Genomic DNA, 66,642 nt, shown 5'->3' with positions numbered 1-66,642 from the left:
TTGTATCCTACCAGAAGACTAGTCATCGAATCACCAAACGGATATGCAGTATATGTGTAACCCTGCAGGTACATAAAAGTATGTACATATTGTAGTGTGATTTAAAAATATATGTATTTTGTCTCCTTTCTCTCTGTCAACCCCACTCTGTCATGCAATATCATGTCATGGCACAATTAGATACAGTCAAACCTGTCTATAAAGGACACCAAAAGGACATAGCAAAATTGCCCTTTAACATAGATAGTCTCTTTATACAGAGTACTACCTTTATAGTATATTTCACCAAATGGAACTGATGGGTTTGTATTTTATAAAAAAGGACCCTTTACATACAGGTTTGACTGTATTGAGATGGAGGCATTGGAAACAATAACTTGATCATAATATTTGGGTTTATATAATTTTGTACATGTATATTTTAAGGAATGGTGCACATGCTTAGCTATATATACATTGACCAGAATACTTTTGTCACACTCACTCTTGCATCATTGTTTGAGGTTCACAATTAAATATCTCTTTGTTTTGTTTTGCAGTTCTCATCAGTTTTGAACTTGTCATTAGCAGTACAGCAGTTATCTCTGGCTATGGATCTACAAAGCACCATACAAACTGAAGTTATTTGATCAGTTTCTTTAGCACCTTGAATTAAAGCCAGAAAAGTGGAGAATAACTGAGATTGCATCAGGGAAAAGAGACAGAGTGATGTGTATTAAGTTTTAACAAAGAACAAAATTAATGAAAGGTTTTACAGAATGTGGTATTTGAAGGTGTTTAATGAATATCATCCATGCAGATTGTACATATATGACTGTAATGACAATCATAATTGACTAAAATAATTTGTGTTTTGTCTGCAATACTGTGGAATGATAGACAACTACATGAAAAGATGAGGTGGTATTATTGACACTACTGTTTTCTAAGTTATTGCTAGAAAATTACATGTACATAATAATTGGGCCCCTCATCGTTATGTCCATCTGTGTGAAAAGTTTAGTTAGTTACAAAAGGCCAATTTACTTGAAATTTTACAAGATTCAAGCATTTGGTACATAGTATGTAAATGTGCATTTTTTTTCCATTAATAAAGATGGATGAAAAAATCTGCTTTCTTATTTATTGATAACTTAAGACAGACTTAAGTAACGTTTTCTAATCATCTCTTGTCTGTCGTCGAACATCCTCTGCAGTCCATCAGGCCCCAATTTCTCAAACAAACTTAACTTGAAAACTTAAGTCAAAAAGTTTTACGTAAGTTACATAAGGAGAAAAACAGAAAAACTTTACTTAACTTACTTAAGTCTGCACTTTTGTTTCGAGAAATCGGGGCCTGATCTTCATAGACTGAAAGGACTCTAAAACTCTTAACAAAAATTATTAATTTCATGGCCTAGAGATTGGGTCTAAGATTTTCTTCTAGAGAGTGTACTCCGATACTACAGTTACATAGGGAAGCATGGTTTGAGAACTATTTGTTTCCCTCAGGAAAAAGTTGAACTATCTTATAATTATCTATTAATTATCAGTAAGAGATCACAGGGATCTGGCGCAAGTTTTCAACCAACACTATATAGACTCTATACATTGTATTTATATACATAGTGAAACAAATCTATGGTTTCTGAGCCACAAGACCAGAGAGGGAGACCAAAAGTGGTCAAACTGACCAAGATGTCTACAGTATTTTTCTTGAAATCCAGATATACTCAAATTTAATACTCATTACAGATAAAAGTTTCTTTATTCAAATACATTTTACTTAAAGAGAGTGTTTCTGAAATCGGGATATTAGGCTTTTCCCAAAGCAAGAAAGTAAAGTTTATTACAATTATGTGTGATTACAGTGATGGTTATTTGATTTTGATATGCATCTGTTTGAGTCCAGAATGCTCCTTTACCAAAAAAGTCAAAATCTTTTTTAAGCATACATAACTCAAGTGACCTTTAAGGCCATTTTATCTTTTGTTTCCATAAAATTTACTAATAAAACATTTCTTACTGTTCAAAATATACTACATAATTACAAGGAAAAAGAGTTTTACATTGTATTTATTTTAGCAAATTTTCTTTTAATAATATCTATGATACAATTGTACTTGCCCCATGGGCCTCCATACATTGTATGGAGAAAGTAGTCCATGGCTGCCATTTTGGATTTCTTGTTCATTTATCATTATATTATATCAACCAAAGGCATAGCATGACCTAGAAGATAACTTTTAAAAGATATTTGAGTTCCTTTTCAAACAATATATGACTTCACAAATTCTGAGGATTTGCAGCAAAATTTCAACAATTTTGTGGTACTCATTTCATTTCAGAAGTGTTTTTAAATAAATAGTTTATTCACATGGATAGTCTGTTTCCTACTGAACATTTTGGTATATAGAATATATGTTATATTTAAGTTTTTTAACTTGTAATTCTAACTAGAAAACCACACTCTAAAAAGGGACCTTCTACCTTAACTGTACAAATACTTGTACATAAGTATATATATAATTTATCTGCACACCATTTGCAATTACAATATGATACTTTGATAAAGAATGCCATGGTAACAACAAAAAAATACCTGAAAATTTGCAAAATATCACGATTTTTTGCCAAAAATTACAGAAAATTGTAAACAATTTTTTTCATTAAGCCCTGCCTTAAATTGAGCATTTCTATCACAATGGCAAAATAAGCTTATTTATTCCATAGGTCAATCCTGTGGATTTTTCAATACATTTGCCCGAACCCGAGCCATGGATTTTGCTTCAAGTAAAGCTAGCATTTCCGGTCAAGACGCACTTCCGGAGAAGCCCAAAATTATAATCTCTAACTCATTTTAGCTATGTATATATATTTTTTTAATGAAACTTAAATAAAACCCTCCATATTGGATGTACCAATTTTAGAATATATTTTCTTTTTATTTTGTTTTATGCTTGGTTCAAAACAGGTGTTAATACTTAACAAGAGGCCCATGGGCCTTAACGGTCATCTGACACATGGCACAAAACAACAAAGTCAGAGTATAAAGTAGTGGTTAATAATTAATCAATATAAGCAATACAAGGAACTCCTTTGTTGAATATTTAAGTTTCTGAAATAGGTAAAGGTCATTTGTTGAACAAACTTGGTAGCCCTTCATCCATTTATAGTTGTAACCCATTCAAGGATTAAGGTGGAGTAAGATTTTAAAGCCAAATTTCAGCAAAGCTCCCATTTTGGACCCCCATGTTTGCATGCTTTTTGCCATCCCTTGAAACCCCTATAGATCAATTTTCGTTGAGATCAGAGACCGAAACCTGAAAACATAAAGTGGGCCAGTGGCCATCTTGGATAACCAAAATCTTTATATAAAATATGATTGTCCTTCCCTAATGATGTTTTACACCAAATATGGAAAAAAGCCACTCAAGACTTAAGGAGGAGTAGGATTTGAAAGATAAATTTCATTGAAGTTCCCCCTTCTGAGCCCCACCCCTCTGTCCCCAGGGGTCAGACCTAACTCGTTCATATAAAATATGATTGTCCTTTCCAAATGATGTTTCACACCAAATATGGATGAAATCCATCCAAGGATGAAGGAGGAGCAAGATTTTAAAGCTTAAAATAAGAAAATTTGCCCTTCTGGGGCCCCATCCCTCAGCCCCTAGGGGTCGGACCAGGCTCATTTATATAATATATGATTGTCCTTCCCCAATAATGTTTCATACTAAATATGGATGAAATCAATACAAGGATGAAGGAGGAGTAGGATTTAAAAGCTTAAAATAAGAAAATTTGCCCTTTTGGGGCCCCACCCCTCAGCCCCTAGGGGTCGGACCAGGCTCATTTATATAAAATATGATTGTCCTTCCCCAATGATGTTTCATACCAAATATGGATGAAATCCATCCAAGGATGAAAGAGGAGTAGGATTTTAAAGCTTAAAATAAGAAAATTTGCCCTTTTGGGGCCCCACCCCTCAGCCCCTAGGGATCGGACCAGGCTCATTTATATAAAATATGATTGTCCTTCCCAAATGATGTTTCACACCAAATATGGATGAAATCCATTCAAGGATGAAAGATGAGTAGGATTTTAAAGCTTAAATTCAGAAAATTTGTCCTTTTGGGGCCCCACCCCTCAGCCCCTAGGGGTCGGACCAGGCTCATTTATATAAAATATGATTGTCCTTCCCCAATGATGTTTCATACCAAATATGGATGAAATCCATCCAAAGATGAAAGAGGAGTAGGATTTTAAAGCTTAAAATAAGAAAATTTGCCCTTTTGGGGCCCCACCCCTCAGCCCCTAGGGGTCGGACCAGGCTCATTTATATAAAATATGATTGTTCTTCCCCAATGATGTTTCACACCAAACATGGATGAAATCAATCCAAGGATGAAGGAGGAGTAGGATTTTAAAGCTTAAGAAAATTTGCCCTTTTGGGGCCCCACCCCTCAGCCCCTAGGGGTCGGACCAGGCTCATTTATATAAAATATGATTGTCCTTCCCCAATGATGTTTCACACCAAATATGGATGTAATCCACTCAAGAGTTAAGGAGGAGTAGGCTTTTGTATAAATAGTCTTACGCACGACGCACGGCGGACGGCGCACGACGACGGACAAAACATGATGACAATAGGTCATCCTGACCTTCGGTCAGATGACCTAAAAATATAGACTTGTGGTCTGCTACCTATGTCTGATATGTCGATTGAGGATATATACCTATGTCTGATAATCTGATTGGTTGAATGAGGATATAAACCCATGTCTGATAAGTCGATTGCGGATATATACCTAGGTCTGATTGGTCGATTGAGGATATATACCTAGGTCTGATTGGTCGATTGAGGATATATACCTAGGTCTGATTGGTCGATTGAGGATATATACCTGTCTGATTGGTCGATTGAGGATGTATACCTGTCTGATTGGTTGATTGAGGATATATACCTAGGTCTGATTGGTCGATTGAGAATATCTACCTAGGTCTGATAATGCGATTGGGGATATTATAAGACTCTTTCATAAGTGGATATGAAGGATAGGGATATTCTAGCCTAGGATCACAAAATGTAGTAAAACCCGAGGCTTGCCGAGGGTTTTGCAACATTTTGTGATCCTGAGGGTAGTATACCCCTATCCTTCATATCCACTTATGAAAATGTTTTTCTTTTATACCTTGACGTTTTATTGCAATTTTACAACTATAATATCCCGCCATTTTGAAATAAATTCGAAGAAAAGCACGACTGGAAGTCAATTTTCCATACATGAGAAATTACGTGATATTTTCAATACAAATTCTGTTGTTTACATATTTTATAGTGAAACCAGACATATTTGTGAAAAAATGGTTAAATTTTACCGAGGAAATAGAGATTTTGTTGACACCGTGACGTCACGAGCCTTTATTGCATGGGAAGTCATGCAATACAGCCTCAGGCGACATGAGTGTATTACCCTGGACCAGCCAGTATTACACCCGTAGGTATGAAAGAAATACCTATATCTGATAAGTCGATTGAGGATATATACCTAGGTCTGATTGGTCGATTGAGGATAATATACCTATGTCTGATTGGTTGATTGAAGATATATACCTATATCTGATTGGCTGATTGAGGATATATACCTATGTCTGATTGGTTGATTGAGGATATAAACCTATGTCTGATTGGGTGATTGAGGATATATATACATGAATGTACCTATGTCTGATTGGCTGATGGTTGATTGAGGATTTATATACCTATGTCTGATTGGGTGATTGAGAATATATACCTATGTCTGATTGGCTGATTGAGGATATATATAACTATGTCTGATAGGTTGTTTGAGGATATATACCTAGGTCTGATTGGTTGATTGAGGATATATACCTAGGTCTGATTGGTTGATTGAGGATATATACCTAGGTCTGATTGGTTGTTTGAGGATATATACCTATGTCTGATTGGCTGATTGAGGATATATATAACTATGTCTATAAGGTTGATAGAGGATTTATACCTAGGTCTGATTGGTTGAATGAGGATATATACCTATGTCTGATTGTTGATTGAGGATATATATAACTATGTCTGATTGAGGATATATATACCTATGTCTGATTGGCTGATTGAGGATATATATAACTATGTCTGATTGGTTGATTGAGGATATATACCTATGTCTAATAGGTTGATTGAGGATATATACCTAGGTCTGATTGGTTGATTGAGGATATATATACCTATGTCTGATTGGGTGATTGAGGATATATATAACTATGTCTGATTGGTTGATTGAGGATATATACCCATGTCTGATTGGCTGATTGAGGATATATATACCTATGTCTGATTGGCTGATTGAGCATATATATACCTATGTCTGATTGGTTGATTGAGGATATATATACCTATGTATGATTGGCTGATTGAGGATATATATACCTATGTCTGATTGAGGATATATATACCTATGTCTGATTGGTTGATTGAGGATATATACCTAGGTCTGATCGGTTGATTGAGGATATATACCTAGGTCTGATAGGTTGATTGAGGATATATACCTAGGTCTGATTGGTTGATTGAGGATATATATCGATGTTTGATTGGTTGAATGAGGATATATACCTATGTCTAATTGGCTGATTGAGGATATATACATACCTATGTCTGATTGGTTGATTGAGGATATATACCTATGTCTGATTGAGGATATATACCTATGTCTGATTGGTTGATTGAGGATATATACCTATGTCTTATTGAGGATATATACCTAGGTCTGATTAGTTGATTGAGGATATATACCTAGGTCTGATAGGTTGATTGAGGATATATATATACCTATGTCTGATTGGTTTATTGAGGATATATACCTATGTCTGATTGGTTGATTGAGGATATATACCTATGTCTGATTGGTTGATTGAGGATATATACCTATGTCTGATTGGTTGATTGAGGAAATATAACTATGTCTGATAGGTTGATTGAGGATATATACCTAGGTCTGATTGGTTGATTGAGGAAATATAACTATGTCTGATAGGTTGATTGAGGATATATACCTAGGTCTGATTGGCTGATGGTTGATTGAGGATATATACCTAGGTCTGATAAGTCGATTGGGGGATATATATACCTATATCTGATAAGTCCATTGAGAATATATACCTAGGTCTGATTGGTCGATTGAGGATATATACGTATATAGGTTAAGGACAATAACTGTGCCTAAGGGAATAATTGAGCTCTACATCATGCATGTCTCATACAATGCTTCCATCACTTGATGATTCACAGCATTTCTATCGTAGATAAAGTGTAAACCAACTTTCTTTCACGTGTGATTTACTTTTGCGAACTTGTTTTAAAATACAAATCGCGAAATTAATAGTCGCGAAACAAAGATGGTTTACAGTATATAAGGGTAATAATAGGTCTCAATTATCTATGCACATTTTAAGCTGAGTGTAGTAGAATGTAAGTGAAGCTGACAACCTTCTGTAGTGAGTGTGAACCCTAAGAGGTACGCGTCCTAAAACAATATTTTGATACTTGTGTTTAATGCATACGATTCTGTAAGATATTGTAGATTGTGGTGGTCGAGGTTTGTACATTTGCCGCTGACTTCTGTTGTGTATACATGTATACACAACGGAAGTCAGCAGTAAGAAACCCCGACCACCCCAATCTACAATCTTCCTTACATAATCGTATACAATAAACACAAGTATCAAAATATTGTTTTAATGTATCACTGCTTTAGCACTATATTTATGATACATACCATATTCACTGAAATTAGTGCACATGGCGCTTAAAAATGGTAACAAAAGGGGTTGGTTCATTAGCGAACCAAAATCTAAGCTGTGGATTCAAAAACTCAAAATAAGTCATATTTTAACTCTTTCTGTACTCATGGCACATAATTAATCTCAAAGTAAACAGTGATCTTCAGTAATTCACATGTGAAAGATTTGCGTAAGTTTATACACATGCCGTAACATGAATTTTATGTAAAATGGGATACAATATTATAACCATCGCACATTTGTAAAACATTGTTTAATCAGTGAGACACGGAGAGCTTACATAACTTTAACTCCACCTGAAGAAGTGAGGGGCAATTATAGGGGGAGGATCGCTTATTACGACAAATACGGTATCATATATTGCACAATATTGCTGTAGTATCCAAATGTCAGTTATAAAACATCATACTTTTTATCTTACTTTCCATGTTCATGCCTCAAAACAAATTACTAATCAATAATTATTTTATTACAATGAAATTTCTTATCATGATCTAATCATTATTTCAGCAGTTTTACATCCGATTCCAACATTAAGAGCTGGTTCCAATCTGGTCCACCAAGCCACTGCCTTCTACTCCGTCATAGAAAAAGAAATTGTTGTGGGGCTTGTCTTTGTGTGAGACAGCCTAAAACAGAAGACATTTAATTAATCCGTGTGATAGTAAAATCCTCTTATTGTAAGTGATGGGCAAGCAGGTATGTCAATCAAGTCATGGTATATCATAACTGGGCACATGTCAAGGACACCATAATAAATCATATTGTTAAATTGCTCTATACAATCATGCAATAGGGATAGCAAGTATCAGTTTTGTGTTCTACAAGCAATTTTAATGGGCAAATATCATAGTATGAATGTATATGAATACTCAATACATAATGAGATTATAAAGGTGGTATACCTTGATGATTTCTTGTCCCAATATTCCACCCACAACAGCACAGACAGGACTGAGCTCCGAGAAACAGTGGCTGCAGGGAAACAAATCAATGCTTGTACCAACTATGATCATAATAGAGATGGAACACAAATCATAAAACATTGATGTCAATAGTAATTACACCATACAACATTGATGTTAATAGTGATTACACCATACAACATGGATGTCAATAGTAATTACACCACACAATATTGATGTCAATAGTAATTACACCATACAACATTGATGTCAATAGTAATTACACCATACAACACTGATGTAAATAGTAATTACACCACACAACATTGATGTCAATAGTAATTACACCATACAATATTGATGTCAATAATGATTGCACCATACAACATTGATGTCAATAGTAATTACACCATACAACATTGATGTCAATAGTAATTACACCACACAACATTGATGTCAATAGTAATGACACCATACAACATTGATGTTAAAAGTGATTACACCACACAACATTGATGTTAATAGTGATTACACCACACAACATTGATGTTAATAGTGATTACACCATACAACATTGATGTTAATAGCGATTACACCACAACATTGATGTTAATAGTGATTACACCACACAACATTGATGTTAATAGTGATTACACAATACAACAAGGATGTCAATAGTGATTACACCATACAACATTGATGTCAATAGTGATTACACCATACAACAAGGATGTGAATAGTGATTACACCATACAACATTGATGTCAATAGTGATTACACAATACAACAAGGATGTGAATAGTGATTACACCATACAACATTGATGTCAATAGTGATTACACAATACAACAAGGATGTCAATAGTGATTACACATACAACATTGATGTCAATAGTGATTACACAATACAACATTAATGTCAATAGTGATTACACAATACAACAAGGATGTCAATAGTGATTACACAATACAACAAGGATGTCAATAGTGATAACACAATACAACAAGGATGTCAATAGTGATTACACCATACAACATTGATGTCAATAGTAATTACACAATACAACAAGGATGTCAATCGTGATTACACAATACAACAAGGATGTCAATAGTTATGGGACATACACCATACAACATTGATGTCAATAGTGATTACACAATACAACATTTATGTCAATAGTGATTACACAATACAACATTGATGTCAATAGTGATTACACCATACAACATTGATGTCAATAGTGATTACACCATACAACATTGATGTCAATAGTGATTACAAAATACAACATTGATGTCAATAGTAATTACACCATACAACATTAATGTCAATAGTAATTACACCTTAAAACATTGATGTTAATAGTAATTACACAATACAACAAGGATGTCAATAGTAATTACACCACACAATATTGATGTCAATAGTAATTACACCATACAACATTGATGTCAATAGTAATTACACCATACAACATTGATGTAAATAGTAATTTCACCACACAACATTGATGTCAATAGTAATTACACCATACAATATTGATGTCAATAATGATTGCACCATACAACATTGATGTCAATAATGATTTCACCATACAACATTGACGTCAATAGTGATTTCACCATACAACATTGATGTCAATAGTGATTACACCACACAACATTGATGTTAATAGTGATTACACAATACAACAAGGATGTCAATAGTGATTACACCATACAACATTGATGTCAATAGTGATTACACCATACAACATTGATGTCAATAGTGATTACACCATACAACAAGGATGTAAATAGTGATTACACCATACAACATTGATGTCAATAGTAATTACACCATACAACATTGATGTCAATAGTAATTACACAATACAACATTGATGTTAATAGTGATTACAAAATACAACATTGATGTCAATAGTGATTACACAATACAACATTGATGTCAATAGTGATTACACAATACAACATTGATGTCAATAGTGATTACACCATACAACATTGATGTCAATAGTGATTACACAATACAACATTGATGTCAATAGTAATTACACCATACAACATTGATGTCAATAGTAATTACACCTTACAACATTGATGTTAATAGTAATTACACAATACAACAAGGATGTCAATAGTAATTACACAACACAATATTGAAGTCAATAGTAATTACACCATACAACATTGATGTCAATAGTAATTACACCATACAACATTGATGTAAATAGTAATTACACCATACAACATTGATGTCAATAGTAATTACACCATACAACATTGATGTCAATAGTGATTACACCATACAACATTGATGTCAATAATGATTTCACCATACAACATTGACGTCAATAGTGATTTCACCATACAACATTGATGTCAATAGTGATTACACATTATGTTCACATACAAAGTGTCATTACACCATACAACATTGATGTCAATAGTGATTACACCATACAACAAGGATGTCAATAGTGATTACACCATACAACATTGATGTCAATAGTGATTACACCATACAACATTGATGTCAATAGTGATTACACCATACAACAAGGATGTAATAGTGATTACACCATACAACATTGATGTCAATAGTGATTACACAATACAACATTGATGTCAATAGTGATTACACAATACAACATTGATGTTAATAGTGATTACACAATACAACATTGATGTCAATAGTGATTACACAATACAACATTAATGTCAATAGTGATTACACAATACAACATTGATGTTAATAGTGATTACACAATACAACATTGATGTCAATAGTAATTACACATACAACATTGATGTCAATAGTTATTACACCATACAACATTGATGTCAATAGTGATTACACCATACAACATTGATGTCAATAGTGATTACACCATACAACATTGATGTCAATAGTGATTACACCATACAACATTGATGTCAATAGTGATTACACCATACAACATTGATGTCAATAGTAATTACACCATACAACATTGATGTCAATAGTGATTACACAATACAACATTGATGTCAATAGTGATTACACAATACAACAAGGATGTCAATAGTGATTACACAATACAACATTGATGTTAATAGTGATTACACAATACAACATTGATGTCAATAGTGATTACACCATACAACATTGATGTCAATAGTGATTACACCATACAACATTGATGTCAATAGTGATTACACCATACAACATTGATGTCAATAGTGATTACACCATACAACATTGATGTCAATAGTGATTACACCATACAACATTGATGTCAATAGTGATTACACCATACAACATTGATGTCAATAGTGATTACACCACACAACATTGATGTTAATAGTGATTACACAATACAACATTGATGTCAATAGTGATTACACCATACAACATTGATGTCAATAGTGATTACACCATACAACATTGATGTCAATAGTGATTACACAATACAACATTGATGTCAATAGTGATTACACAATACAACATTGATGTCAATAGTGATTACACAATACAACATTGATGTCAATAGTGATTACACAATACAACATTGATGTCAATAGTGATTACACAATACAACATTGATGTCAATAGTGATTACACAATACAACATTGATGTCAATAGTGATTACACAATACAACATTGATGTCAATAGTGATTACACAATACAACATTGATGTCAATAGTGATTACACAATACAACATTGATGTCAATAGTGATTACACCATACAACATTGATGTCAATAGTGATTACACAATACAACATTGATGTCAATAGTGATTACACAATACAACAAGGATGTCAATAGTGATTACACAATACAACATTGATGTCAATAGTGATTACACAATACAACATTGATGTCAATAGTAATTACACAATACAACATTGATGTCAATAGTGATTACACCATACAACATTGATGTAATAGTTAATTACACATACAACAACAGGATGTCAATAGTAATTACACAATACAACATTGATGTCAATAGTAATTACACAATACAACATTGATGTCAATAGTGATTACACCATACAACATTGATGTCAATAGTGATTACACCATACAACATTGATGTCAATAGTGATTACACAATACAACAAGGATGTCAATAGTGATTACACAATACAACATTGATGTCAATAGTGATTACACAATACAACATTGATGTCAATAGTGATTACACAATACAACATTGATGTCAATAGTGATTACACAATACAACATTGATGTCAATAGTGATTACACCATACAACATTGATGTCAATAGTGATTACACCATACAACATTAATGTCAATAGTGATTACACCATACAACATTGATGTCAATAGTAATTACACAATACAACATTGATGTCAATAGTGATTACACAATACAACATTGATGTCAATAGTGATTACACAATACAACATTGATGTCAATAGTGATTACACCATACAACATTGATGTTAATAGTGATTACACCATACAACATTGATGTTAATAGTGATTACACAATACAACATTGATGTCAATAGTGATTACACCATACAACATTGATGTCAATAGTGATTACACAATACAACATTGATGTCAATAGTGATTACACAATACAACATTGATGTTAATAGTGATTACACCATACAACATTGATGTCAATAGTGATTACACCATACAACATTGATGTCAATAGTGATTACACCATACAACATTGATGTCAATAGTGATTACACCATACAACAAGGATGTCAATAGTGATTACACCATACAACATTGATGTCAATAGTAATTACACCATACAACATTGATGTTAATAGTGATTACACCATACAACATTGATGTCAATAGTGATTACACCATACAACATTGATGTCAATAGTGATTACACCATACAACATTGATGTCAATAGTGATTACACAATACAACATTGATGTCAATAGTAATTACACAATACAACATTGATGTCAATAGTGATTACACCATACAACATTGATGTCAATAGTGATTACACAATACAACATTGATGTCAATAGTGATTACACAATACAACATTGATGTCAATAGTGATTACACCATACAACATTGATGTCAATAGTAATTACACCATACAACATTGATGTCAATAGTAATTACACAATACAACATTGATGTCAATAGTGATTACACCATACAACATTGATGTTAATAGTAATTACACCATACAACATTGATGTCAATAGTAATTACACAATACAACATTGATGTCAATAGTGATTACACAATACAACATTGATGTCAATAGTGATTACACAATACAACATTGATGTCAATAGTGATTACACCATACAACATTGATGTCAATAGTGATTACACCATACAACATTGATGTCAATAGTGATTACACCATACAACATTGATGTCAATAGTGATTACACCATACAACATTGATGTCAATAGTGATTACACCATACAACATTGATGTCAATAGTGATTACACCATACAACATTGATGTCAATAGTGATTACACAATACAACATTGATGTCAATAGTGATTACACAATACAACATTGATGTCAATAGTGATTACACCATACAACATTGATGTCAATAGTGATTACACCATACAACATTGATGTCAATAGTAATTACACAATACAACATTGATGTCAATAGTGATTACACCATACAACATTGATGTCAATAGTAATTACACAATACAACATTGATGTCAATAGTGATTACACCATACAACATTGATGTCAATAGTGATTACACCATACAACATTGATGTCAATAGTAATTACACCATACAACATTGATGTCAATAGTAATTACACCATACAACATTGATGTCAATAGTAATTACACAATACAACATTGATGTCAATAGTGATTACACAATACAACATTGATGTCAATAGTGATTACACAATACAACATTGATGTCAATAGTAATTACACCATACAACATTGATGTCAATAGTGATTACACACCATACAACATTGATGTCAATAGTGATTACACCATACAACATTGATGTCAATAGTAATTACACCATACAACATTGATGTCAATAGTGATTACACCATACAACATTGATGTCAATAGTGATTACACCATACAACATTGATGTCAATAGTGATTACACAATACAACATTGATGTCAATAGTAATTACACCATACAACATTGATGTCAATAGTGATTACACCATACAACATTGATGTCAATAGTAATTACACAACATAACATTGATGTCAATAGTAATTACACAATACAACATTGATGTCAACAGTAATTACACCATACAACATTGATGTCAATAGTAATTACACAATACAACATTGATGTCAATAGTAATTACACACACACAACATTGATGTCAATAGTAATTACACCACACAACATTGATGTCAATAGTAATTACACCATACAACATTGATGTCAATAGTAATTACACCACACAACATTGATGTCAACAGTATATTACACAATACAACAAGATGTCAATAGTGATTTCACCATACAACATTGATGTCAATATGATTACACATACAACATTGATGTCAATAGTAATTACACATACAACATTGATGTCAATAGTAATTACACCATACAACAACATTGATGTCAATAGTAATTACACATACAACATTGATGTCAATAGTATTACACAATACAACATTGATGTCAATAGTGATTACACAATACAACATTGATGTCAATAGTGATTACACAATACAACATTGATGTCAATAGTAATTACACCATACAACATTGATGTCAATAGTAATTACACCATACAACATTGATGTCAATAGTGATTACACCATACAACATTGATGTCAATAGTGATTACACCATACAACATTGATGTTAATAGTGATTACACCATACAACATTGATGTAATAGTGATTACACAATACAACATTGATGTCAATAGTGATTACACAATACAACATTGATGTCAATAGTGATTACACAATACAACATTGATGTCAATAGTAATTACACCATACAACATTGATGTCAATAGTAATTACATCATACAACACTGATGTCAATAGTGATGGGACTTACACCATACAACATTGATGTCAATAGTAATTACACCACACAACATTGATGTCAACAGTAATTACACCACACAACATTGATGTCAATAGTAATTACACAATACAACATTGATGTCAACAGTAATTACACCACACAACATTGATGTCAACAGTAATTACACAATACAACATTGATGTCAACAGTAATTACACCACACAACATTGATGTCAATAGTAATTACACCATACAACATTGATGTCAATAGTAATTACACCATACAACATTGATGTCAATAGTAATTACACCACACAACATTGATGTCAACAGTAATTACACAATACAACATTGATGTCAATAGTAATTACACCACACAACATTGATGTCAACAGTAATTACACCATACAACATTGATGTCAATAGTAATTACACCATACAACATTGATGTCAATAGTGATTACACCATACAACATTGATGTCAATAGTGATTACACCATACAACATTGATGTCAATAGTAATTACACAATACAACATTGATGTCAATAGTGATTACACAATACAACATTGATGTCAATAGTGATTACACAATACAACATTGATGTCAATAGTGATTACACAATACAACATTGATGTCAATAGTGATTACACAATACAACATTGATGTCAATAGTGATTTCACCATACAACATTGATGTCAATAATGATTTCACCATACAACATTGATGTCAATAGTGATGGGACATACATCATACAACATTGATGTCAATAATGATTTCACCATACAACATTGATATCAATAGTGATTTCACCATACAACATTGATGTCAATAGTTATTTCACCATACAACACGACGTCAATAGAAATTACACTATACAACATTGATGTCAATAGAAATTACACTATACAACATTGATGTCAATAGTGATTACACCATACAACATTGATGTCAATAGTGATTTCACCATACAACATTGATGTCAATAGTGATTTCACCATACAACATTGATGTCAATAGTGATTACACCATACAACATTGATGTCAATAGTGATTACACCATACAACATTGATGTCAATAGTGATTTCACCATACAACATTGATGTAAAAAGTGATTACACAATACAACATTAATGTCAATAGTGATTACACCACACAACATTGATGTCAACAGTAATTACACCATACAACATTGATGTCAATAGTAATTACACCATACAACATTGATGTCAATAGTGATTACACCATACAACATTGATGTCAATAGTGATTACACCATACAACATTGATGTCAATAGTGATTACACCATACAACATTGATGTTAATAGTGATTACACAATACAACATTGATGTCAATAGTGATTACACCATACAACATTGATGTCAATAGTGATTACACCATACAACATTGATGTCAATAGTGATTACACCATACAACATTGATGTCAATAGTGATTACACCATACAACATTGATGTCAATAGTGATTACACCATACAACATTGATGTCAACAGTAATTACACCATACAACATTGATATCAACAGTAATTACACCATACAACATTGATTACACAATACAACATTAATGTCAATAGTGATTACACCACACAACATTGATGTCAACAGTAATTACACCATACAACATTGATATCAACAGTAATTACACCATACAACATTGATGTCAATAGTGATTTCACCATACAACATTGATGTCAATAGTGATTTCACCATGCAACATTGATGTCAATAGTGATTTCACCATACAACATTGATATTAAAAGTGATGGGACATACACCATATAACATTGATGTCAATGTGATGGGACATACACAATACAACATGGATGTCAATAGTGATTACACCATACAACATTGATATCAATAGAAATTACATCATACAACATTGATGTCAATAGTGATTACACCATATAACATTGATATCAATAGAAATTACATCATACAACATTGATGTCAAAAAAGATTACACCCAATCTGATTACAATTCACATTTGGGGTCACTTCAGTATGACCCCATGGCATGCCTAGATTCAGAATATCTTGTGGGGTACAGCTAGTAGCCATTTATACTTCCAAGAGATTCAATCACACCAAATATTTCATAGGAGACAGGCTGATAGATCTTGCATGCGCACTTGAGTGTAAATTAGAAGTCTAATGTCAATTAGATTGTGATGACACCAACAACAATGATGTCAGTGATGAGACATACACCGTACAACATTGATGTCAGTAGAGATGAGACATACACCGTACAACATTGATGTCAGTAGAGATGAGACATACACCGTACAACATGATGTCAGTAGAGATGAGACATACACCGTACAACATTGATGTCAGTAGAGATGAGACATACACCGTACAACATTGATGTCAGTAGAGATGAGACATACACCGTACAACATTGATGTCAGTAGAGATGAGACATACACCGTACAACATTGATGTCAGTAGAGATGAGACATACACCGTACAACATTGATGTCAGTAGAGATGAGACATACATCCGTACAACAATGATGTCAGTAGAGATGAGACATACACCGTACAACATTGATGTCAGTAGAGATGAGACATACACCGTACAACATTGATGTCAGTAGAGATGAGACATACACCGTACAACATGATGTCAGTAGAGATGAGACATACACCGTACAACATTGATGTCAGTAGAGATGAGACATACACCGTACAACATTGATGTCAGTAGAGATGAGACATACACCGTACAACATTGATGTCAGTAGAGATGAGACATACACCGTACAACATTGATGTCAGTAGAGATGAGACATACACCGTACAACATTGATGTCAGTAGAGATGAGACATACACCGTACAACATTGATGTCAGTAAGAGAGATGAGACATACACCGTACAACATTGATGTCAGTAGAGATGAGACACACACCGTACAACATTGATGTCAGTAGAGATGAACATACACCGTACAACATTGATGTCAGTAGAGATGAGACATACACCGTACAACATTGATGTCAGTAGAGATGAGACATACACCGTACAACATTGATGTCAGTAGAGATGAGACATACACCGTACAACATTGATGTCAGTAGAGATGAGACATACACCGTACAACATTGATGTCAGTAGAGATGAGACATACACCGTACAACATTGATGTCAGTAGAGATGAGACATACACCGTACAACATTGATGTCAGTAGAGATGAGACACACACCTTACAACATTGATGTCAGTAGAGATGAGACATACACCGTAAAACATTGATGTCAGTAGAGGATGAGACATACACCGTACAACATTGATGTCAGTAGAGATGAGACATACACCGTACAACATTGATGTCAGTAGAGATGAGACATACACCGTACAACATTGATGTCAGTAGAGATGAGACATACACCGTACAACATTGATGTCAGTAGAGATGAGACATACACCGTACAACATTGATGTCAGTAGAGATGAGACATACACCGTACAACAATGATGTCAGTAGAGATGAGACATACACCGTACAACATTGATGTCAGTAGAGATGAGACATACACCGTACAACAATGATGTCAGTAGAGATGAGACATACACCGTACAACATTGATGTCAGTAGAGATGAGACATACACCGTACAACATTGATGTCAGTAGAGATGAGACATACACCGTACAACATTGATGTCAGTAGAGATGAGACATACACCGTACAACATTGATGTCAGTAGAGATGAGACATACACCGTACAACATTGATGTCAGTAGAGATGAGACATACACCGTACAACATTGATGTCAGTAGAGATGAGACATACACCGTACAACATTGATGTCAGTAGAGATGAGACATAACACCGTACAACATTGATGTCAGTAGAGATGAGACATACACCGTACAACATTGATGTCAGTAGAGATGAGACATACACCGTACAACATTGATGTCAGAAGAGATGAGACATACACCGTACAACATTGATGTCAGTAGAGATGAGACATACACCGTACAACATTGATGTCAGTAGAGATGAGACATACACCGTACAACATTGATGTCAGTAGAGATGAGACATACACCGTACAACAATGATGTCAGTAGAGATGAGACATACACCGTACAACATTGATGTCAGTAGAGATGAGACATACACCGTACAACATTGATGTCAGTAGAGATGAGACATACACCGTACAACATTGATGTCAGTAGAGATGAGACACACACCGTACAACATTGATGTCAGTAGAGATGAGACATACACCGTACAACATTGATGTCAGTAGAGATGAGACATACACCGTACAACAATGATGTCAGTAGAGATGAGACATACACCGTACAACATTGATGTCAGTAGAGATGAGACACACACCGTACAACAATGATGTCAGAAGAGATGAGACATACACCGTACAACATTGATGTCAGTAGAGATGAGACATACACCGTACAACATTGATGTCAGTAGAGATGAGACATACATCGTACAACATTGATGTCAGTAGAGATGAGACATACACCGCACAACAATGATGTCATTAGAGATGAGACATACACCGTACAACATTGATGTCAGTAGAGATGAGACATACACCGTACAACAATGATGTCAGAAGAGATGAGACATACACCGTACAACATTGATGTCAGTAGAGATGAGACATACACCGCACATTATTGATGTCAGTAGAGATGAGCCATACACCGTACAACAATGATGTCAGTAGAGATGAGACATACACCGTACAACAATGATGTCAGAAGAGATGAGACACACACCGTACAACATTGATGTCAGTAGAGATGAGACATACACCGTACAACATTGATGTCAGTAGAGATGAGACATACACCGTACAACATTGATGTCAGTAGAGATGAGACATACACCGTACAACATTGATGTCAGTAGAGATGAGACATACACCGTACAACATTGATGTCAGTAGAGATGAGACACACACCGTACAACATTGATGTCAGTAGAGATGAGACACACACCGTACAACATTGATGTCAGTAGAGATGAGACACACACCGTACAACATTGATGTCAGTAGAGATGAGACACACACCGTACATCATTGATGGCAGTAGAGATGAAACGCACACCGTAACTCTTACCTTGAAAAGTCCTCTGGTACTGCTTTTGCCCCAACTTTGAGATTCTCCAATACTTCAGATCGTAATGATGTTAGTTGTTCAATATCATGATTGTGTGATTTTACAGCAGGCCTTCTTCCAAATTTCTCAATAAAACTGAAGAAAACTAGAAAAATAGCCAAATTTAAATTTGTATAACTAGAGCAGAAAGCCAAATGCAAGAATCAAAGGTGCCAAGTCATATCTAACAAAAAGTTATAAAGTTTCAGCAATCCATTAAAGTTGTATGGTCTGTGACTTGTTGTATATTTAGCATAGAAAAAGTCTTAAGAGAGTTCTACATATTTTCCTCCGCCTCTCTAAGTTTTAAACTTTCGGTATTTACCGACTTTTGTAAAGTTCGAATTCGCAAAGTTGTTGAACAATTAAATTGAAATATTGATTTTTAAGGTGTACACGTTTAAAATAACTCGGAAGTATCCGAACTGTTCAGATCTATTCCGATATGTATGGGTATTGACGATATTGACCACCTGATACGGCTCGGGAGGTTCCGATCTATATGGTTATCTCCCATGTCAGACAAAACATTTTGACAGATACATGTACAACTGTTGTTATAGTCAGACATAAACATTTTGACATATCAGATACATGTACAACTGTTGTTTTAGTCAGACATATACATTTTGACATATCAGATACATGTACAACTGTTGTTTTAGTCAGACATAAACATTTTGACATATCAGATACATGTACAACTGTTGCTTTAGTCAGACATAAACATTTTGACATATCAGATACATGTACAACTGTTGTTTTAGTCAGACATAAACATTTTGACATATCAGATACATGTACAACTGTTGTTTTAGTCAGACATAAACATTTTGGCCAATCAGATACATATACAACTGTTGTTTTAGTCAGACATAAACATTTTGACATATCAGATACATGTACAACTGTTGTTTTAGTCAGACATAAACATTTTGACCAATCAGATACATATACAACTGTTGTTTTAGTCAGACATAAACATTTTGACCTATCAGATACATATACAACTGTTGTTTTAGTCAGACATAAACATTTTGACATATCAGATACATATACAACTGTTGTTTTAGTCAGACATAAACATTTTAACGTATCAGATACAAGAACTTTTGTTGATTTAATTGGACATAAATGTTTCAACTCAACAGATACATGGACTACTATCAGTTTAACTGGATATAAACGTTTTGACTTATCAGAGACATGAGCTACTAACCTTTTGTGATGAAATATGTATTTGGAGTTCTGTTAAGTTTTTTTGCTGCCTCTGTTGTACTCCAATCAACATCTAAAGCATTCTTTAATCGCACAAAGGAGGAACACTGAATAGAATACAACATAGGATACCCGGTCAGTCAGTTGAACTGTCACTTACATGTAATAGCCATGATCAATAAAATAGCTTGAAAAATTATACGTGCAATGAAAATCACAAGGGATGCATATATATATAATAAGATGAAAAGACCTTCAGATCCCAGAGGAATCTTGGCACCCACCAAAGATTGGTCTATATCTGGCAATGGAATGAGGGATCGTTTCTCTGCTTTTCAAACTTCAACTAACAAAATCCAATATGGCTGCCTGTTGCCCATTTTGTAGACGGATTGGTTTCAAAATGCAATATGGACTAGGGCCCATGTGGTGCCTACATGTGAAATTTGAGAAAGAACACTTCAGTACTTTCTAAGAAATTACGATAACAAACTTCAATTATCAAAATCCAAGACAGCAGTCTGTCGGCCATCTTGTTGACCTATTGGTCTCAAAATGCCATGTGCATGACTAGGATCTTAGGTGAACCTACATATCAAACTTTCAAGCAGACTATCAAACTGTAGTACTTTCTGAGAAATAGTAGCAACAAACTTCAACTATCAAAATCCAAGACAGCTGACGGTCGGCCATCTTGTTGACTTACTGGGTAAAAACATCATATGCACAATTAGGGCCCATGTGGAGCCTACATATGAAATCTGAGAAAGATCTCTTCATTACTGTCTAAGAAATAGCTGAACAAAATGCAATATAAAAAACTAGTGTCTTCGACGGATGAACAGAATTACAGAAGAAAGGGCGGATAGGCAGACAGACAAAAGGTGATCTGAATAGCCCACAATCATGATGGGCTAAAACGTTCTGACATGAGCAGCCTCTACATGGAGTTTGTATATGTAAATATATCTACATTAGCAGTTGTTACCACAGATGAATACTGTCACAACTAGGACAGTGTATGAATAATATTACCTTTTTCACAACAACTGTTTCTGGCTCTTCAGATTTACTTTTCTTAGCTGCTGGTTCACCATCTCCACTCTCATCCTTCTTCACTGGCTTTTTTTGTATTTCTCTGAAAAACATCATCAAAATCAAAAATCTCAACCAATAATATGTATCACACTAAATGGTTGTAGGAAAATGAGAAGACCATATATTTCATATTCAGATAGACAAGTTTTCCCTATAGGGGATAATCGGATTTCAGTGACAACACAAATAAAGTGAAAATAAAACCTTCCCAAAACTGAACTACTATGCAGTAAACGAAAATTAATCATACGAAAAGCACAATATCCCTCCTCCCCCAAAATTGAAAAGAACAAATTTTGAGTTCAAGCCAATAAAGTGTTTCTTTCTTTCAACTTACTCTGCATAATCATGCTTGCCAAGGTCAGAGAACATGTATCCATAGTAACCAAACACATCACCAGCATAGAACTTGATTCCATTGTCTGCACAAATTTGGTTGATGCGCATGAGCTGAGTTGGACCACAGCATGTGGCACAAACAACGTCAAACTGAGTAAAGAAGTTGTCATCCTTGCTGGCAACACTCTCCGAGTCCGAAGTCACTTTAACCATGGGGTTCAGTTGCTGGGTCCGGTCTAGTGAGCAAACTGCTCTCTAGGATAAAAGGTATTTTTACATAAGTTATAGGGCATCATGGGATACTGTGTAGCTGGTTATTTCTTTGGAGAAGATATTTTCACTATTTCGCGACACATTGATGGTGAAAATGTAATCCATAAAATGTTGAGAAATGGTTGAAACATTACCACTTTTAATCATATAAGCTCGGCAGGCGCAAATTACTACTACTTTTATAGGCTATAATGTGTCTAGGCAGTAGTCAAGGGAACAGAACCCAAAGCCTTTCTCACAGAGACGAGAGCTCCCTAAATGCCCATATTATATACATTTCATGAAATATATAACTTCTTATATTCATTATAAAAAATATAGGAATGACAAATATTTGTGTGTGTTGCGACTCTTGGTTAATACATTGTATGTCAATGTGTTTTGAATTGATATGGAAAATTAGTATTGAAAAGAAGTGAAAATATAAACATACATTTTTACCAACATCTGTTCTGGGAAGCAGAAACTGTGAACATGCATCTTCTTCTGTTACCTGGATTGTGAATGGAACATGTCTAATAAACATACAAACTAAACAAGTAATTACATACTTACAAAACCTACAAGACTTTTTTTTTCCCTTGAACTAGACCATAAGTTAAACTACTCTGTCTATTAATGATATATAATTGTACAAATTTGATATACACGTCCAAGTGTAGATAACCGAAAGGCTAACAATTCATAGGCAAGCCTTAATCCAAATTTCTGATAGGCAGTTAGACACGACATAATGATCAAAAGTGTATTGTCATTCTACACCTTTAATATTGTTGGAGTAAGGTAAGCCTTAGGCACTTCACTGCCTATTCCCTATATGGAAGTTTTGTTGTCCATCAACTCTTCACGTGTATGTATAGTGCACTACTAGTACTAGTTTACTTGTAGTTAAAATGAGGCAAAATATGGCATAAATGTTTTGTTCTACATTTCTTATGAAACATAACATTAAATATAAAATATCCACGACATTGCAAAGAATTTTACTGAAAACCATTGAAATTCCAAATCGTATAGCAATATCATTCGACAAGTACAATATGTACCTGTACGCTGTATTCATACCTGAGCCAATGTCACATTAAGTTAAACGAATGCAATACAAAACCACCGAGGAGTTGATGAAATTGTTTTTTAGACAGGAACATGCACATCATATGTTAAACACACTATTGTAAAAGAGATTTGGGTAGTTCTTGACAAAAGTTGCTCTTCTTCACTAGCAAGGACCAGGGTTCAGCATAAACGACATCCAATCACATATATTGTGTAATGACGGACAGCGAGCGAGCTTGAACATTTCACACACATTTTACCACAGTTGGTTTTCTGGTATATCATAGTAAAACCAATAGATCTCGCTCTCATTACAACTGATTTATTTCCGATATATGTGCAAATTCTAATGTATTCTTAGACTGATTTGTCCTTTTAAATATCATCTGGAATTTCAACCAAACAATTTTAGTAAGGAATCTGAAGAAATTTTGGTAAATAACAATGACTGTGTAAGGTATGATTCAGGGTATGGGCGTGAATGTTAACAGACCATCAATATACAGGTATTGTGTGACTTTATTAACCTATTGCCAAAATTATCAAAATTCTAAATTAGATAAAGTCTGCAGAAAAAAACAACAATGGACACTGGGTGACAGATTGATGATGATGTATTTTTTATTTTATTTGTACCTCTGTATCGTCAAGCATGGTGAGGGATTTGATTCCAGACAGAACAATGTTCTTGGCTACTTCAGCACCCAATCCTCGCATTCCAATCAAAAGCACTCTTGAAGCACGCAGCCTAGTAGAAAATTTCATGCATATAATTAAATAAGACCACAACGCAATTTTTCCAATTATACTACACTTCAAAGTCTTCCCATTGATTCTTTCCATAAATATTATTAAACTTTTTGTATATATGATATACTGTAGCAAGTAGTGATGAATAGCTGATGATCGAAAAAAAATAGAAAATTAGTCGAAATTTTTTTAAAAACCGATCATCGATTAAGAATTTGTAAAACCAATTAATCAGAAATTTTTGAAAGTGATCCTAAATCTTTAGATTTGTGTTAAGAAACATTTGTTTATCATAATTCAATGGAATAATTAACCCATTTTCATTACCCTACAGACATTGTTTCCAAATAGTATAGTATCCATTATGACACATTAGTCCATTGCAGTGGACATGCTTTATTACCAGATTATTACCTCCTAATTCAAGTGATATTCCTTAAATTATTTCTCATTGGTTAAAAATAGTTATACATCACAATAATCTTGGAATAGTGTTTAATTCCAATAAATATAATAAGTTATATTCTGTATGTGAAAATAGATAATAATCAATAATATATCACTTTTGACATTCTGAACATCGATTTCAAAAATGAAACCGATTCCCATCACTAGTAGCAAGGTTGGGGCGATCAGATATTATTTTAATCGGTAGAGCATTCACAGCTATTACTCAAAAGATCCAAGTTCAAGTCCAACAATGAACTATTGCTATATTTTCTACTGTCCTGTTTCAATACATGTTTTGTGTCATTTTCTATTTTAAAGAAATCTAGTTACAGTTAATCCGAATTTGATGTTAATACATGTAATGTTTGTCTTAAATATAAAACAAATCATCAGAAAATTTGGATAACCAAATTGAAGTTTCAGTTTAAGTCTCTATTGAAGACAACTGTCAAGTAAGTGGTTCTCCAGCTTGAAATACACCAGAGGTGATCATGTGGTTTGAGACTTCCAAAATATTGAAAAGATCACATTATTTAATGTTGGTAGTCACAAAACAGTAATGGTTCTGTAATAAAGAGATGAAAATGCATTTTTGGTCCTAGCATATAAAAAGAATTAAAAATAAAGGAACAGTTAACATACTTTTTAATAAGAATTACAATGTAGGCCTACCTGCCACTGGCAGTGCCATATGGCCTAGAATATACAATTAAGTGATTTGTATAATTTTTTGCTCTTTCATAATTTATATTGTATATTGAATTGGTACTGTAGCAGGATTGAACTGGGTCGATCATCGGTGACCAGGTAGCTCAGGCGGTAGAGCACTCGGCTACTGTTCGGACGGTCCCGGTTTTGAATCCTGGACTGTCCGCTACATTTTCTCCTCACCTGTTACAGAATTGGCGCCCAACTAAATAACCCACGATGGTGGTGTTTAGAAGGGTCTCCTATGTTTTCGAGAAAGGAGGGAGGAGTGTTGTGGGATTGGACTGGGTCGATCATCGGTGACCAGGTAGCTCAGGCAGTAGAGCACTCTGCTAGTGTTCGGACGGTCCCTGGTTCGAATCCGCTACATTTCTCCTCTCCTGTTACAGGTACTTATAATTAGTCAGTATCAGGTAAAACTGATGTTAATGGTGGTTAATGTACCACTTAATCAAGAAGGACTGTCAGAAATTAATATCGGATGGTCCTGCTGGCCCGTACTCAGATAATATTTAAAAGTAGACAAACGGACTTCTACTTTCAGAGATTTAGATAGTAAAGTAAGAGTTCTGTTCCAATTTTTATTTTCTAGTTATTTCGAAATCACCTTCTCTGGGCGTCCAGACCCCATAATCTAATTTGACGATCATAAAGAGCCGCCTCATCTTCTGTAATTGTTTGTTGTTCTCCCATGCTGTGTATTGACATCCTAAAATGAAACAAGAGTTTTGTTCGTGCGTCCAAATCTGCCGGGCATTAAATGTAACAATCAAATTGATTGGCTCCTATAATTGGTTTTGACCAATCAGTGCCACGTTCACGTACTGTGAGAAAGAAACTAACACTTTAGTTTCGAATATGTATTTAATATGATATATGAACCATCACATTTCGTGATAAATCCAATGATTCCCATCAATTGTGCAATAACAACACGAAGCATGATTTATTGCACATAACTTTATCAATATTATAAAATAATTTGTAAATGCTGAGTTGATCGTTTCGTATTTTCGAAAAGCATGGAGTGCAACTTGTGTAATTAGGCCACTGACTTTGACTTGTCAACTGCAACAATGATAGTATATGCTATAATTAATTCGTTTTTCATGAAATATTGAGTTATACAAGGAAATTGCATTTCCAAGATGACTTTAAGATCGTCAAGACTGACATCATACGTCAAATGTCTGTGCAACATTGTTAGAGCTAATGTTATCAAACCAGGGATAAGACGTCAGGTAAGAACTGGAGAAAACTCCCTAATAAGAGAATCAATTCATGTTTGTTGAAGCTATTGCAATTTGCATTTAACAAAATTTATATTGACATCATAACCATTAGGAAACAATATTTTTACCTCTTAACTGTTTTCTGACAACACACAGAAACAAATTCAAGGTAGTTTACTTAGGCAAACCAAAATAATTTCATTTTTAACTCTCATGTCTGAAGGAGTGTTTTTTCTCTCTGGTGCAGCATCCATTGCACAGGTTGGGGACACTCCCGTATATGCAGGATAGCCCTGCATTTGAGGGATAATTTTGTTATGCAAATGAAGCATTCTGTGAAATAAAAACTGAAATAAAGTTGTTTTAAACATTGTTATAAAAAAAGTGTGATTCCTTCATATGGCATCATCACTAATTCAACTTTCCATATTATTAGCTCACCTGGTCCAAAGGACCAAGGTGAGCTTATGTCATACCGTAGCGTCCATCGTCCGTCCGTCCGTCCGTCAACAATCGACTTCTTCTCAATAACCGCTAGTCGGAATTCAACAAAATTTGACTGGTAGCATCCTTATGGGTTACTGTCTGAAAATTGTACAAATGATGGGGCTGACCCCCAAAGGGCCTGAGAGGCAGGGCCAAAAGTGGTCAATTTGGCTATTTCCATATAAACGACTTTTTCTCTGAAACTAAGTATGGGATAGCACTCATAATGCAATGGTAGCATCCTTATAGGGTGGGGATTCAAAATTGTAAAATGATAGGGCTGACCCCCCGGGGGCCTGAGTGTAGGGTAAAAAGGGGTCAATTTGGCTATTTCCATATAAATGACTTCTTCTCTGAAACTAAGCATGGGATAGCACTCATAATGCAATGGAAGCATCCGTATAGGTTGGGGAATCAAAATTGTACAAATGATGGGGCTGACCTTCTGGGGGCCTGAGGGGCGGGGTCAAAAGGGGTCAATTTGGCTATTTCCTTAGAAATGACTTCTCTGAAACTAAGCATGCAATAGCACTCATAATGCAATGATAGCATCCTTATAGTGTGGGAATTCAAAATTGTACAAATGATGGGACTGACCCCCCGGGGGCCTGAGGGGCAGGGTCAAAAGCGGTCAATTTGGCTATTTCCATATAAACGACCATTTCTCTGAAACTAAGCATGGGATAGCACCCATAATGCAATGGTAGCATCCTTATAGGGTGGTGATGCAAACTTGTACAAATGATGGGGCTGACCTCCCTGGGGGCCTGAGGGGCGGGGCCAAAAGGGGTCAATTGACTATTTCCATATAAATGAATTCTTCAGTGCAATTAAGCATGGGATAGCATTCATGATGCAATGGCAGTATCCTTATAGGGTGGGGATTCAAAATTGTATAAATGATGGGGCTGACCCCCTTTGGGCAGATGGGTGGGGTCAAAAGGGATCAATTTGGCTGTTACCAAATTAACAATTTCTCTTCAACTGAGCAGGGGATAGCACTCATAATGCAATGGTAGCATCCTTATAGATGGGGATTCAAAATTGTAAAAATGATAGGGCTGACCCCCTGGGGCCTTAGGCGCTGGGCCAAAAAGGTTAATTATGCTACTTTTTTCATATAAATTACTTCCTCTCTGAAACAATGTATTGGATAGCATATTCGTATGGTATCTATAGCATCATTATATGGTTGAGATTCAAAATTAAACAAATCGTGGGGTCTTTGTGATATTTGAATCTCTAATTACTAAATTACAGAATTACTCAAAAAAAAACCAACAAAAAACAGGTGAGCGATACAGGCCCCCTGGGCCTCTTGTTACTAAAATGGAAACAAATTTCATTATCTGAAGTATATATATAATAGCTACTGGAGAAGGCTCCTCAGACAGACACTGCAATTGTAACGTAACTACAGGCTTTATGAGTGACTTAATCAAATGAACCATACTTGTTTAAGGTACAATGTCAAGCCTAGATTACAAAGAAATAAATATATATAAGATGTAAAGAGCATAGATTTGTCTAGTGTACTGAGGTCACTTTAAATGTTGTTATATAGCTATTCCAATATAGTATGCTACCTAAACAGGTGTTCAATTTTAAAGCTGTGTTTTACAGGCGTTGTATTCCACATCCACAGACACTATTGGTGAAGATTCAGAGTGGGAGACCTCTACCTTAGTGAACAATGGTAATTATGGTGTTTGAATTTTTACAAGTCTTCTGATCAATAAACAATACTGTTGATCAGAGTTTTGTCTGTGCTTAGAAGACCATTGACATTTGAACCTGAAATATGAAAACATATAAACATCATTTTGTTTGTTTATCCACAGATGCTGGAAGAAGCTTGTTACAACCAAACTTGCCTATTATTACATCTAGAAAGATTGAATATCCAAACAAATATCTACCTCCCAAGCAAGCTTGGGTGGAGACACTGTCATCTGTTGAGGATCAGAAGTATGGCATGGTGGACTTACATCCTGAAGTATTTGGTACATACCCAAGGTCAGTATAGCTTGTAATCTGTTAAATAGCCTAGGCCTATACTTTGAAAAAATCTATATAAAATATATTTTAGTAATTTCAGAAGAAAACCTTTTTAATTATGGTTGTTGAATCAACTTTAATTATAATAAAATAATAAATATCTTTTGTTTAACTCCAAAATTCAACATTGTACAGTATACATGCATATATAATGAACTACAACATGTTAACAAAATTTAATATAAATGATAAACCAATTTCTTTATTCCTTTGTTTGAGTCCTTCATTCACAGCATTTATGAGTGGCCTTGGCACTTTGATTATCTTATGCAGATTAGATGTTCTCCAGCAGAATGTGAAATGGCAGAGATTGTACAGACATATTGTAAGTTTTCTTCTCCCTGAGAGTCTGTCTTAGTACATTAGGGTTACCGTGAACAGAGATTGTACAGACATATTGTAAGTTTTCTTCTCCCTGAGAGTCTATCTTAGTACATTAGGGTTACAGTGAAGAGAGATTTTACAGACATGTTGTAAGTTTTCTTCACCCTGAGAGTCTATGTTAGTACATTAGGGTTACTGTGAAGAGAGATTGTACATATTGTAAGTTTTCTTCTCCCTGAGAGTCTATGTTAGTACATTAAGGTTACTGTGAAGAGAGATTTTACAGACATGTTGTAAGTTTTCTTCACCCTGAGAGTCTATGTTAGTACATTAGGGTTACTGTGAAGAGATATTGTACATATTGTAATTTTTCTTCTCCCTGAGATTCTATGTTAGTACATTAAGGTTACTGTGAAGAGAGATTTTACAGACATATTGTAAGTTTTCTTCTCCCTGAGAGTCAATGTTAGTACATTAGGGTTACTGTGAAGAGAGATTGTACATATTGTAAGTTTTCTTCTCCCTGAGAGTCTATGTTAGTACATTAGGGTTACTGTGAAGAGAGATTGTACATATTGTAAGTTTTTTTTCTCCCTGAGAGTCTATGTTAGTACATTAGGGTTACTGTGAAGAGAGATTGTACATATTGTAAGTTTTCTTCTCCCTGAGAGTCTATGTTAGTACATTAGGGTTACTGTGAAGAGATATTGTACATATTGTAAGTTTTCTTCTCCCTGAGAGTCTATGTTAGTACATTAGGGTTACTGTGAAGAGAGATTGTACATATTGTAAGTTTTCTTCTCCCTGAGAGTCTATGTTAGTACATTAGGGTTACTGTGAAGAGATATTGTACATATTGTAAGTTTTCTTCTTCTCCCTGAGAGTCTATGTTAGTACATTAGGGTTACTGTGAAGAGAGATTGTACATATTGTAAGTTTTCTTCTCCCTGAGAGTCTATGTTAGTACATTAGGGTTACTGTGAAGAGAGATTGTACATATTGTAAGTTTTCTTCTCCCTGAGAGTCTATGTTAGTACATTAGGGTTACTGTGAAGAGAGATTGTACATATTGTAAGTTTTCTTCTCCCTGAGAGTCTATGTTAGTACATTAGGGTTACTGTGAAGAGAGATTGTACATATTGTAAGTTTTTTTTTCTCCCTGAGAGTCTATGTTAGTACATTAGGGTTACTGTGAAGAGAGATTGTACATATTGTAAGTTTTCTTCTCCCTGAGAGTCTATGTTAGTACATTAGGGTTACTGTGAAGAGAGATTGTACATATTGTAAGTTTTCTTCTCCCTGAGAGTCTATGTTAGTACATTAGGGTTACTGTGAAGAGAGATTGTACATATTGTAAGTTTTCTTCTCCCTGAGAGTCTATGTTAGTACATTAGGGTTACTGTGAAGAGAGATTGTACATATTGTAAGTTTTTTTTTCTCCCTGAGAGTCTATGTTAGTACATTAGGGTTACTGTGAAGAGAGATTGTACATATTGTAAGTTTTTTTTCTCCCTGAGAGTCTATGTTAGTACATTAGGGTTACTGTGAAGAGAGATTGTACATATTGTAAGTTTTCTTCTCCCTGAGAGTCTATGTTAGTACATTAAGGTTACTGTGAAGAGAGATTGTACATATTGTAAGTTTTCTTCTCCCTGAGAGTCTATGTTAGTACATTAGGGTTACTGTGAAGAGATATTGTACATATTGTAAGTTTTCTTCTCCCTGAGAGTCTATGTTAGTACATTAGGGTTACTGTGAAGAGATATTGTACATATTGTAAGTTTTCTTCTCCCTGAGAGTCTATGTTAGTACATTAGGGTTACTGTGAAGAGAGATTGTACGTATTGTAAGTTTTTTTCTCCCTGAGAGTCTATGTTAGTACATTAGGGTTACTGTGAAGAGAGATTGTACGTATTGTAAGTTTTTTTCTCCCTGAGAGTCTATGTTAGTACATTAGGGTTACTGTGAAGAGAGATTGTACATATTGTAAGTTTGTTTTCTCCCTGAGAGTCTATGTTAGTACATTAGGGTTACTGTGAAGAGAGATTGTACAGACATGTTGTAAGTTTTCTTCACCCTGAGAGTCTATGTTAGTACATTAGGGTTACTGTGAAGAGAGATTGTACATATTGTAAGTTTTCTTCTCCCTGAGAGTCTATGTTAGTACATTAGGGTTACTGTGAAGAGATATTGTACATATTGTAAGTTTTCTTCTCCCTGAGAGTCTATGTTAGTACATTAGGGTTACTGTGAAGAGAGATTGTACAGATTTGTAAGTTTTTTTCTCCCTGAGAGTCTATGTTAGTACATTAGGGTTACTGTGAAGAGAGATTGTACATATTGTAAGTTTTCTTCTCCCTGAGAGTCTATGTTAGTAGTTGGTTCAACTTAATGATGGACTTGATTTATCATTGGCATCCTACATAATCACCATATTTTGTCAGGAGCACACCTTTACTTAGTATTAAGGGATTTTGTCATAAGAACACCAAGTTTATATGTTTAAGTTTAACTAGAAAGAAATAGTCAATATTGTAAACTCAGTATAGTCAATATTGTAAACTCAGTATAGTCAATATTGTAAACTCAGTATAGTCAATATTGTAAACTCAGTATAGTCAATATTGTAAACTCAGTATAGTCAATATTGTAAACTCAGTATAGTCAATATTGTAAACTCAGTATAGTCAATATTGTAAACTCAGTATAGTCAATATTGTAAACTCAGTATAGTCAATATTGTAAACTCAGTATAGTCAATATTGTAAACTCAGTATAGTCAATATTGTAAACTCAGTATAGTCAATATTGTAAACTCAGTATAGTCATTATTGTAAACTCAGTAATACAGCACTTCCTGATTATCCCTACATTCTTTTCTTGGTGTCTACATTTATGGTTATTGGTATTACTGAAAGTTATATTGATAAAGACAAGCTAAAACTTTGAACTACAGGATTATGCATACACTAAGACACGAGCAGAAGTGAGAGGTGGTGGTCGTAAGCCATGGAGACAGAAAGGTTCAGGAAGGGCCAGGCATGGCAGTATCCGCTCACCAATCTGGAAAGGAGGTTTGTATTGATTATACCTGTGTAATGTTGCTGATTGTTTGGCTGATATTGTTATCTGTTATAAATATCAGTTTAGAGTATACATATATGAGACGAACAAAAAATAAATTGAAATAAGAAAGAAAAATCTTACAGGGTTTGCATTTATACTGTCCCCATATCCTTTTTAAAGCCGCTAATGGCTGAGCCAAGCGGCTTTATTAAGATAGGTGTGTATATATTGGACCCATCTCCGGTTGATGCATGCACATCTGCTGACTTCCGGTCAGGGATTAATCTAGGTTTTGGGGGAAACTACCCTTTTTCAAAATAGGGAAAAGTTTGGAGAAATATAGAGAAATTTCAATCTTCTTATTTTGGTCCAAAATTATATTCATTTTGACGAAAAAGTACTTGTTGTGCCATACTGATTTTGTGGCTGATCCGAAAAATAAGATGGCCAGTTGTGCCATACTGATTTTGTGGCTGATCCGAAAAATAAGATGGCCACCAGGCAGCCATCTTGGATTTTGGCAGTTGAAGTCTGTTATCACTATTTCTTGAAAACTACTGAAGGGATTTTGTTCAAACTTCACAAGAAGAATCCCATTGGTCCCTTGTTGTGCTATACAGATTTTGAGAATGATCGAAAAGACAAAATGGCCACCAAGCAGCCATCTTGAATTTTTGCAGATGAACTTGGCTATCACTATTTCTTAAGAACTCCTGATGGGATTTGGTTCAAACTTCACATGTAGAGTCCCTTTAGTCCATTCTTTTGCCATACAGATTTTGAGGCTGATCGATAAAAAAGATGGGCACCAGCTAGCCATCTTGGATTTTGGCAGTTGGAAGTTTGACACGCTATTTCTTGAGAACTACTGATGGGATTTGGTACAAACTTCCCATGTAGAGTCCCCTTAGTCCCTTCTTGTGCCATACAAATTATAAGGCTGATAATAAAAACAAGATGGCCGTAAGCTGTCAGCCATCTTGGATATTGGCAGATGAAGTTTAATGATAATGCAACTAGAATGAGGAGAGAAAGAAGAAAAAAAAACAAAAAAATCTATCATTCATTTGACTAACATAGAACATACAATGGTGGGCGCTAAAATCCCTCTGGGATCTCTTGTTGGATGTAAAACTTACTAATCAACATGAAATACAGATACCGGTACCTACAACTTTTTACCTGACCATAGGTCATGGTGACCTATTGCTACAGTCTTTTATCGTACATCGTGTGACATGCGTTAACATTTCCTTGTAAACGCGATAGCTTGAGTAAATATAAAAATGAGCTTAATGATTTTTTATGCAGACTAACATTTGAAAGATCTCAGACGAGTTCGAAAATCAGCTTGATTCGACTGTAATTTATTGAGTTATTGCTCTTTGCACTTTTAATTGTTTTTGGACCTTGTAAACACGACTACTTGAGTAAATATGAACCAAGCTTAATGAAACTTTGTATGTAGACTAACATTGGAAAGATCTCGGACGAGTTAGAAAATCACCTTGTTTCGATGGTAATTGACAGAGTTATTTTCCTTTGCACTAATGATTATTATTTGACCTTGTGAATACAATAACTTGAGTAGAAATGCACTCAGCTTTATGAAACTTTGTATTTAGACTAAAATTGGAAAGATCTCGAACAAATTTGAAAATCAACTTGATTTGACCGTAATTGATGGAGTTATTGCCCTTTATACTAATAATTATGATTGGACCTTGTGAACATGATAACTTGAGTAAATATCCACCCAGCTTAATTTAAACTTTGTAAGTAAGAAAAATCACCAACAAGTTCGAAAATCAACTTGATACGACTCAAGGCCACTGTCAATATAAAACATTTGCATTTTTAGGTCATCTGACCCGAAGACCTATAGTCTTCATGTTTCGTTGTCCGCCGTCCGCCGTGCACCGTGCGTTAACATTTCACATTTTGAACTTCTTCTCAGGTTATGCTGGTGCGATTTAGCTGAAACTTGCATGAAATGATCCTGACATGGTCCCAACAAAGTGTTGTTATTTTTCGGGTCGATCCGAAATCCAAGATGGCCGCCACAGCCGCCATCTTGAAAACACATTTTGAACTTCTTCTCAAGTTCTACCGGTGCGATTTGGCTGAAACTTGCATGAAATGATCCTGACATGGTCCCAAAAAAGTATTGTTACATCTCTGGTTGATCCCAAATCAAAGATGGCTACCATGACACTATATCTAATTAATTTCCTATATACGGTTGTTAAGGCCCTTGGGCCTCTTGTTTGAAATAAAATTTGTTGAAAGAAATTGAAAATGATCCTGACATGGTCCTGACAAAGTGATACCATATATAATTAATTTTACTATTGCCAAGGTAGTCAGATGACCGTTAAGGCCTTTTGGGCCTCTTGTGTAATTTTAAAACTGCTATTATACCTAGAATGTATGCAATGTTATTTAGTTGATGATAAAGGTCCTAAATGCATTACTTTTTCTGTTGTCCATCATAGGAGGTGTGATAAATGGTCCCCGGGGTCCAAAAAGCCATTTCTATATGTTGCCAGCAAGTTACAGAGCTTTGGGGCTAAGAGTAGCTCTCTCAGTCAAGTATGCTCAAGATGATCTGCACATTGTTGACTCACTGGAGATACCTGATGATAGTCCAGAGGTAATTATAATTATTTAGCTGAGGATCATCCAGAGGTAATTATAATTATGTAGGTGAGGATAGTCCAGAGGTAATTATAATTATGTAGCTAAGGATAGTCCAGAGGTAATTATAATTATGTAGCTAAGGATAGTCCAGAGGTAATTATAATTATGTAGCTAAGGATAGTCCAGAGGTAATTATAATTATGTAGCTAAGGATAGTCCAGAGGTAATTATAATTATGTAGCTGAGGATCGTCCAAAGGGTATTATAATTATGTAGCTAAGGATAGTCCAGAGGTAATTATAATTATGTAGCTAAGGATAGTCCAGAGGTAATTTTAATTATGTAGCTGAGGATAGTCCAAAAGTAATTATGATTATGTAGCTAAGGATAGTCCAAAGGTAATTATAATTATGTAGCTGAGGATAGTCCAGAGGTAATTATAATTATGTAGCTGAGGATAGTCCAGAGGTAATTATAATTATGTAGCTGAGGATAGTCCAGAGGTAATTATAATTATGTAGCTGAGGATAGTCCAGAGGTAATTATAATTATGTAGCTGAGGATAGTCCAGAGATAATTATAATTATGTAGCTGAGGATAGTCCAGAGGTAATTATAATTATGTAGCTGAGGATAGTCCAGAGATAATTATAATTATGTAGCTGAGGATAGTCCAGAGGTAATTATGATAATGTAGCTGAGGATAGACCAGAGGTTATTATAATTATGTAGCTGAGGATAGTCCAGAGATAACTATAATTATGTAGCTGTGGATAGTCCAGAGGTAATTATAATTATGTAGCTGAGGATAGTCCAGAGATAATTATAATTATGTAGCTGAGGATAGTCCAGAGGTAATTATAATTATGTAGCTGAGGATAGTCCAGAGATAATTATAATTATGTAGCTGAGGATAGTCCAGAGGTAATTATGATAATGTAGCTGAGGATAGACCAGAGGTTATAATAATTATGTAGCTGAGGATAGTCCAGAGGTAATTATAATTATGTAGCTGAGGATAGTCCAGAGATAACTATAATTATGTAGCTGAGGATAGTCCAGAGGTAATTATAATTATGTAGCTGAGGATAGTCCAGAGATAATTATAATTATGTAGCTGAGGATAGTCCAGAGGTAATTATGATAATGTAGCTGAGGATAGACCAGAGGTTATCTGAGGATAGTCCAGAGGTAATTATAATTATGTTGCTTAGGATAGTCCAGAGGTTATTATAATTATGTAGCTGAGGATAGTCCAGAGGTAATTATAATTATGTAGGTGAGGATAGTCCAGAGGTAATTATAATTATGTAGCTGAGGATAGTCCAGAGGTAATTATAATTATGTAGCTGAGGATTGTCCAGAGGTAATTATAATTATGTAGCTGAGGATAGTCCAGAGGTAATTATAATTATGTAGGTGAGGATAGTCCAGAGGTAATTATAATTATGTAGCTGAGGATAGTCCAGAGGTAATTATAATTATGTAGCTAAGGATAGTCCAGAGGTAATTATAATTATGTAGCTGAGGATAGTCCAGAGATAACTATAATTATGTAGCTGAGGATAGTCCAGAGGTAATTATAATTATGTAGCTGAGGATAGTCCAGAGGTAATTATAATTATGTAGCTGAGGATAGTCCAGAGGTAATTATAATTATGTAGCTGAGGATAGTCCAGAGAAAATTATAATTATGTAGCTGAGGATAGTCCAGAGATAACTATAATTATGTAGCTGAGGATAGTCCAGAGAAAATTATAATTATGTAGCTGAGGATAGTCCAGAGAAAATTATAATTATGTAGCTGAGGATAGTCCAGAGAAAATTATAATTATGTAGCTGAGGATAGTCCAGAGGTAATTATAATTATGTAGCTGAGGATAGTCCAAAGGTAATTATAATTATAAGATTTTATTCTTCAAATTGCATCAATATTCACTTGAGTAAAGAACTATTATGTCTTTATTTTAGATATTTTAACAAATATGAAACTCCTAAAGTGTATAGATCTAGCAATGCTCACTATGTAAGGAACTGCAATGTGCTTGGCTGCAGGCCGTGTGCGAAAAGTCAAAACACACGTGGATTTTATAAAATGCCTAATTATAAACTAAATTTTCAGTGCTTAATTCCTCGACAGACATTTCCGACATGTTGCTTTCCAAGTGGTTTGTAAACTGTGGTTATATGTAAAGTTCACTAAAATGTAACTTCAAAATATTGAGCTGTTCTGTACACCGCAATTAAGTACATTGTAGAGAGGTCATGTCACTACCGCGTTATATTTAAGTGATCACGACTGTCAGTGTTGTTTTTGTGGGGCGGGGCTTATGAAGTCAGACTCGACCAATCACCACGCGCATACTATTATCCCGTTCAATTTTTGCCTGTAGTTATCAAAGGAACTTCCTCCGTTTGTCTGGGTAGTAATACACTGTTACTTTTTGAAGTAATCCTGTGTAAAATGATAATTGTATGGCATACAGCTGATTAATGGTACTGCTCTAGAGTTACTGTAGGCCATTTTGACCTTAATCTAAAGTTCAAATGTCAAGTACATATGAAACTTGCAGAATACCTGCATCACTTTATGTCATTGTGTAATGCACTACTGTATGTCTCTGTGACCTTTATCTGAAGGTCCAATGACAATTAAAGGCAAATGTTGTAGGTTTTTTTACCATTACAAATGCACTTGTGTTTTGACCTGATGAGTAGTCCAGAGGTAAATATACTGGATAATATTTGAGATTTGATTTCTCACTGCTTCCTGTAATTCAGACAGTAAGTGTATAAGATCCTCTACTAAACAGTCCTATATGTATTCAGTGTTGATGACATGCACACTAACAATCAATGATATCTTAAATAAAGGTCAGATCTTCATATCTATTTGTAGTACCTTCAGGATTTAATGGACACACGATTCTGGGGATTTTCCTGTCTATTTGTAGATGAGTAAGTATTTATTTGTATGAGAATACAGATTTAAATAATTTTGCAATTTCATGCATTGAATGACTTCAACCAAATCTTATATTTTTGTTGGTCAGCCTGAGAAGTTACAGGATAACATTTTAGTGGTTGTTTCAATAAAAAAAATTAATAGATTTTCTAGTCCCACCAAAAAAGGAAGTCACAATCACTAGATGGTAGGAATAATCTTACTCTAATGATGTAATTTTACTATCTGAAAACCCAGTTGTTGTTGAAGAGAGAATGGTGCTTTGATTGCCTGAAAAATAGATAACCTTAATTGCCAAATATAGGAAGACAACATGGAATACAATACTGCATGACAGGTGATATACTTATGAACTACCGTATTTATTCATATATATTTATCATTATCTTTTCCAGCCATGATATTATGCCTGAAAACATCTCCCTTGCTGTAGATAAAATGCCTCACTTCAACCTAATGCCAGTGTATGGTAAGTTGGGCGTGACTCAACAGACAACTAGATGAGACATTCATCTTCAAATCACTTAATACCTTTAATTTCTTGAATTTTTCCAATCATGACATTCTCAGATTTTTTTAGTGCGAGCGTACTCTTGCACTATTATTTTTCTTGTCGTGTGTGGAGTCTGTGTACATCCACTATGCGCAGATTCAAACTGCGCACACGATACCGGAAGTCAGTGTCTTATACCGTTTAAAAGATTTCGCCGTGATTTAGTGACACCAACCTTTCAGAAACAGCGATGTTCTTCTATAAATTAACAACAGTGACATTACAGAGTGCTAAACACATTCGTTTTGTGTAAACTTCAAGCGACTTATCATACAAACTCTTGCATCGGTCACGATATTCTAAGCATGCATTTGATTGACTTTGGGAACTACAATAACAATACAATGCAAATCAGGTGTATATAGTCAATAAAAGAAAATGACGAAACGGATAACTTTTAGTACCGGCCAAAGACATTTATAGTGTTTTTAAGCAGATTTTATATTTAATTTCTTTCACATCATCCTAGGTCCTAGGTGTACGCTGCACTATTGCTGGTACTAAACCCTGTGACCACAGACTGCATTTGTTCTAATAAATATTTATAAAATTATCCAGCCTTGCTTAAGAGAAACAGAGTGAAAAAACGTAAAATATCAGTCTTGGTGTTTGAGCTTTAGATCTGATGTACCCTAGAAAGGCTTTCAAGCATGACACAGGCAAGTCACCACGTGCACAAAGATTGGACAGTGTTCTAGCAGACAACTATTTTGAACAGCAAAACAAGTCTGTCGTATCAATATGATAATAAACACAATTCTATGTAAAAAAGAACACAATTTAGAGTTCAAAGTAATTTCACATTTGAAGTTCTGATGATGAAGTAAAGGAAAGTATATTGTATTTATTACAATACATCAAGGACGTAAACTATCTCCTTGCAATAGTTCCAAGGATAATGAGCGAAAGTGCTACGTACACCTGTTTCAGAGGCTTATTTCATACTGGAAATTATGGTTAGGAAGTAGTTGGCGAGCACTTAATGTCTAACAGACATATTTTTAGTTTCATAATGGTATGAAAAAGGAAAGAATCGGCCAATCAGAATGCCAGATTTAGTATGAAAACAAAGAAAATTGATTTACAGCCGTGCTACCCCAACTGAGAATGACGCGTGTATATAAACCCCTACCGCTCTACCGCTGACTTGTATCGATGTACTGTAGCCGTGTTATTTATAGACTCGAGTACTGTCGCCAAATCCACAGGTAAATTGGTACTGGATGCTACGCTCCGGCCTCATCCAGCTTTACGAAACTGAATGGCTAGTTAGCTTAACCGATCAATATATTATCAACAATGCGTCTGTATCTGCTTAATAACAAAACAAATATTCTTCGAATTGTATCAACATTCAATTGACTAGTATTTCTTTAATTTAGATAGTTTAACAAATCTTCATATTTCTAGTAAAATTGCATATGAAACCCCTTATAGATCTAGCAATGCTCATTATGTAGGAAACCGCCATATTATGTCCCGGCTGCAGGTGTAACGTTGAAAATAGACCCCTTTGAAAACTGACCTCAGGTCATTTTTCAACGTTGAAAAATGACCCTGAAAACAGTTGAAAACTTTTAGCGCACTTTTTACACCGACCCGTTGAAAATAGACCCCGTTGAAAAGTGACACTATAAGAACTCGTTTTTACAAAACAACACACCACGACACCACACACCACGAAACCACACCAACAACACAACACTACACAAAACAACAACACTACACAACACAACACCACACAACAACACATCACATCACACAACAAAACATAACAAAATGACACAACATAACACAATACAACATCAAACAACATAACATCAACAACATAACATCACACAACACAACAACGCATCACACTAAACACAACAACACAAAACACGAGACAACATTTCACAACAACACGACACAACATCACAACAAAACATCGTAAAACACAACAACACACAACACAACTTCACCGCAACACACAACCACACCACAACACACAACCACGCAACAACAATACAACAACATCAAACAACACAACACAACATAACATCACACAACAGCACATCACACAACATAACACAAATACACATCACACAAACACGCAATAACATCACAACACCAGCCAACAACAACACACAACACCACAAAAACACAACACCTCACAAAACATCACACAACAACACATAACACAACACACACCACAACCACGCAACAACAATACAACACCACCCAAAAACAACACAATAACACACAACAACACAACACACGACAACATCACACAACATAACACAACACAAAATCACACAACAAAACATCACACAACAACACATAACAACAACACATAACAACAACACACAACACAACAACAATACAACACCACCTAACAACACAACAATACACAACACCCGACAACAACACAACATCACACAACATAAAGCAACAACACATCACAAAAACATCACGTAACAACACTGCACAAACATGGAACAACAACACAACACACAACAACAAAACACAGCCACACAGCACACAACAACTCACAACACAACAACACACCAATGACACACAACACAATAACATGACACAACCACACATAACAACACAACACAACACACAACAACACAACACCACACAACATCACACAACAACAAAACAACACACAACAACACAACACAACAAACAACACAAAACACAAAATAACACAACAACACAACACAACCATACGCAGAACACAACATAACTGATCCAAACGCAGATATATAATACATGCATTCTTGTATTGCAGGGAATAAATATATATTACTTAGTAACAATTACTGAATATCTGACAAACGTTAAATCATCGAAATTATAATCATGAAAAATCATTAAGAAACAAATTAATAATATCCCATAATTATAGTTTTGTAACACTATCCACTGGTACTCGGAAGTGAACACCACATAGTACAAACTTTGCATGCAGTTGATAACAACAATTCCTTTTTATTTACTACGTTACCTCAGTGTTATATAGCAATTCCTCAGTCTGAGAACAATTAAATTAACATTATCTACACGGACGAACGAAATGACTATAGAAAAAATGAAAGTTTTGTAGTGCCGTATTCTCCATAATAAACATACAAGCACCTAAAATATTTAAATGAGGTATTTAATTGTTACGATGATAACAATACCAAATTTAAATTCAAATCGAGGTGATTACGTAATTTAAATACCAGCATAGAAGGGTCGCTTATATTAGGAATGGCGATAACAGAGTTTGTGCAACAGTTATATATGTGAATGTACTAGAATCATATTTCAACAGACCATCCGTTGATAGTTTGCCAAGGTCATTTTTCAACGGTCATTTTTTAACAGACCTGCTGTTGAGAACTGACCCTAGACACTGTCAATTTTCAATGGCGTGTTCAATTTTCAACGGCATTCGGGGTCCGTTTTCAACGTTGAAAACTGACCCGAGGTCAATTTTCAATGGAGGTCCATTTTCAACGTTACACAGGCTGTGTGCAAAAAGTCAAAACACACGTGGGGTTTATGAGTCCTAAACTGTCCTATATTTAGGATTTTCAATAAGTGGTTTGTAATATTATTACAGCAAAACTCACAAGCTACAAGGTTAGTGACATTTTTTCAACCGTACTGTTATATATAATTAGCCATCAGCTTGGATCTGGTGCCGTACAGGGAGTTGAGTTTATTCACAATGCGATTATTGCAAGCCAACGTATCTGCTATCCGATTGCTCTTTAAAGTTTGTTAATGATCTCAAACACACTTATAACTTATTGTGGCAATTTTAAGTAACTAAATTATAATATTTTCAAGTAGGTCTGATAATTATTCATGTGTAATATCTCCAGACATTGACATGTGTACGGAGTACGGCGGACTGCCTATGTTTTTGACGTGTTCTGCAAGATATATTTCACTGTTTCAGTTACGGTGGCCAATAAAAGAAAACAAACACAGTGCAATTAAATTATGTTATTTCTTCTAAATACAACACTTCTTTGTGCAAGTTGTCAAGCATTTATTGTGAATGTTTTGCAATGAAATTACCACATTTATAACATTGAATTTGTGGTTCCCCGGACATCGTTTTCCCCAAAATTTTTGAATACGCAAAATCTACCGATAGCAGATTTTTTTCCAGCATTTTCAACCCTAAGAAAAAATACATGTGCAAAGTACACTGGTGTGTAAGTTACACAGGTTTTTACGGTATTTGTAACAATTACGATTATGTTTGGTACAGCCAGAGATTTCTGGTACAGCTAATGTAGCCAGAGCGCCTGCGATTTTACCTGTGGATTGGCGACAGTACTCGAGTTTATAAATAACTACACTCATTCAATACATCGATACAAGTCAGCGGTAGAGCGGTAGGGGTTTATATACACGCGTCGTTCTCAGTTGGGGTAGCACGGCTGTAAGTACTGAAGGGAACTTTCTCAAATTGTATTTGTAGTTGATATTTGAAAATCAGAGAAAATCAGTGGTAGTGGTAGTGTAAGGCATAGAGGTTTTTTTGACGAAAGATAATCCAGCTTTAAATAATTGTAATTTAATTGTGATTCATTTCAAGAGATGTTCTGATTTCTGACAATATTGTTTTGTTTTATTTTCAGGCCTGAATGTCTTTAGTATGTTGAAACATGAGACTTTGGTTTTGACTTTGGCGGCTGTTGAAAAACTTGAAAAGAAGCTTTTATATCAAATGCACAAGACAGCACCTCCAAAGAAATATAGTTACTCTACTCGGCACCAAGAGTGGTGATACCTTATAGATACAAAGAGTGGTGATCATCATCTTAACGTTGTGTGTGACAGTTCCCAGTGAATGGATCTTTATCAAAACAAAACTGCATTAATATTTTTTTTTTCAGTGAATGTAATAAAACTAACAAAAATTGAAGTGGTGTTATTTTTAGTGCATTGAGAAAATGATTATAGGATTAAATGATGTCCACTAGTTGTTTACTAGTATACCAGTGAGGAAATATCTGCCAAAAAGTGTTGTTTACTAGTATACCAGTGAGGAAATATCTGTCAAAAAGTGTTGTTTACTAGTATACCAGTGAGGAAATATCTATCAAAAGTGTTGTTTACTAGTATACCAGTGAGCAACAAAAAATAACTATAATTGTTTCTTATGTTTACATTTTGCCATTTTTTAAACACAAAACTTTTAATCGTAATGAGATATTTATTTATTTAACATATACATACTGTTGGAACAGCCTAAGAATGGATTGAATAATGTTACAGAAATGGAGATTTTGTGGGAAACTGAAAGCATAATTTAAAATCTGCAAAAAAAATTCTACACCAGTAAAAACAGAATGATAGGAGCAGGAGATTAAACTGGATTCAGGTTGTCCGTCTGTAGACACAAGAGTCGACCAACTATTCCTCCTAAACAACTGGAGAGATTCAATGAAACCTGGTGGCAATAATCCTTATACAGTGTAGTAATCTGTTTGAAAAAAAAACTCCACCTTTTTTAGCCCACCATCATCAGATGGTGGGCTATTCAAATCACTTTCAATCTTTGGTGGGCGCCAAGATCCCTCCATCCTCGGTCTCGGGTGTTTGTCGCACAATCGCTTACTAACCCCTGGGACCATGGGCCACATTTGCCGTGGTTCTAATAAATATTCATAAAACTGCCTACCAATGAACAGGCGTGTTCAAGTTATCGGCACACTTGCAAGTCCAGTCGATCACTATGTAAGGAAATGAACAAACATGACGTCACTATCTGCCTACCTGGTATCCATAATGCATTGTATGTGTAATATTGGGTACACATATAGAGGTCTTCCGTATATCAATAGTCAAAAACCTGTGTATCAATTGAACAAGAGATCCCAGAGGGATCTTGGCGCCCACCAAAGAATGATCTATGTCTGACAATGGAAAGAGGGATCTTTTCCCTGCTTTTCAAACTTTTTCAAACATATTACACATAAAATTTGAGACAGATCACTTCAGTACTTTCTAAGAAATAGCGGTAACAAGCTTCAACAATGAAATCCAAGATGGCGGCTCGTTGGCCATCTTGTTGACCATTCGGTCCAAAGAATGATCCCTTCAGTACTTTCTGACTTCTGAGAAATAGCAATAACAAACTTTAACAATCAAAATCCAAGATGGCTGCCTTGCGGCCATCTTGTTGACCGATCGGTCCCAAAATGCAATATATGCACAACAAGGGCCCTAGAGAAACTTACATATGAAATTTCAGAACGATCCCTTCATTACTTTCTGAGAAATAGCGATAACAAACTTTAGCTATCAAAATGCAAGATGACTGCCTGGCAGCCATCTTGTACACTGATCGGTCCCAAAACGCAATATGCACAACTAGGGCCCTAGGGCAACATACATATGAAATTTCAGAATGATCCCTTCAGTACTTTCTGGGAAATAGCGATAACAAAAATTGTTAATGGACGGACGACGGACCACGGACGAAAAGCGATTTGAATAGCCCACCATATGATGGTGGGCTAAAAACTATATGATATTGGTCTGTATACTGTGAAATCATTTATTTTCGTTAGGCTCAATTTTCGTGGATTATAAACTTTTACAATTTCGTTGACACTTAAATTCGTGGAGAAGGCCTTACACATTACTGTTAAAAATACACAGTCGACACTGTCACCTGTACTGTGTGATCGCTCGAGCGGAGCTAAGCTCTACACGTACACCACGTACACCACGTACAGTTACAATCACAAGCTAGAGTCTGTACTCAACCAGTGTTTTTACAGGTGTAGTCATGAAACAATTATCGTGTCACATTGATGATTTCATGATCGACTCAATCAATTAATCGTTGGTACATGTAGAAATAGTCTATCAAATTTTGAAAACTGTCTTTGTTTGAACAATACTTTCCAACTTTGATCTTGTTATGCTATTCCCTGAAATAGACTTATGTAGTGAGGTACTAATCATCCTACGATGTATTAACGCATAAACTTATATGACATTAGTATACACTCATTAAAAAGACCTATTTTCGTGGGGATGTAAATTCGTTGATTTTGGTCAAACAACGAAATCCACGAAAATTAAACCCCCATGAAAATTAATGATTTCACAGTAAGCACTCAAGCTTGACACATGTTTGTCAGCCTTCACATACATAGAGACAGAACAGTGCTGTAGCAGACAAATATTTTAGGCTGAGAAACAAGTATATCATATCAAACATATATAATAAGCAAACTTAAAGATGCTCCACCGCCGACAGAGCATAAATGACATTCATCATTTGAACAATAGTTAGTGTTTAATAGTGTATACATAAGTCTAATTAACACAAAAAATAATATAAAATAATTTATTTTGATTTTGGGTCATGCGTAATCAGTACTTCATTCCATATAGGATATAGTGCCACGGAATTTTTTTGGGATGCAATTAATTGTTTTTTCATATTTTTAACTTGAAGTAAAATTAGAAGCTCAAACTTTTCAACGGCGGTAATGGTGTAAAGTAAGTAACTTTTGTAACTGAAGAAAAATACGAAATCGTCTGCTCCTGTTTTTGATAATGAAAAAATACCATTTGTCAGCGGTGGAGCATCTTTAAACAATGAACACAATTAACAAAATTAAACGTAATCACACATTTAACAAGAGGCCCATGGGCCTTAACGATCATCTGCCTATTGGCACAATACAACACCTCAAAGAATATAGTAGTGGCAAACAATTAAGGCAATACAAAAGAACTCTTTTAATATAAGGGGTTCAGTTTATTTGATGAATTAGATCATGAATGAAGGTCCCTTGATCCTAACAATGCTACAAATCCAATTTCCAGTCTCTAGGCTTCTTAGTCATTTACAAGAAGTCGTTTTAAGATTGTAGGTGATTCACTTGAATGAACTTGGTAGCCATTCGTCCCAGCATGTCACAGACTCAATATATCAGATCTCTAGGCCTCTGAGCTATTCACAACAAGTTTTTTTTTTTTTAAGATTTTAGCCTTTTTGACCCATTTGACCTTAAATTATGGTCAAGGTAATTCATTTTAACAAACTTGGTAGCCCTTCATCCAAGCATTCTGTAGGCCCAATATGAGTATCCTGGGCCTCTCGGTTATTGAAACAGATGACCTAAAAAGTTATGTAAAAGTTGCGAGCAGTATTAAATCTATTACAAACTATTAAGAACATACATGTATCTATGTCCATGAAATATATAAACAAAGTGTACCAAATTATATCCGAAGTCTGTTTTGAGACACGAAATTTGATTGCATCCGGCTGGTTTACTGAAGCCAATCAAATGACCAGAATTTGGGTAATGAATTATTCATGATAGTATGGCAAATGTGACAAATGGTCCCAGAGGTTACTAATTATATATAAGCGATAGTGCAATGAACATCTGGGACCGAGGATGGGATCCGTCTAGGATCTCTTGTTTTCCAGTGGTGTCCTTTTATTACAAAGAGACTGTAGTGGGTATAAGTTGGTCTCCAGTTCTAGTTAAAAGAATTTATTGGTAATTTAAGGCCCACTACTTTTCTTAACCAAAATCGAGTTTCTTAAAGACAACAACATAAAAGATATATATGCATTGATGAAAAAAAAAATTACCATTTGATTATTTATTTCAATCAAATTGTTCAGAAGGTAATAAGTGTAGTATTAACAATAAGATAACAACTTCAGCAGTTCTACAAAATTATCAATCTTGTTTTGCATTTCTATTTTAAAAATTAAAAGACATTTCGGAAAGATAGTGGGCCTTTAGGATTGTGTGTTACAGCAGCATGTGAATAAAGAAAGTTTCAATTAATCATGATAACATTTTAAAAAGATTTTACAATGTAAAGAGGAATGACAATGCTAATATTGATGTTGGTTGTTAGTAACAGTATCCTAGCCTCAACAATAAAACAGAAAATGGGTACATGTTCACATTACTTTAATTTTTATCATATCATGGTCATTAATGTTTACATAAAGTTTTATTTCTTAAAAATAAATTACATCAGTATTCACAAGTAAAAACAGAATAAAGCTGATATTGTACAGTTTCTAACATATAATAGATCTGTAACATGATTGATCTAGTGTACCTATGATATAAACCTACAACAAAAGCGTAAATTGGGATATTTTGGATGTGGTCATATTTTGGCTTATTTGGAGTTTGGCATGAAAGCGCCAAAATTTAAAACACCGAAATTTATAATATTGGCTACGTATTTATTTGTTTATACATAACGATCAATACATCTACGTGCCATTTATTAGGTATGTGAACACATACTCTCAGGTAAATTCCTCGATCACTTTACATAAACATACATTTAAGGTATGTGCTGTCAACTGGAAAAATAATGCTACATGTGCAAGTCTTTCTTTTGTGCAAACATATAATTAGATGTGTGACTATTTATCACTTCTATTGAAGACCAATATTTCAAAGGGTTGTCTTTGCATCGCGAAGGTTCTCAAAACCAATCACATCAGTTTTTCATTGTTTGTTGCTGGATCTATGTGCACAGGCAAAGTAAATCTTCACAATGTTTTTCTTTTATCAAATCAACTTATGCGCCAAAATTATACATGGCATACGGAAACTCCCAATTTAAACACACCAAAATTTAACCACCCTATTCTGATGCAAAAAGACCAAATTTTCCCCGACGCCAAAATATCCCAATTTACAATATTTCAATGGTATGGATTTAATTGGTACCTTATAATTGGTAATGAGTATGCTATAACTAGTAACTATCCTCATAATGTCAATGTCTGATTTTGGTCCCAAATATAAAACAGCATGCTTAAGCTGATAATTATGATTTCAAAAAGGTTTCCATCCAAACATAAACTAAAAATGTTTTAAGTAACAAGTTAAATGTTTGATTATGATATTTTTCTTCGGGACTCAGAGTGAAGCCATGATAAATGCATCTGTTGGATAATTACATCAATAGACCCACTATAACTTGTAGGTGTAAATGTTTCATGTATATACATATCTACAGCTTATTTTTTACAACATTTATAAAATATACTAACGACACTTGAGTTTAAATTGATGTATTTGTATTTCAGCAAGAGACCTGATTTGTAAAGGTTCTAACACTAATGGAAATCCATATAGAAGCAGCTCACACCTAAACCACTGGAGCTTACCCTACAACATAGATCACCCATTTACTATTGACATCAAATACAACATTGGACGGTTCAGATTGAGATTGTTTGCATCATCCTTGGCTTACTCCTTTCTTTAGAATGAAGTCAATCTCTCCAACACCATTAAACATCAAACACAGGTATCTACTGATAGGTCTAACATCCATGAGAATAGGTAAATCCACTGCTTGGTATCAGTTGGATCACAATCTATGAGCACATATACACTGAGAACTTGTCGTCAGTATTCATGGTAAAACCCATGAGCTGGCATCTGTCCTTGTGCTATGTCCATTCGTATCTGCCACCTCAAATCTCTCCGCTTTTTGTCTGTAGGAACCACATACTTGTTAGGCACAAACACCCTTTGGGATTTCTGAAAAACATTCAAGCCACATCAAATTGATTGAATATAAATAACTTCCATTTTGAAAACACAATAAAGTAAAAGAAACAGATAGTGTTGGACCGATTCTTGATTTTAATCGATCGATTATGATTTTCTCAAAGACTATTAATTATGAAATGTAATAATTGATTGTTAAATGGGAGACAACTCATGCTTATTTTATACTGTTCTGAACCTTTACTATGTAATATATATGTGCAAAACCACATTTCAAAATGCCTTAGACATGTTAGATACACAATAATTCAAATTGGAATCAAAGAAAAAAAACTGCTTCAATTCATACTGTTAATTAATCTTCTTTTTTTATAGGTAAATTAAAAGGTTAATTAATTATATAAATATAGGAGAGTTTTCTGTAAACGGTATCCGATAATAAAATTGATATTTACATAGTATGTTGTCCTTAACCGAATATTTCTTAGAAAGTACTCAAATTTTATATGTAGGTACCCCTATGGGCCCTAGTTGTGCATATTGCATTTTGGGACTGATCAGTGAACAAGATGGCTGACAGGTCCCCATCTTGTATTTTGATAGTTGAAGTTTGTTACCGCTATTTCTCAGAAAGTACTGAAGCGAACCGTCTCAAAAGTTTATATGTAGTATGTAGTCAAAGTTTGAAAAGCAGAGAAAAGATCCCCCTTTCCATTGTCAGAGGTAGATCATTCTTTGGTGGGTGCCAAGATCCCTCTGGGATCTCATGTTATTTAATCCTCTTTTCTTTAAATTATAGAAATGAACATGAAAGATTTTAACAGAAAGGAGACTATGATTTTGTACTTGATGTTGGTTAAAAGTTAAACCCCAATATACCAGGATAGAACAAAATAATCTCAGAAATATTTGTATACCTTCTCTAACACCTGGTCCTGGTTCAGCATGTGTTCCCGGATATTCCAGCGTAGATTTTTGTGGACTTTTTCACCAGGTGCCTTTTGTTGGGACCAGCTTTGTTGGAACTGCTGATATCGTGCCACAGGATCTGACTTACGTAGATTCTTGGTATGAGGGTGTTTAGCTGACCTCAAGATGACTATTGAAAAAAATATAATTGTTTCTTTGATTTAACAAAAAAGTTTCTAGATTGCAAGTCAATTAAATTAACTCTTATATACAAAAGGATTGTTTCATCATTTTATCTAGCCAAACTGAAATCACAAGTTTCCACCTTTCCATGGCAATTGTAACAAAAACTGATATGTGTAATATTTCAGATGTATGAACAAGAATCCAGACTTTATTACCGGGTGATGTCTAGCATCCTGCAAAAGTTTGGTGGATGATCATTGGTGTAAAGAACAGGTGAGCATAGAAATATCTAGTACATTATGAAGATAACTTACCTGAGGCCGGACGCTGGTCATCAGCTGACAATCTGTAGGGAGGCTGAAAATTACAGAGTTCATAATATAATAAAACAGACACCAGCTGGCTAAATGTTTCTGCATCAGAGAGACATTACAACTTAATCCATAACATAGCATTCTGTAAACACAGAACTGATATGGTTCCACACATTCTCAATATTCAAGGGATTACTAACACTGTTGTTTTATTCACCTATGGACTATATATGTCAGAATAAAACTGAAGGCTTTGTGTTTGGTAGTTTGGTTCTTTGATGTACATCAAAAGAATTGAATAATGATACACTGTATGGCTTCAATATTGGGCGTAGCTCTCTGTTTATCTTCAAAGGATGTCTCTGTGTAGGCCTGTGATCAATGGTCAGTTTTTTCTCCTGAAACCCCTTGTGTTTTACTATGACATAAACCAGGTGTGGATATAACAACAGTGATAGTAATCCATGAAATATTGAGTACAGAGTGGATATAATGACAGTGATAGTAACCCCTGGAGTATCAAGTATGGGGGTGGATATAACGGCAGTGATAGTAACCCCTGAAATATTGTTGATGGGAGTAGATATTACGACAGTGATAGTAATTCCTGGAATATCAAGTGTGGGGCATCTCTTTAACAATTTGACTTTTGATATCTTTTGAAAATGTTAATAGATATCTAAAAACAACAATCTAGATATGTGTGTAAGACATTGATATACCTGCTCATATTCGAAACTGAGGAAAAGGGATGGGATGAGTACAGGAAATCTATGCCTCTATCCCTAACCTCTATTTATTGTCATGGACATGAAAAATCCATTGATTTCTGGCAACTACACTCTACATGCTTAAGGTTTTATATGCGGTATTTACCACTTCTCTTGAGGACTGAGGTCGTCGAGACGTTCTGTCATCATTAATGCCAAGGTCACGCAGCCTTTCGTCAAGGTCAAGTATACTTCCTGAAAAGTGTTCACTAGTTATAGTCACATTCATTATAAGTACAAGCATTTTTGACAAGACCAAACTATAGTTTGTTAACCAGTATTGACCTAGCACAAATTCTGAAATATTTATTCAAGTTGAGATGTCAATTATATAGTTTTATTAGAAATACATTTTGAGTAAAGAGCACTAATTTTCACACGCGGCATCAATTTTGTTATTTTGTCATTTTAAGATTAGAGACTGCTTAAGGAGAATTTGTGAATATCTAAATCAAATACATACATCAATTTCTAAATAATTCTATTATAATATTGAAATTATTTCAATTCACACAATCAATGCTGTGATAACAAGGGGAGGTAACTCAAATCTAACAATCTGCACATTTACCACAACCTACTTGTCAGAAGGTATGACACAATTATAATACAGTCATTTTATATTAAAATCAAGAAAACACTGTGAACCATTGTTGTATTGACTCATCTATATCACTCATTGACTCATCTATCACTGTTGGTGAAGTGAACCAGTGTTTTATTGACTCACCTATATCACTCATTGACTCGTCTATCACTGTTGGTGAAGTGAACCAGTGTTTTATTGACTCATCTATATCACTCATTGACTCGTCTATCACTGTTTCTGAAGTGAACCAGTGTTTTATTGACTCACCTATATCACTCATTGACTCGTCTATCACTGTTGGTGAAGTGAACCAGTGTTTTATTGACTCACCTATATCACTCATTGACTCATCTATCACTGTTTCTGAAGTGAACCAGTGTTTTATTGACTCACCTATATCACTCATTGACTCGTCTATCACTGTTGGTGAAGTGAACCAGTGTTTTATTGACTCACCTATATCATCATTGACTCATCTATCACTGTTTCTGAAGTGAACCAGTGTTTTATTGACTCACCTATATCACTCATTGACTCGTCTATCACTGTTGGTGAAGTGAACCAGTGTTTTATTGACTCACTTATATCACTCATTGACTCGTCTATCAGTGTTTCTGAAGTGAACCAGTGTTTTATTGACTCACCTATATCACTCATTGACTCATCTATCACTGTTTCTGAAGTGAACCAGTGTTTTATTGACTCACTTATATCACTCATTGACTCGTCTATCACTGTTGGTGAAGTGAACCAGTGTTTTATTGACTCACTTATATCACTCATTGACTCGTCTATCACTGTTGGTGAAGTGAACCAGTGTTTTATTGACTCACTTATATCACGCATTGACTCGTCTATCACTGTTGGTGAAGTGAACCAGTGTTTTATTGACTCACCTATATCACTCATTGACTCGTCTATCACTGTTGGTGAAGTGAACCAGTGTTTTATTGACTCACTTATATCACTCATTGACTCGTCTATCACTGTTGGTGAAGTGAACCAGTGTTTTATTGACTCACTTATATCACGCATTGACTCGTCTATCACTGTTGGTGAAGTGAACCAGTGTTTTATTGACTCACCTATATCACTCATTGACTCGTCTATCACTGTTGGTGAAGTGAACCAGTGTTTTATTGACTCACTTATATCACTCATTGACTCGTCTATCACTGTTGGTGAAGTGAACCAGTGTTTTATTGACTCACTTATATCACGCATTGACTCGTCTATCACTGTTGGTGAAGTGAACCAGTGTTTTATTGACTCACCTATATCACTCATTGACTCGTCTATCACTGTTTCTGAAGTGAACCAGTGTTTTATTGACTCACCTATATCACTCATTGACTCGTCTATCACTGTTGGTGAAGTGAACCAGTGTTTTATTGACTCACCTATATCACTCATTGACTCGTCTATCACTTTAGAGCCATCATCTTTTTTCCTGCAAGGCAAAAACCGTTACGTTTACAACAAAATTAAACAATCTGAATGTGCATCCAAGTAAAAATTTGGCCCAATTTCTGGCATTGTATGAAGAGCAGCAAAGAAGAACAAAATAGAATGAATATAGGTCACAAAATACAAGTTACTCCACAAAGCAACATTGCATTATGTGACCTTTAAAATTAAAATTAAGTATAAGAGTTGATTGTAAATGTATTGTTTGATGAAGACAACTCCACCATGAACTTCAATCATACTTTTTTAATGTACCTATGTAGCTAATTATGAAAATTGTGAATTACTTGACCATCTGACATGAACACAACTATACAGAGTTTCTGGTGATTACCTTAGAACTTTACGTTTGACCATTCTCCTCTCCGTATCTGTGTCCGATACATCATCTCGGAGTTGTTGGTGTGATGTGTCTGTTGTTGAGTCATACATGCAGAAATTACCACCGATATGTTTGGGGGCTGGACCAAGAGGTTTCCTAAGGATTGGATCAGTCCCAAGGTCATATCTGTTCTCCTTTCCTCCTTGGTGATTGGTTATCTGTATCAATATCAAAATCAGTCATTTATCAACTCAATCATTTTGTTGACTTTCTTTTCATGATCAAATGACTAAAAACTCCACAAATGTCAGTCAACTCAACCAATAACCGACTTAAACATTAATAAGTATATGTCCAATTTTAATGTTTCTATTCCATACCATTTACAGAACAAGAGGCCCATAGGCCTTAATGGTCACCTGAGTTCAGATACAGAATGAAACAAAGACATAAAAACACTATATATTTGCCCATCAGGCCCTTGACGTCAGTCAGTGATTTTATAAATTTGACTTTTTAATCTATTAAGATTATTTGGTTCCATCAAATATGTGAATTCAGAAAAAAGATTTTTGAAATTACCATTTTGACCCCCTTTTGGCTCTGCCCCTCTGGCCCCTGGGGGTCGGCCATGACCAATATGGATATGATGTTAAAATGCTTTTTCAGACTAATAATTCTAACCCAGTTTGACTAATTTCCTGTGAAAAATAGGCAAATAATGTTCACAAATGTTTTTTCCCTATATAAACTAAAGTAAACTTAACGCCCTCCCCAGGGGGAAACCTGAGACCAAAGGGTCATATAATTCACAATTTTTGTAAAGGACCTTAGGACCTTTCTATCTATGAAGAGTATTTAATTCCATCACATCTGTGAGTGGAGAAGAAGATTTTTGAAATTTTAGTCAATTTTACCCCTTTTGGCCCCTCCCATAGCTCCCTGGGGGGGTGGGGACCATATAATTCACAATTTTGATTGGCCTTATGCCTTAGAAGGTTTGTGCAAAATTTCATTGAAATTGCTTCAGCAGTTTTGGAGAAGAAGTCGAAAATGTAAATTGTTTACGGACATACGACGGACGACGACGGACAAAAGGCAATTAGAATAGGTCACTTGAGACTTCGTCTCAGGTGACCTAAAAAGGCTTAAATCTAATATATGCAGCTTTAAACTACATGTATTAAGTGTAATCTTTATGATATACAAAATAATATCCATCTGATATGTCTATGTAGTGCTGTCTCCTATACTTTGAATTAAACATATTTTATATGGCATATGTGTAATGGTATTGGCACAAGATGTACGTGTAAAACTGATAGAACTTATGATAAGCCCATTCCCAAGATATAAAACATTTGAATTACACAGGTAATTAAGTTGGCATATAATTTGTATATGCTTTTACTGTCGACGCGGGATTACTTCGAAAGGCACGGCTGCATTACTTCCTCGATGTGTGGATGAACTAGTTACCTGTGTATCTATACACACGAGTGTGGTTAATTTATTCTGGGAATGCAGTGCTTGTTTTCATTGGTCGATTCATTTCTATAAACACGCCCATTTCCTCAAAAAATAAGCTTCAGAAAAACCATGCGTTCGAACTATCCGAGTTGAAATCGGTATTTAAAAATCAGTACAGTACCAATACATATCTGACATACGCGACGTAAAGCAGAAAATTTCTAGGAAAAGCACACATTTTGCTGATTTACCTGAAAGATGAATTCTCCATTAACGTGAGCATTTATTTGTACATTTAATTAGAAATTTAACATGTACTGTAGGCCTAATGTTAATATTGTGTAACAGAAGCCATGCGTGTAGTTAAAGCCCCAAAACAGCACCGTTGATCGAGGCCTAAGAATCTACAACGACGTCCGTAATTATTTACTGGCAGTAAACCACAGAAAATATAGTTAAGTATTAGTCCTTTGTTATATTTCGTAACTAAACATGTTTTTTAATTATAAATAGAGTAGGTTGCTTTTACGAAACTGCTGCTGAAAATATTTACATTCTGTTTGTAAAATTAGGTCACAATCAAACTGTCAGATTGTCTACCCCCCGATCGCAGATTGTCTATGTCTAAATTAGATACAGATTATGTTGATATATTAAAACTTAGGAAAAGTATGCACGTTTACGTTTACATTGTTAAAATATTACCAACAAGTGGATTGTTTTGGCCGGAGCTGAATATCCAGCGTACTCGCTGACATGACACAGCGTAACTGGCTTGCCCAAACCAGCGTACGGCACATGTTTACATGTAATAAGACCGAATGTTGAATTTTAATGTCAATTTTAAGTGATATCTTTATCTAGATTGGGCCTAAGGAACATTGGCAATTTCTTCCACGTACATAAAGTACAAATATCTACATTGTTGGGGTGCTGTTTTGTGCACAATATTTCAGCGCAAATAATTTTATTTATTACTTAAAATGTTCATTTTAATTCATTATCTGTTGTAAAAGTCATTGTAATGATCATTCATTTAGTCTTTAATTCAAAAATCTTTGTGGCAATATTCAAAATACCGTCATTTATGGGGATTCCATTGTGCCGATTTGCCGACAAAAATCTTACCTTTACTTTGATCATTTGACGTGTTCAAACTGTCATTAGTTAAAGAATTATTTTTTATCCCCCGCCCAACGAAATTGGCGGGGGATATACTATAAGACTCTTTCATATGTGGATATGAAGGATAGGGATATTCTACCGGAGGGTCACAAAATGTAGTAAAACCCGAGGCTTGCCGAGGGTTTTGCTACATTTTGTGATCCCGAGGGTAGAATATCCCTATCCTTCATATCCACTTATGAAAGAGTATTTTTCTTTCATACCTCAATGTTTTATTGCAATTTTACAGTATAATATCCCGCCATTTCGAAATAAATTCGGAGAAATCAACGACTGGAAGTCAATTTTCCATACATGAAAATTTACGTGATATTTTCATAACAAATTCCGTTGTTTGCATCTTTCATAATAAAACCAGTCATATTCGTGAAAAAAAGGTTAAAATTTTACCGAGGAATTAGAGATTTTGTTGACGCCGTGACGTCATGAGGCTTTATTGCATGAGTAGCCATGCAATACAGCCTCAGGCGACATGAGTGTATTGCCCTAGACCAGCCAGTATTACACCCGTAGGTATGAAAGAAAAATGGGTTCTGTCCGTCCGTCCGTCTGTCCGTCCGTCCGTCCATATGAATGGTTTCCGGAGCATAACTCTAAAACCAGTAGAGATATTTCCATGAAACTTCATACACACATTGGTCTTATGGTCTAGTAGTGCCTTTTGCTATTTTTAGGTTTTCATTTTTTGCACTTTTTCCGTAACCATGGAAACATTGCTGAAAATATCATATTTTTGTACCAGGTTCGTTTCCGGAGCATAACTCTAAAACCAGAAGTGATATTTCCACGAAACTTCATAGACACATTGGTCTTATGGTCTAGTAGTGCCTTTTGCTATTTTAAGGTTTTCACTTTTTGTACTTTTTTCTGTAACCATGGAAACATTGCTGAAAATGGCAGATTTTTGTGTAAGAATCGTTTCTGGAGCACAACTCTAAAACCAGCAGATATATTTCCATGAAACTTCATAGACACATTGTTCTTATGGTCTAGTAGTGCCTTTTGCTATTTTTAGGTTTTCACTTTTTGTGCTTTTTTCTGTAACCATAGAAACATTGCTGAAAATATCATATTTTTGTAGCAGGTTCATTTCCGCAGCATAACTCTAAAACCAGCAGAGATATTTCCACGAAACTTCATAGACACATTCTTTTTATGGTCTAGTAGTACCTTTTGCTATTTTTAGGTTTTCATTTTTTGCACTTTTTCCGTTACGATGGAAACATTGCTGAAAATATCATGGTAAATGTTACTTTGTAAAACTCCACCCATCTTTGTGTATATAGCAATATATAGTCTAATATAAATGTCAAGGCTGTATACCTGATTCAACAATTGCAGGCCCGCTCTACTTGAATTATACTCCATCTTTCTTTAGCTCAACTACCTTTTTCCTGGTTTTTTTCATGCACATAAGTCTCCACAATCAAACTTACTTCAGCTTTGATATCTCCATTGGCGGGGGATCTGAATGACTATGTCCTTGTTTCTCTAAAAAATGCGTGTTTGAACTCTCCGTAGCTTCAAATTAACCGGGACATTACCATACAGTATATATGTAAAGTTAATATTAAAATATCGAGTTGTTTGTTCTACACCAAAACTGAGAGGCCATGTAACTACGCCGTCACATCTCGGTGATTACTGAATTGAAGAGTTTTACGTGCTGTCTTTGTTGTTTATGGGGCGGGGCTTATGAAGTCAGACTCGGCCAATCGCCACGCGCATACTGTTATCCCATTCAATTTGTGCCTGTAGTGATGAAAGGAACTTCCTCCCTCTGTCTGGTTAGTACTTCACCTGTGCCTTTCGAAGTAATCCTGCGTCGACAGTCAGAGAGGGGAGAGAGAAAATGTATGACCATTATGCTCATCAGTGATAATGAACTTATAGAAAATCAAGTCGACAGAAGTGATAAACCACATTCCAAATTTTTCAACTCCAATCGCAAGACCCTACACTTAAAAAAGATATTCTTCATATACATATATTTTATCATATTTGTACTCACTCTCCAGGAATCCTGTGATGTACACCTTTGTTGAGATTCTTCTAAAGGATTTCTGTTATAGCTATTAGGAAAACCTGTTCAAATACACAAATATCTTAATCACTATCTCCGTATCTAGAAGAACAACATCTCAAATATCTAACAAAGTACTGAAAATGTAACATTATCAATATTAAAATATCACATTATTTGTGTTCCATTTAGGCAAATATAACCATGTACACTGAATAACAATAACATGAACAGATTTTACATTACAATGGGCAGAGCCATATCATATACATATTATATAGGAGATAAATCAGATAATAGACATACCATTGGTTGAAGCTGATGTGTCTGGAGCAGGATGAGACAGGATACTGTTGTTTTGTGAGCTTTCTTTGCTATACTCATGCTGAATTAAGACTTTCAGATCTGCGATAAAATATGATAAAGTGACAAGGATATCATTTTTTTTTAAAGTTGCTTTAACTTCTATTCTTGTCGTTAAATTTTGAATGAATATCAATTAAATGCTGGGGAAATATCTGATATTACTCGATCATTATAAAACTTGTTCATATTTTTAATCATAACCACCTGTTGTTGGTTTTTTGTTTTTATTTTTTTTAACCTATTTTTGTGTTATTTGCAGATATTTATTTTCAGGCTTCTGATTATATACGCTACACTCCACAATGCACAAACTGTGAAGTGTGTGACGATACATGGATATAGGCATTCAACTGCATAGTTGATTCAATAGCTAATAATTAACCAAATGTTTTTTTTATTTTATCTTTTTTTTAAATTTTATTTTGGAGCCTATTTTTCTGTTATTTGCAGATATTTATTTTCATATCCTCACCATCCAAGGCTTCTGATTATATATATGCTACACTCCACAATGCACAAACTGTGAAGTGTGTGACGATACATGGATATGGGCATTTCAACTGCTATGTTTAGTTCAATAGCTAGCTTTTGTGTCTGTGCGGATGAGTGTCGGTACCCAGCATCTATATACATATCATAGTTACAGTAAGTGATAAGCACAGCCTGCTTTTTATGGGTGATTGCTCTTTTGTGGTCGGCCCCAACCTATGCATGTTACAAGTGTAACTGAATTATAAACCTTTGCTAGCTAAGATGTTATTTTTAAAGAAAACTTTCCAATTATTTTAAAGTCTGTGTTTTATTATTACACTGTGTGTACATGTATTGATCAGTGATAACACATCATAACATATAGGTAAAAGTCGCTACAGATCAACGTAATGTTTAAAATTTCGGGTAACATCGGAAAACCAATTTGATCATGTGACCGGCATTGATGAAACTCGTTTAGATCGGAACCTTTTAATTATCTAATAACTTTGTGAATACCCAGGTACAAACGTGTTAAAAGTTGATAAATATGGAAAGTTTAAAACTTAGAGAGGCAGAGAAAAATATGTAGAACGCTTTAAAGACTGCAAGTCAGAGACCATACAACTTTAACCCACTAAGTATGTAGATATTACACCCCAAACATGTCATTTTTCACCTGTCCGGTATTTATATGCCAAACAATACTTCACTGGAAATGTGTGTAGTCGTACACACAAAATTGTGGCCTCATAAATATGATAAAATCAATGAAGACAATTATCATTTTTCTTGGTTTTTCCGTCAATCTCATTGGATGTCAGTACCCCACGTGACCCCCTATAAAACAATGATCGACTGGTAAAAGTTGATTGACCGATCTGTCTATAAATAGATCGGGAATTCACGAACCAGTGCATCAAAGCGTCGAAGTCATTTAAGCGTTTGAATGCGACAATCATTATAACCTTGATAAATTAAGCGTTTCTAAGATGCCGATTTTGTTGGTAACACATTTTCGTCAAACACGGCAAATGATAGATAGACGGGTTTGCCTCTCTGCCGGTAGTCTTGATGAGAAATGAAACATTTTAAACAATGTCGGAGCTACAAATACAAAGATGTAATTATGTTACACGTAATGGTGGTGCTTTTATTTAGACAGTAATATAAGCTATACACATTGTTTATAGGACATTGAGAAATATGAAAACTACAGTATGTTGTATGTCTTTTTATTTATTGCTTGTAAAGAAAAACCAATTCAAATAATAAAACAATTGTAGCATTTTGAATTCGGTCGATGCATGTTTTTATTGACCAAGAAAAATTATCAACCTCGGACTAATTTTTCTTTTGGTCAATAAAAACATGCATCGACCTCATAAAAATGCTATATAGTTGCTATATAAGCAACAGAAACAGAACTTATCTCAATCCTCCTCGTATTTTGATTATTGGTATGTAGCATCTTTATCATTACGTTGTTTTCATAATTGGTTCTGTTATTTTTCAAATTTTGATTAGGCCTTTTTCATTAAACTTCAAATACTGTAAAAATCTTTCAAAAGCCAGTCGTTGACTAATATATATTCACCTTTCTTAAATTCCTTCAATCTGTGATCAGGCACATTGTTATATCCTAATTTTGATAATTCATATCGGATCTCGTCATCAGTGAAATCGCCTTCATCTTCCATATTCATCTCTGGTTAAAAACGTTTCTTCTGGAAATACTGTTTGGTGTCTGTTTCACTTTGTACTGCAACTGCAAAAAGAATAACAATAATCATGCTAGCTGCAATAATGTAGCTCAAAAGACTTTTAGACAGAAAATGGTGTTGTCTTAAAAGCTACAATTGGTGCCTATTACTGCTAATGGAGTAAAGTAATGATTATGCAAACCATTATAAAACGTTTGTTTGCATTTTATCGCACTTGTTTGATATCGCTTACCTACTAGGCATTAGGCAATAAAACTGAACCTCATAAAATATCAAATTTCTAGTCCAGGCATTATTTTTTACGTAATAAACATCAAGGTCTTTCTGAAGAGAATTGATATGGCAAGTTCACAAATTGTTAATTTGACCTCTTGTGAGTGGTATGGTAGATAATAAGAATGGTAGTTATGGAATCTGTAGTTATGTTTGTTTTGGACAAAAATAATATGTAAATGTATGTATACGCATAAAATAATTGGAAACCTACAAAAAAGTAATTCATACCTGGCCGAAAGGTATAGTATATTCGTTAACTTCTATGATCATTAATAAGATTTAATAAGATATTTTATGGACGCCGGCAAGTAACATGCCTCTATGTCCATATCTCATACAATGAAATACAATGAAATAATATCCATGATGTACAATTAGTAATTAAGTGATATCAATTATTAAATGAAGTTAGTTAATTGGTACGTCCGTGTTCTATTTTATAGTTCTCCAAGTGGTTGTATTTAAGTTCCAAATTAGCCCAGTACTTGTCTAGACTTATCTCTAAATCTCTTATTGTTGTTGAGTTTATGATATTTTCTGGTAAACTGTTCCATATATCGACAGTTCTAAATCCGAAGGCATATTTCCGTATATCTAACTTGCAATGTTTTTTCTTTAATTTTTGCGAATGACCTCTCGTCCGGGATGCGGTATCATGCTCAAATATTCCAATGGTAACCCTATCGTCATGGAAATTTTTCATTATCTTGTATACATTTATGATGTCTCCCCTCAGTCTCCGGTAGGATAGTGAAGGTAAACCTAGTCGCTTTAATCTCTCGCTGTAGGGTAGATCTCTAAGCCCTGGGATTAGTTTGGTTGCCCTCCGCTGTACTTTTTCTATGGATTCGATGTCCTTTGTTCTGTATGGATTCCAGACGCTTGCAGCATATTCTAAATGTGGTCTTACTAATGCTTTGAAAAATTGTTTAAATGACATTTCATCTATGTATACAAATGATCTTCTTATTAGTCCAAGAATACTATTGGCTTTATCGACTGCTTGTTGAATGTGTATAGAGAAATTTAGATCCTTGTCCACATGCACTCCTATGTCTTTTTCTGATGATATGTTTTCAAGATTGATTTTATTACCTCCTGCATCTGTCATGTTGTACTTCTGACTTTCATTGCTTTTTCCTTTTATGGTTAGAACCTTACATTTCAGCGGGTGGAATTTCAGTAGCCATGTGTTTGACCATTCTTGCAGTTTGTCCAAATCCGATTGTAAGGCCTTTTTATCATCTCCATTTCTAATTTCCCTGTAGATTTATCGAATCATACATGACTGTACCCAACAATTAATCACTCTAGCCATCGACACTAATCATAATGTATGACCAGGGGCCCCGAGGCCCCTAAAAATCTTGACATGCACTCTCACGCTGTTATTATGTTACAGAGGGCCCACTGGGCTATGGGCCACTCATTTTCCGTCTGTTTACACATTTTTTTTTATAATTTTGATGCAAAACCGCTATACTGTACTATCATTTGTTTCACTTATCGGATAAGATAAATTTATATTTGAATAGTATGCATAAACCTGTTGTCAGCTATGAATAAGTTTGCTGTTATATTGTCTAAGCCTGGTAGTAAATGCTTCCCGTAGGGAAACTTTACTAACGGCACTTACCATGTATTTTTCAATATATCAAAGACAGTATTTGGAATGTAAATAAGAAAGTCCAAACTGAGACCTGGACAAATATCTATGTATATTCAGACGTATGGACAAGTTCAAACACGATAGATTTTTTAATTACGAGTGCTTCACGTAGTTATACGCAGAATGAACACTTGTTATTTAATGCTAAAGCATTATCAATAAAAACAGAGAAAAAAACAAATTGCGTCCTATCAAACCCCCAATACTCCTATATAGCCTAAGCTTACCTAATGGTTGTTCAATGAACGTTTCCGTGCATTGAGTTTCAAATCTTGTCCGCCATTCTTGTAAACAGTTTTTGTGTGTGTTATAAGAGGCACATCGAATAAGAATGTATCTTATACATGTTGTCGATATAACAAGAAAATACATTATTTAAATTAAAATAAGAAGAAGGAAGTTAAGAAAAAATGTTAACTTATTAAATTTTAATTATTTTTTTTTTCAATGATATAAGATAGGGAAGTAACTCTGGCACTACATCCGGTTAATGGAGGAGGGTATGATAGTTATTCTTTTATGCCTTTATAGAAAATTCTAATTATGTTGCAAGCCGTGATGCTATAGCTTTGCATTAATATTGTAATAATTTAAAAGTGATCTTTAAGGGAGATATTATTTGGAAATACTTTGGAGTGTTACATAAATCATTAGAAATGTTTGCATAACATAGCTTTGTTGTGACCTTGAGCTTGAAGTTGATGCCAAAGATTCAGGTTGTCCTAGTAGGTTTAACCATTAGGAAAGACTGAGGACTAAAATACAGTGTGTAAAGGTCTTACATATGTATTCCAACAACTTTGTGTGTTTGAGCTTAAGAAATTGTTTTATGAATATTAATGCGGACTGATTGGCAGGTTGTAAGTATAAGTTACCCAAATTAGGAATTCTGTGAAAGAAAATGGACGGAGTTGTTTTAAATGTTTTTATCAAAAAAGAGCACAATAATTTTTACATGGCACCATTACTAACATACAAAAGTCGATTGGGCTAATTTTGCTAAAAGAAAAAAAATCAGGTTATTCAAAACTATAGCGTTATTATGCAAAACTTTCTTGTTATTACTTGTAACTTTCGCGTTATTACTTGAAACGTACATTATATGTACCATGGTTAGCACACATTTTTGTTGCAATGAGGAAATAATCAACAACTTCAAACCAAACGACTAACATAACCATTGTTGCAGATCAATATTTGTTTCAATTTGTCTGCAATCCTGGGAGAATACATAAATCCCCCAAGAAGGCAATTTATTGCTTAAACACCTTCCTGATTAATTTGAATTATGACCATGGTTGTATACATACCTGGCAATCGAATGTCATTATTTCATAGTGTATGGGGCAGTATAATACTATATGCATATTAACCACATCAAGGGCTCCTAATTTTTAGCCCACCATCATCAGATGGTGGGCTATTCAAATCGCTTTTCGTCCGTGGTCTGTCCGTCCATCCTTCAGCTTCTGTCCGTTAACATTTGGTGTTACCCAGGGTTCACGCCAGCGGTCGCCAATGTCGCATTTTGCGAAAAAAATATTTCATTGGTGATCAAATTATGACTTTGGCGATTTTTTTGGCGACAGAAAAATTGCCTATTCAAAAATGTAAGCCATGTGTTCATCCATAATATCATAAGTTGCACAGGTAGAAATTGATCTTATCCAAGTAAATCACAGCCTGGTCCAGGTTGTTTATTTATTAGTGTCCTGACTTGGTAGGCTAAGGCTAGCAGGCTGTCAATTACCAGAGGCAGTGACCCATATCGGTGTGTTTACACATAAATTTCTTCTTCGAGTTCCAAACACTCACAAATTACGATTTTAAGCAATATGATTTATCCATTAAATAATACAGACGAAGATATTAAAAAAAACACAACATATTTAAGTGCACATGCTTTTTTACAGCCAAAAAAAAATGAGAAAGATTTAAAATAAATCAAAATAATAAAATTTTGCTTTTAATGTTATAATTACTCACCTATTTTACTTCTTTTGATTTCTTAGAGAACTAATTATTAGGGGATTGATTTAAGAATATATGAGTATATACATATGAAATTCAATAAATTAATATTGATATCCTTTAAAAGAAAAAAAATATGCTAAGAAAAAATTTCTACTAAATCATTCGTGTTTGTTTAATCATTACATTTCCATACTTACCCAAAACATAAACTAATAGTTATTAAAAAGGGAGATAATTCTTTCAACAATCAAATTTACATGTCATGGTGCGGCATCCGTTGTCCGTCCGACG

The 66,642-nt window shown here is 34.6% G+C and overlaps 3 protein-coding genes and 1 long non-coding RNA gene across 8 annotated transcripts in view; 2 read left to right on the top strand and 2 right to left on the bottom strand.

Annotated features, from left to right (window-relative positions):
• Positions 1-8,036: 8,036 nt before the first annotated feature.
• Positions 8,037-27,562, bottom strand: LOC138319288 (SUMO-activating enzyme subunit 1-like). 2 transcript variants are annotated; one of them, XM_069262332.1, is made up of 9 exons: positions 27,398-27,559; positions 25,519-25,630; positions 24,260-24,319; positions 23,552-23,808; positions 23,152-23,254; positions 22,118-22,223; positions 20,860-21,004; positions 8,706-8,775; positions 8,037-8,429 (listed from the first exon to the last, which is right to left on the bottom strand). In XM_069262332.1, the coding sequence occupies exons 1-9, from the start codon at positions 27,496-27,498 to the stop codon at positions 8,334-8,336; spliced, it is 1,050 nt and encodes a 349-aa protein (XP_069118433.1). In that variant the 5' UTR covers positions 27,499-27,559; the 3' UTR covers positions 8,037-8,333. The 2 variants fall into 2 exon arrangements, with proteins under 2 accessions (XP_069118433.1, XP_069118434.1); XM_069262333.1 differs by lacking the exon at positions 20,860-21,004 and having other exon boundaries at positions 27,398-27,562.
• A 241-nt stretch (positions 27,563-27,803) lies between these two features.
• LOC138319286 (large ribosomal subunit protein uL4m-like) lies at positions 27,804-45,028 on the top strand. The gene is made up of 9 exons (XM_069262331.1): positions 27,804-28,031; positions 30,132-30,204; positions 30,350-30,524; positions 30,840-30,891; positions 33,847-33,964; positions 36,452-36,609; positions 39,495-39,553; positions 39,956-40,029; positions 44,742-45,028. Exons 1-9 carry the CDS (start codon positions 27,939-27,941, stop codon positions 44,888-44,890), a joined length of 951 nt encoding a protein of 316 aa, XP_069118432.1. The 5' UTR covers positions 27,804-27,938; the 3' UTR covers positions 44,891-45,028.
• Positions 45,029-49,047: 4,019 nt separating this feature from the next.
• On the bottom strand, positions 49,048-64,741 carry LOC138319285 (centriolar and ciliogenesis-associated protein HYLS1-like). The gene is made up of 10 exons (XM_069262330.1): positions 64,605-64,741; positions 62,306-62,476; positions 60,178-60,276; positions 59,860-59,933; positions 55,206-55,411; positions 54,805-54,854; positions 52,922-53,010; positions 52,046-52,088; positions 51,554-51,735; positions 49,048-50,666 (listed from the first exon to the last, which is right to left on the bottom strand). The coding sequence occupies exons 2-10, from the start codon at positions 62,412-62,414 to the stop codon at positions 50,532-50,534; spliced, it is 987 nt and encodes a 328-aa protein (XP_069118431.1). The 5' UTR covers positions 62,415-62,476; positions 64,605-64,741; the 3' UTR covers positions 49,048-50,531.
• Positions 56,916-66,642, top strand: part of LOC138319287 (uncharacterized) — a 13,308-nt gene continuing 3,581 nt past the window's right edge. Inside the window, exon 1 of one of the 4 annotated variants that reach the window (XR_011207988.1) lies at positions 56,916-56,938. This is a non-coding gene — a long non-coding RNA (uncharacterized lncRNA). Of the gene's footprint in view, positions 56,939-64,826; positions 64,878-65,077; positions 65,103-65,213; positions 65,238-66,642 lie in introns of those variants that run through there. The other 3 variants (XR_011207985.1, XR_011207986.1, XR_011207987.1) reach the window with 3 other exon arrangements.

This window comes from Argopecten irradians, chromosome 3, assembly GCF_041381155.1.
Source record: "Argopecten irradians isolate NY chromosome 3, Ai_NY, whole genome shotgun sequence".
Taxonomy (NCBI): Eukaryota; Metazoa; Mollusca; class Bivalvia; order Pectinida; family Pectinidae; genus Argopecten; species Argopecten irradians.
Note: the sequence above shows the minus strand (reverse complement) of the source record. Positions and strands in the feature narration are given on the sequence as shown.

What these genes read in the sequence shown, in the direction of transcription:
- LOC138319288 (XM_069262332.1), bottom strand. Translation starts at nt 27,498, where the DNA reads ATGTCAATACACAGCATGGGAGAACAACAAACAATTACAGAAGATGAG. An exon ending in GAACAGATGTTGGTAAAAAT is followed by an intron (nt 23,809 to 24,259) that starts GTATGTTTATAT and finishes CTTTTATCCTAG; the next exon opens with AGAGCAGTTTGCTCACTAGA. An exon ending in GTACCAGAGGACTTTTCAAG is followed by an intron (nt 8,776 to 20,859) that starts GTAAGAGTTACG and finishes GTTTCCCTGCAG; the next exon opens with CCACTGTTTCTCGGAGCTCA.
- LOC138319286 (XM_069262331.1), top strand. Translation starts at nt 27,939, where the DNA reads ATGACTTTAAGATCGTCAAGACTGACATCATACGTCAAATGTCTGTGC. An exon ending in GTATTTGGTACATACCCAAG is followed by an intron (nt 30,525 to 30,839) that starts GTCAGTATAGCT and finishes TATCTTATGCAG; the next exon opens with ATTAGATGTTCTCCAGCAGA. An exon ending in CAACCTAATGCCAGTGTATG is followed by an intron (nt 40,030 to 44,741) that starts GTAAGTTGGGCG and finishes TTTTATTTTCAG; the next exon opens with GCCTGAATGTCTTTAGTATG.
- LOC138319285 (XM_069262330.1), bottom strand. Translation starts at nt 62,414, where the DNA reads ATGAATATGGAAGATGAAGGCGATTTCACTGATGACGAGATCCGATAT. An exon ending in CACATCAGCTTCAACCAATG is followed by an intron (nt 59,934 to 60,177) that starts GTATGTCTATTA and finishes GTATTTGAACAG; the next exon opens with GTTTTCCTAATAGCTATAAC. An exon ending in CATCACAGGATTCCTGGAGA is followed by an intron (nt 55,412 to 59,859) that starts GTGAGTACAAAT and finishes ATATTGATACAG; the next exon opens with ATAACCAATCACCAAGGAGG.